This window comes from Phoenix dactylifera, chromosome 17, assembly GCF_009389715.1.
Source record: "Phoenix dactylifera cultivar Barhee BC4 chromosome 17, palm_55x_up_171113_PBpolish2nd_filt_p, whole genome shotgun sequence".
NCBI lineage: Eukaryota > Viridiplantae > Streptophyta > Magnoliopsida > Arecales > Arecaceae > Phoenix > Phoenix dactylifera.
This window is the reverse complement of record NC_052408.1, coordinates 13700751-13761698: the sequence shown is the minus strand read 5'-3', so window position 1 is coordinate 13761698 and position 60948 is coordinate 13700751. Positions and strand designations below refer to the sequence as shown.

General features: G+C 38.3%; 6 protein-coding genes, 1 long non-coding RNA gene, 1 other non-coding gene and 1 pseudogene across 12 annotated transcripts in view; 4 read left to right on the top strand and 5 right to left on the bottom strand.

Moving 5' to 3' along the window:
• Window positions 1-1648: 1648 nt before the first annotated feature.
• TRNAT-UGU lies at window positions 1649-1720 on the top strand. The gene has a single exon. It is a non-coding gene; the product is annotated as a tRNA-Thr (tRNA).
• Window positions 1721-2194: 474 nt separating this feature from the next.
• On the top strand, window positions 2195-2935 carry LOC103716685 (mannose-specific lectin-like). Its single transcript, XM_008804791.4, has one exon. The coding sequence runs from the start codon at window positions 2267-2269 to the stop codon at window positions 2675-2677; it is 411 nt and encodes a 136-aa protein (XP_008803013.1). The 5' UTR covers window positions 2195-2266; the 3' UTR covers window positions 2678-2935.
• Window positions 2936-7935: 5000 nt separating this feature from the next.
• LOC103716697 (transcription factor TCP7-like) lies at window positions 7936-9648 on the bottom strand. The gene has a single exon (XM_008804801.4). The coding sequence runs from the start codon at window positions 9459-9461 to the stop codon at window positions 8658-8660; it is 804 nt and encodes a 267-aa protein (XP_008803023.1). The 5' UTR covers window positions 9462-9648; the 3' UTR covers window positions 7936-8657.
• Window positions 9649-17872: 8224 nt separating this feature from the next.
• On the bottom strand, window positions 17873-27226 carry LOC103716704 (annotated as a pseudogene).
• On the bottom strand, window positions 20080-21682 carry LOC120104254. Its single transcript, XR_005506711.1, has 2 exons — window positions 21437-21682; window positions 20080-20482 (listed from the first exon to the last, which is right to left on the bottom strand). It is a non-coding gene; the product is annotated as an uncharacterized LOC120104254 (long non-coding RNA).
• Window positions 27227-27242: 16 nt separating the features above from the next.
• On the top strand, window positions 27243-38077 carry LOC103716715 (E3 ubiquitin-protein ligase RING1-like). Its single transcript, XM_008804827.4, has 2 exons — window positions 27243-28435; window positions 37661-38077. Exon 1 carries the CDS (start codon window positions 27329-27331, stop codon window positions 28421-28423), a length of 1095 nt encoding a protein of 364 aa, XP_008803049.1. The 5' UTR covers window positions 27243-27328; the 3' UTR covers window positions 28424-28435; window positions 37661-38077.
• A 1464-nt stretch (window positions 38078-39541) lies between these two features.
• LOC103716730 (F-box protein At5g39250-like) lies at window positions 39542-45376 on the top strand. Of its 5 annotated transcripts, none has more exons than XM_026808544.2 (3): window positions 39543-39999; window positions 43270-43324; window positions 44301-45376. In XM_026808544.2, the coding sequence occupies exon 3, from the start codon at window positions 44427-44429 to the stop codon at window positions 45183-45185; it is 759 nt and encodes a 252-aa protein (XP_026664345.1). In that variant the 5' UTR covers window positions 39543-39999; window positions 43270-43324; window positions 44301-44426; the 3' UTR covers window positions 45186-45376. The 5 variants fall into 5 exon arrangements, with proteins under 5 accessions (XP_008803119.1, XP_026664345.1, XP_026664348.1 ...); XM_026808547.2 differs by lacking the exon at window positions 43270-43324 and adding an exon at window positions 42875-42971; XM_008804897.4 differs by lacking the exon at window positions 43270-43324 and having other exon boundaries at window positions 39542-39999; window positions 44421-45376.
• A 2534-nt stretch (window positions 45377-47910) lies between these two features.
• On the bottom strand, window positions 47911-57324 carry LOC103716721 (DNA-binding protein RHL1). Its single transcript, XM_008804840.3, has 12 exons — window positions 56952-57324; window positions 56737-56847; window positions 55635-55721; window positions 55315-55544; window positions 54272-54390; window positions 53931-54127; window positions 51627-51666; window positions 51457-51503; window positions 51287-51335; window positions 50938-50972; window positions 49732-49773; window positions 47911-48490 (listed from the first exon to the last, which is right to left on the bottom strand). Exons 1-12 carry the CDS (start codon window positions 57261-57263, stop codon window positions 48461-48463), a joined length of 1299 nt encoding a protein of 432 aa, XP_008803062.1. The 5' UTR covers window positions 57264-57324; the 3' UTR covers window positions 47911-48460.
• A 2710-nt stretch (window positions 57325-60034) lies between these two features.
• LOC103716762 (proteasome subunit alpha type-2-A) overlaps window positions 60035-60948 on the bottom strand; it is an 8010-nt gene continuing 7096 nt past the window's right edge. The window contains exon 11 of the mRNA XM_008804915.2: window positions 60035-60308. Within this exon, the coding sequence (XP_008803137.1) occupies window positions 60260-60308 (49 nt within the window). The 3' untranslated portion in view covers window positions 60035-60259. The remainder of the gene's footprint in view (window positions 60309-60948) is intronic.

The following is a 60948-nucleotide window of genomic DNA, read 5'->3' as shown; positions in this document are numbered from 1 at the left end:
CTCTATCAAGATCGGTGGAAACGGTATGGGCACCGTATCGGTTCTCCGGCAGGACGAGTCAATACAGGCCTGCACCATACCATGCCGATAGTAGAAAAGATAGGGAAGAGGAAGAACGAGAGCGGAAGAGAGACAGATCGAAGGAGGGAGGTAGGGAAGCCGGTGAAGGCCGGCGCCGGGGCAAAAAGGGGAAGTTGCGGTTGATCCCTGTTTCGAATACGGCTTCCACTTTACGCCCCTCCGTCGGCCTCTCTCTCTCAACCTCTCTCTGATTTGGAACGATTCCGCCAATCCTACTCCCTATTTTGCCAAATGCACGGGACTTCGGCTCTAGCTAAGCCACCATGAGAATGAATCCACCTGGAATCAAAGAGGGTGATGTTCTCGCTGTTTGCCTTTGGCATGAAGTCCAAGACCTTGCATCCTGCTGAAAAAAGACCGTGCGCTGAGGTCTCCAGATTACAGAGTAACATATCAGATGTCAGAAAATTATGTCAGTAAAATCACCATATACCCACTAAATTAATCCACGCTATTTCATGCTTAATTTTTCACCACTTCTACAAAGTGATTGATGGCATTCCCCCCATTGTTCTCCACAAAGAGGATAAAAAATATTTCTGCAGGTCAGCATATGCATGTCCTGTTTGCTCATAAGATAAAGCACTAATATTAAATGTTAACGATATCTAAAGCTATGAAAGATGCTTTAAGGTATTACAATCATCTTGTTTTGGTCGTCCATGGATGAAAAGGAATGAGTTTCAAGTAGCTCAATGTTCTGTCCAAGATGGAAATAACTTCAGAGCCATTGAGCAAACTCGAGCAGCTTTTTGAACAAATCGAGCAGTCGCATGGCTCCAGCCATCAAAAAATTGCTTCTTGTAGGCATGCCCAGGGCAATGAGGAAATGGTATAGTTACATACAAGTACAAATAAAATCCAACTCTAACATCCCCTCCTTTAATTGTGTTCATTGTTAATACACGCCCAATGATCCCGTACTAAACTGTAGGCTGTCAACTGGACAAAAATAACTAACAATAATTGAAAAGGCCATTCGAAAAAAATGGCAGATAACATGGCAACAGCCCTGTTATCAACTGAAACTTTTATCCCTTCCCTTGATATTTGCAATGCTGGTCTCCATGGATTTCCAGTATATTCAAAAGAACTGGAGAACTAAAAGGTCCTTGAGTATTTTTTGATTTCAATGCAGCTTTGAGGATCTCCATTCCACACAAAAAATTGCTGAAAGAAGCAATCACATCTTTGTGTATAAGCTCAATTGCAGCCTTCCATCTGCTTGCAAAATCCTTGACCAGTGGTTCAACATCAATGACGATGGGCCTGGCCTCTCTGAGCTGCTACTTTGCGTCCTCAGCTGATATAAATATGTGAAAGTCATAAGGTTTCTCTGACTTTTGATGGAATATATTCGTTACTGAATTAAAATTTTAATATTCCAACTTACAAACATGTCTTGACAAATTTGACGAGGACATTAAAAATGCTCTGCAAGCAATTCTTCCAGCAATATTAGAATGTTTTGAGCATTCCATATATTGGTATGTGCATTCGAAATTTCAAGAGGAGTTGAGATGGTATATTATATCTTATAATTATCTTTGCAGTAACCCACGATGAAGCCCCTATAGCTCAGTGGTAGAGCGTCAGTCTTGTAAACTGAAGGTCTGTAGTTCGATCCTGCATGGGGGCAAAATTCATTTTTGTTGTTTTTAACTTTTTAATACACTTATGTATGGCTACATACTTTTGGTTTGATGGCTATGTATAATTTTTTTGATTTTCTGTACCCACAAAAAGCACGGTTGTGTATGTCTACAATTTTTCTTGTTTCATTTTTCTCCAGGAAAAAATCCTTTGATCTTTACTATTGAAAAAAAATATATATAATATATTAGGTTAGAATATAGTGTAAAATACATAATCAACTAGTGTAGGATTTAAATGGTTGGATCTCATAGTACTTAGTTTCTCTATGGCCAATAATTTCAAACTTCGATTGATTGGATCACATTGGACGCACAAAATCCAAGAACCGCCCACCTTCAGCAGTCAAACGATTCCCGCACGACAGACAAACGCCCAACGCCATCGAGGAGCCCACTCCTCGCCAACCCTAGAGGACTCGAGGCCCGTCGACTTTCCAAAGTCTCGCGGCCGCAAATACGAGTCCATAAAACCAGACGAAGGTGACTATGAAACTGCAAATAAAGAGAGAGAGAGAGAGAGGAACACCATAATGGCTGGCCAAAGCATGAAGGTCATGGCGCTGGTCCTGGGCCTCCTGGCGACGACGGCAGTCGCCAAGGACACATTGTTCGACGGCCAGAGCCTCGAAGTCGGCCAGTATCTGGAGAAGGGGCCGTATCGATTTATCATGCAGGGGGACTGCAACCTGGTGCTGTACGTGAACGGGAACCGGCCGCTGTGGTCGTCGGGGACCGACGGCAAGGGCAGCTCGTGCCGGGCCACGCTGCAGGAAAATGGCAACCTGGTCATCTTCTCCGGGAGCGATGTGGTGTGGACCAGCGGCAGCGCCCCAGGGCCCAACACCTACCGTCTGGTCCTCCAAGGGGACGGGAACGTCGTCATCTATGGCGCAGCACTGTGGGCAACCAACACCGCTCAGAGCCGGAGACTTCTGCTCTGATGAAGGGGCCGGGCGAGGGTGACGACCTCCTCTCTGGTATATCTGGTTTGCTTATCTGCGTGCCATGAACTATAAGAAAGGATTTGCATGAGATTGGAATTATTTGGAAAGCAGTAATTTTCTGTAATCTATCTGTCTGGCCTGTGTGTTCGAACTTGTAGACATGCAAGGCATCCCCAGCACAAGCAGGGAAATTTAAGGAATCTGGAAAGATTCATGAGATTTGTGTTGTTATAGCTATGAAAAATGTTAAATGAACAAGAGGAATCCAAAGAAGCGAAAGACCCTGCACCATGGTTTGCATGGGCTCCCTCCGTAGGGAAAAAAGATTAAAGTAGGCCAACCTTGTTCATCAACTCCATGGGACAGTGATAGGAATAGATTCCAAGTAATGAATTCTGTTTTGTATCCAAGGATTATAAACCCTTCGGCTCAAGGTGGGCATCTAACTTTAAAAGCTCAAAGCTCATTTGCCAAAAAAGAACAAAAAAAGGAATTTCAAAAAAAAAAACAGAAAGTAGTTGACAATAAGTAGTGGGAAGGGACATTATTGAAAAGAGTAGATGATGGTGCGCCAAAAAAAAAAAAAGACAGTGGATGATGATATTTTAAAAGCCAAAGATGGATATTGCTATTATTTATCAAAAGCAACTCAAAAGGTTTGTAAATGATTGTTTAGAAAGGATTCTGATGAGCAACCCAAAAGGCCGTACTGCAACCAACAAAATGCAATTGCAATGGTGCAGGTTAGGGCTGTGGATCAAACCCGCAAATCGGACACCCAATTTAGACCCGACTAAACCACGGCCAGGACCAGATCTGATCTTGTAATGAGTTGGTTGGGTGCGGAATCAAAGTCAAACCATTAAAACTTTCCGATTATATCTACACAAACCTGCATAATTCTCTAGTTTATTTCATAAACACACACTCCCATATGTATACATATGGACATTTATACATGCATCTACATACATATATACACACAATATTAGTTTTATGCACACATCCTTCAATTGAAAAAATATATAAAAGAAATATCAGAACTTTTGTGGCTATTTATACTTAATTTTAAGTAGGGAATTTTTTCAAGTTTTGCTACATTATTTTTATATGATTAACTATCAAGTTCTTGTCATTCATGATTTAATTTTTGTAATATGTATTGGATGTTTCAAACTTCTCAAGCATAGATTTCTTACCCTAATCTCTTCCTAACAAATCCCTCCCCACTCGCTCTCTTTTCTTCTTCTTCTCCGCCTCCAACAACGATTTTCATTTTTATTGCCATAACCATACCGGTAGGCTACCCGTATGGTTCGAAATTGATCAAAACCGTCCGATTTGAGGCAGTTCCACCGACCCTACTCTCTATTGAGCATTCCATATATTGGTATATGTATTTGAAATTTCAATAGTTGTGGTTTTATAGTTGAGATGGAAGATTATATCTTATAGTTCTCTTTGCATTAATTAAAAAGAAAAGTCCCTATATCTCAGTGGCAGAGCGTTAGTCTTGGAAACTGAAGGTGTGTAGTCCGACCCTGCATGGGGACCAAATATGTATGGCTCCATATTTTTGGTTCGATGGCTATGTATAATTCTTTTGATTTTTTATAGCCACAAAAAGCACGTTTGTGCATGTCTGCATTTTTTTTTTTTTTTTGTTTCATTTTTCTCTAGGAAAAAATCCTTTTATCTTTACTGTTGGAAAAAATATTATAATATATTAGGTTAAAATATAGCGTAAAATACATAATCAAGTAGTGTCGGACTTAAATAGTTGGAATTCATATTCTTCTTTATACTTAGTTTCTCATCTGCCTGCTATCCTCAACTCTGCCTTAGAAGCCCACGCAATCTTCATGGGTATGGTCAGTCAATAATCCACCTACGAATTATTCTCCCTCGAGATGTCCAAGACCAAGGCCTTTTTTTCCCGCTAAACCTTCAATCCCGGCTTATCATAGAATTCTTCAATTCAACCAATGCTGAATTGATACAGAGTTGTTCTAGTGGAATGATGCAAGAATTTACCTGTCTCAAAACCCAAGACCAGCTTTCCAGTGTGGGAAAACAGAACCTCCCCTACTTAGAGGAGCTTTGTCAAAGAACCTCTTTTTCTCCTCAACAACTCATACAAGACTATCACCGCTATTCCGAGAAAGGTGACCCCAGACTTCGAGCCCAGTCTATGGGCGGTGCCTCATTTTTTTCCTGGACGTTTGACTCTTTTGAAGCCGTAATCTTTGGCCGACTCCCATCGTAAGTAGTCACAGCCAACACTATATTGCTTTTTTCCGCCAAACCAAAGAACTAGTGCTGCCAATATGGGCTCGTTTGGTTCGCGGGAAAATAAGGAGAAAAAGTATGGTCAACGAAAAAGTAATGAGATGCCTCTTATTTGGTTGGAGTTTTCAAAGGAGAGAGATGGAAAAGTTGTATTCCCATGAAAATATGATTCCCACATTTTATGGAAAAGTCTTTCCCATGAGGCGGAAATCACTCCATTTTTATTTTTTTCTAAAAAGACCCTTCAGCATTAAAGAAGCATTAAAAAGACATTAAATACCTAATTTTTATTAAGGGCATAATAAAAATTATATATATCTTTCCTAGGAAAGTGGATGGCCAACCAAACATAAGCACTTTGAAAATTTGTCACTTTCCCATGGTCAACCAAACATGCCAAAAGTACTTTTCTAGGCATTTTCTTCCTAAAAATTTATTTCTCATGAATCATATTTATAGGAGGGAAAATATTTTCCGCAAACCAAATGAGCCCTATGGAAGTTTCTCAAAGCCGAAGCTTTTTCCCACCAAACCAAGAACCGGTGCTGTCAATGTGAAAGTTGCTCATCCTGCATATCATATCTCAAAGCTGGAATGAATAGGTTGAGCCGACTTTTTCTATGATTAGTTCGATATAGGGCCCCAGTAATCCTCAAAAGTCCACTAGAAAAGACAATAACTAGGTGGAAACAAAAAATTAAAAGAAACCCACTTGATGGGATCACCAACCACAGTACTTGCTGAAACCAGATAAAATAAATAAAAGGCAATTCATAAATAAAGGAATCTAACCAGTTTTCCAAATATTATGGTGGAAAAATTGGTTCCACCCACTGAAATTGTTATGATAAGAACAAATAATCTGAAACTTAAATCTGCTGAAAGCAAAGCTCTCTAGGATCCATGACATACTCTGTTTTGAAGCAATGTTATTTGTTGCCATACTACTGGGGGATGGTCTTGTTAGAGATAGTCTACCATCAAAGAGAAAACTGCAAGATATTTTGTTACTTAACATGCTGAAAACTAAGGTTAAATCTAGATATGCAAGAATATTGACCATGTTGCAAAACATGGACTTATACTACTGCTTGATTTGATTGAGAAAAATACATCCTCTGCCATCAAATGCCCTGGATGTAATAGCCACATTGATGTGCACATAGTTTTGTATTTTATTGAGTTCAAATGAGACTAACTGCAACTTTTTCTCATGAAAATTTTTCCTCTAAAATCAGAAAGGAGAATGAAGAAAGCTACCTTTTATAAACAAACCAACTTCAAGTAACAAAGCTAAAGTAGTTTGTTTGTGCTTGGATGTACAAGAGTAAATGACCATGGCAAACATGCTTGTTTAATATCGTAAGCACAAATAAATACGAACATGGATCGGTCATAGAGGAAGAATGATTTCCTTTGACAATTCATGTGACTATTTTGCAACATCAGAGCACATCAAAGGAGAGACTGGGGTTGGTGGACCACAGGTAGAGGGAGAATGCTTATAACCCTCCACTTTTTCTTTTTCCTTTTCTTTTTCTAAAAGGATAAAATTAGAGGCTGAGAAAATGGTGGTAGAATAAGAAAGGAAACATCTGCTCCAGCACAATTAAAGCCAGCATGTCAAAATACTCTGAAATTAGACCCCAACCCTTCTCCTGCCCATTACATGATACAACAAAAAAAACATATTTTTCAGTCTATACCAAAAGAGTCTAACTGCAATGACAACCCCAGTAATTTCATTGCCTAGAAGGAAATATCTAAACATCAGAATAAATGCTGTGTGGAACTATACTTGAGATTTGAGACTCGCAGCCACCTATTCACCCCAAAATGTTGCAACTTGCGCAAAGGCAACAAAATGAGACTTCTGAAACTAAGACTCTTCCAGCACTTGTAAGACTATAATAGTGTAATGTACATGTGCCCATTTATGCCCTTTTAGTACTTGCTAGTCAAGAACTCCTAAGATCCCTTCGTCCTGAATCACAAAGTCAATCATTGATTGTGCAAGAGGTGATGCTTGTGCCTAGGGAATTATAACAATAACCAGCCAACCTTACCCCAACTCTTTGGGCTCAGCTCTATGGATCCTCATTCACTGCTCATGCCTGTGCGAATACTAGAATCTCTACACAATGGTCTAATCAACTAGTACCGGTGTTCATAATTGCATATTGTTTGCTAAGTCATAATCATAAAATAGATGAATGGTTAAACAATCCAAAAGGTTCTGATAGTGAACAAGTAACTTGTAATATAAACTCCAAATTCAAGTGCAGATGAATGGGAACTTTCAAAGCTGATCCAAATAGTTTGACTGGGCTTAATAATTAAGGTCCAAATGCTCGATGAAATTATCCTTTGCTCCCACATTTGCATCTTAAATAGTAGTTTTAGAGAAGCGAAATACTATAACAGAGAATATTGCAGGTCCTCAAGTTTATTCTAATAATCTCTTTTGCTCTGATTTTACTTTCTCGCAATCATATATAAAACATATGGTTCAGATATTTTAATGATTCTTAACTTATCAAGATGCTTTAAATTTTTCATTCATAGAAGAATTCAACAATTTGAGGGGAAATTAGTGCAATCACTGATTTCGCTCTCCCTTCTCTGAAGTTAAAATCAACCAAAAATGAGCACCCAAGATGAGCAAAAATTGTATCTTTTCAAGTATCACATAGATCCAATTTTTTTTAAAAAAAATCACAAGTAGAAATATTTAGTGTAAATCCTTCAAGTAATGAAACTTTATTACATTTAAAGCAAGAATTCAACACTAATTGTCAGTTTATATAGAACAAAAAGCATTATCTAAGATGATGCCCCTCCCAACCCCGCTGCCCCCACCCCCAAAAAAACCACACACAAAAAAAGAGAGAGAAGAAATGTGAGATAATATTTATTTCTTTGTGAATTAATTAGATAATACGGCACACAAATGCAAGTCCAGGCAGTAGCAAGAACAGGCACATTTTTATTTGCATCATACACTCCAAACAATCCATAAGTACATACATACACTCATTATTTCCTTACTAATAAATCCAGGAAAAATGACTAAGATACAGATGGAAGTTAAATTAACAGAACTTACAGGCTTACAACAGAAGTTTTTCTGCAGCCATTTTCACACTTGACGTAGAGATATATGGAGAGAATGGAGGAAGATACCCCAAGTTTCAGTCACAAATCACGGGGTTCCCAAGCTCTCTTCATTACAAGCACCTCAGATCACTTATTAATCCAAATTCTTCTCTGCAGACGCCAAGATGATAAATTAACCAACTTTTAACATTCCCGTTGCCAATTATTCAATCAAACCGAACTCCGATGCTACTCCTTAAGCTTGTAGACCCATCTATTTCCAGGAAACCTAAATTTCCATTGAAGCCTTTCTTGGGCACACTGGGCGGCTTGTAGGAAGAAGAGAGGAGTGATGAAACCTTCAGTATCCTACATTCTCCTCAGCAGAACAGGAAATAGTGAAGCTCCTATCTTTCACAGACCCGAATTCTCCACTCCTCCTTGAACAAGCCTCACAAACAAAGAAGAAAAAGACACAGGGCGAACTAATTCATTCAATTCCACAAACTCCGACGTTTTCTTGACCCAACTATAAACCTAACAACTATAAGAATCCTAAAACCCTAACCCTAACCCTAAGAACCGGAAACGATCAGCGAGACTCGTCCTCTCTCCTCCCCGCCGCGGCCGCAGTCGTGGGCGCCCCCGACAAGGAGGCGAGCAGGTTGAGGTGCCCCTGGGCGATAGGCAAGTAGTTCCCCACCCTAGCGGCCGAGGCCTCCCCGACCGGCTGGGCGGCGGCGAACCGCCCGGTGACGCCCCCCGCCGCCGGCGGCATGAGGATCTCCGGCCCCGCGAAGCTCCACAGCTGCCCGAAGTCCGGCCTGGCCGGCACCGCCCAGAAGCCCCCAGCCGGCCCGATGACAGGGCCGCTAGCGCCGCCTGCGGCGGCTGCGGAGTCGTCCTTGTCGGCGGAGGAGTCGTCATCGGATCGGAGGCGCTTGCCGAGGATGAAAGGGTGGGGAACGGCCGAGGGGAGGAGGTGGTGGGGGGTCTTGTGGTCGGCGGGGGCGGAGGAGGAGGAGGAGGGGGAGGAGAGGGAGTGGGTGGCCGCGGAGCGGGAAGCGGCGGCGGAGGAGAACGAGGCGGGGGTGGTGCCGGTGCCAGTAGCGGCGATGATGGAGGGCTCGGCCTGGCGGAGGAGCCATTCGATGGTCTGTCCGTCGGACTTGTGTCCGAGCTCGCGGGTCAGCTGGAAAACGCGGGCAGCGCAGACGATGGGCATCCGGATCCGCCGCCCACGCCCGTCCACCTTGCTGTGCCGGTCCTTCGACGGCGGCTTCTTGACTGCCAGCGCCGTGCCGTTTGCGCCCGCCGCGCCCACCGCCATCACTTGCTGCTGTGCCGTCCCGCCCGGGGCCTGCCCGCCGTTAGTGCCCCCGTCGGGCGTCGTCATTGCAGTGGAATAAGCTTAGGATAAGCCTGGAATAACGAGAAAGGGAGAGAGGATAGCGTAACGGAGTTAAGAGAGATAGGAAGGGGGGCAGAGATTTGGAAGGGCCGGTGGGGGTTTGTGCGACGGGGCCAATGATTGAGCGGCAGGAGCCGGTGGAGAGAGAGGGGAAGGGCACATGGGAGGGTGGGGCCCGGTGCTGCTACACCGGGACCACGATATTCGTAAGAGAGAGGGAAAGTCGTTGGCGCGTGTTGATTGATTGGCGCCGGATTTGGGATTGAATTGCCGGGAAACCACCGAGGAGTGAGGCCAGGCTTACCAGGGTTGCCATCAGCTCATGGCCGTTACGGATCCGGACATTGTTAGTGGGTTTAAGTGTTAGACTTAAATCAAATTCTCCTCCTCCTCCTCCTCCTCCTCCTCCTCCTCCTTTGGTACAATAGCTTCTTACCCTACTCTAATATGAATGTAGCCAACAAAATCAAACAATGTGACAAAATAGTAAAGGAGAGTCCCGTGTCCAGAAGTTGCGCTCCTATTTGTCTTCCGATACATATACAATACCTAAAAAGTATTGTAGTCTTCCATCATCCGACGAATGTCACAAAGTAAAAGAAGTCGTTTTTTTATAAATCAAACTATTCTTTATAAACAAAGTAATCCAAAGCTATTCGATTATTCTTTTTTGAATTATACATAAATTTTATAATTTTTTGATGAGTTATTGATAGATAATTCAAGAAATATTCACGTGCTGCAATTCAATAATATCAAATACTATTGCTGCTAGTGATTTTTTTTAAAAGTATCTGTTTTGCTTGCTTGACTGTTCTATATATTTTTTGGAAGTAAATAAATATATAAATATTTTAGAAAGTCTATATTTTTGGTTTTTATTATCTTATTTTATATTTTTAGCTATTTTAATTATTTTCAAATTTTTGACAAAATTTCTTCTATTTTTTTTTCTGAACTCCAAATCTTTATTTTTAATTGATGTGACTATGTTTTCAGATGAGATCTAGAATCGGATAGAAGATATGATGTTTGCAGGTTGCAAGTCAATATAGATAGTGGGGGACCTTGGTCCTATAATAGTACTCCGAAAGTGGGGAGCTATTTTTTATTTGCAAAGTTCGTAGCTCCTACTCATGGTGCATGGGGCTTAACCATTGGATTACACCAGTTCACTTAGAGATTTTGGCTATAGGTAATTATAATGTGAGTGGGTTTTCTTCTTTTTTTTCTCAATATTTCTAAAAAAATCTCTAGCTCCATGCATCAATAATTCGTGGCTGACAAGTATTTTTAATATTTATAAAGAATATCGATTAACTTGGATCCACTGCACGCAAACTTCTGATTTAGCATCCAAACAAATAATAATATTTAGTAAATTCAGCACTTCTCACGCAGTCAAATCTCTCGTGTACTCAAACTGATATATTTATTGATGAAGGTTAGTTCTTCAGTGATTCAAGGTTCGACTAGAGACCCAAACCAAGAATATTTAGTTCTAAACCGCCTGCCATTCATGTATACTGGATCAAGACCTCGCAATATGTAGTCAAAAAGCCCTGCTTAATCATCTATTTTCTTGCAACACGTGAACAACAGATCATTTAGAAGTGAAACTCTCAAATATAATTGCAAACTACAAATTAAAGATCCTGACTTCTAATTACGAGAGTTAAAATTTAACTAAGAAACTATTTAAAAGTCATGAATATAGAACGAAAACATCTATCCTCCATGAAATTCTTAGTCCAGATTGCAGCATAAAAGATAACCATCATTTGCCAGGTTCAGTCTCAGATTGGTATATGGATAAAATAGTATATAGTTCTTAGTCATTATAATAGAAAAGGAATAATAGTGGAGAAATAACAATACTGTTCAATCATGATAACGTTTTGGGTGACAAAAGAAAATACTATAGGGTCTTCGGGTATGCCCTTCAGATGGAGGGCATGTCCTATGAGGTGGGCTTCTACCTCACTGCCAAGGTGACCTGGCACCATCAACAGCACCAGTCCTGCTCTCCAGTTCTCACAGCCATTTGTGGTTCATATGCTTCAAAAATTTGGACTTCTCTTTTTTTTTAATTATTTTTTACTAAATCGTATGATTTATACAATTCTAGCATGGATATATTCAAAAAGATCAAAAAACAAAAAATTACGGAACGTTTTAGGCAACTCCCTCTTTCTAACCCACAGGACATCCCTAGAGTGATTAGCCACGTACGAGATCATCCAATCCACGGCTCCGTCAGTCTTTTGAAACTCGTGCTTGGCCTGAAAAGCCTCGCTGCTGCTAATTATGGCCCGAATATCCTACAGTAAGGGGTGACACCCTCCCACGCCACTGGTGCCACTCCTCGAAGGTTTAATTTCTCCCCCACAATTCCATTCCCCACTTCTAAGGTGTTACAAAAATTCCATGTGTCACCTATGTGACTCGGTGCGTCGCAACAATCCTTGACTGCCGCTAAGACTGGTGCTCTCAAGGGAGAGTAGAGTGATGCTGGAATCATGATTCTATCTCCAAAGGGCTGGGTCCCCTTTTTTAGTTTTTAATTTTTTGAGAAAAAAAAAAATCGTGGATGCAAGACACAGAACAAAGAGTGGCATCTTCTATAATAAGGCATGAGACCGTGTCAATAATATTGCCAATGCTCCAAGAATTAGTCTTCCCTTTATCTTCTAAATTGATCCAAAAATTAGGGTTTGTTAACTGTGTCCCAAGTCCACCATATCCTCCTTCAAAATTCTAATGTATTCGATGTTGTTTTCCCATTGGTGATGCAGTTGATCAAGTGAAAGCTAGGAGAGAGCCAGATAAAAATATGCCGGTTGCATGGACCCACAAATATAGTAGGGTTTGTGCATGGAGCAATGACACCTCATGATCCTTCTGAGTATAGCAAAATAAAATTCTACACGTACGTATGTACATGCAGGTAAATATGGTTGTGTACGTATGGACATGATTATAATCCACTCGCATGCAGCATGAAGAATACATTCCATCTTCATACATAAGGCTTGCACATCATGAAGTCTACAACAGTAAATATATAGTTGGAAAAGGAGAACAACAAGATTAGGTCAAAAGCAGATGCTATTTTGGAGTTTTATCAACAATTTATTTGTATAGGTGGAAATTTGTTATTTTTTTAGTCTTTATATAAGGAACTGCAAAAGAAACTTTTCCAACAAAGATGTGAGGATTGGTCGATGACATATAAACTGAAGACTGAATCATGATATACCTCAGAATAATATATTTTCATTACCATGAGACGTATTGGCTGCTGTGAATCATTCTAGCTCTCCAACAACGAGCTAGATATTTTGAGGAACATTTCTAAACTTGCAATCTTCACAAAAGCTTAGAAAAATAATGTTCATAAGGATTGTTCTATCTGAAAACTCAAGCTAGAATCGGTGGCTGTTTATAAGCAAACTACTTGCTCCTCTCCAATCTCAAGCCAGGTCCAGTGTAAGCCAGTGCACTATCCATGTATTGCAAGATGGATGATGAATATTTAATCACCTACCTTTTTTAAAATCATGGACACTTGATGAGTTATGTGTAGATACTACTTACAATATATATATATATATATATATATATATATATATATATATATATATATATATATATATATATATATATATATATATTATTTTTTTTGGTTAAAAAGAGGAGAGGGGGAGAGGAAATCTCATCCGCATAGCAGTCCCCACTGGGTCTCCCTTCTACCAGAGAATATTCGATACGGGCAGAAATTTTTTCTCATACCTCCTCCGACCCGTGGGTCACCTCACGTGTGAGTATGTCACCCCAGCGCCACCTAAACTAGATAGCATTTCCACCGAGCGTATCCAGGCGGGAGGCATCCGATCCTTAACATTTAATCGATACCCGCGTGTTTCGAATCTAGACCGCGCTAGTGGCACAATTTATATTTTTTGAAACCTAGTATAGACCTAGTCCTATCCTAATGATTTTGGATGGCTACTCCATTGGATTCAAAAGAACTCAAATGATTAGTCCACATTTAGGTAGAGTCGTTAACTAATGAGAAAGGAAACCCCACCAAGGTGGCCATGTTGGGGGCCAGCTTGTCAGAGATTTAAAGCTTTGTTAAAAACAATGGCTGGTGGATAATTTTTTTAATTAACAACAAAACATCGGTCAAGTGGACGGCCCCCACGAAATCACCTTGACATGAACCGGATACCAGATTTTTGTTAGCTAGTACTTTGATTTGCGTGAGTCCTCCTCCCACGCGGCCAATTGCTGCACGTTACCCCATGATTTTTTTAAAAAATGGTACACTATCCGGTAGCGAATTATGGTACATGATCGCTTATCTGTACCGATATTTTTATGAAACTATACAGTATCACTGGTACCATCTGTTTTCACTTTTTTTTTTCCCCAAAAAAATTAAAAATTTTTAAGTAGTAATTTCTTTAAGACCAAGAGACAAGTTGAGAAATGAATAAAATTAAGAAGTTGAATTTTAATGGGATTTCATTAGGATAAAAGTGGATTAGATAATATCTGTGTAGATCCATTTGTATTCGAATCTATCTAGATATGAATAGAAATTTGAGTATCTAACTAATATCCATATTTGTCAAAGAAAAATAGATATGAATATGGATAGACAATTATCCGATTCGTATCCGATTCTATTTATAACCCTAATCAATTTTATGCAGCACTAATATTTTTTTTAAAAAAATAAATGACCACATTAACATGCTATTAATTTTATTTATTATCCACTCAGTAATATATTTGATTTTGTGGTTATAAAGTTTAATTATCTAATTTATATTTATATATTTATATTCAAGCTTTTGGTATTCAATTTGTATCCGTATTCGTTTAAAATAAATATGAATATAAATTTTTGTATCCGACTAACATTCTTATTCATGTTTGTTAAATAAAACAGATATGGATATAAATATACTAGTACCTGACTCGTACTCGATCCGATTTCAACCTCAGATTTTATAGACCTATAGTTGTTGATTATATTTGTAATCTTGATGCTAGCCATTTAAAGATTTGAAATTATTTTTCTTTAGCCGGGACTATGTTTTGTTTGTCCACTTTTGTCAAATGATCTTAGGAACAACCATGCCAATTTTGAGGTGTCCTGAATATTCTATTATACGCATTTGGCTTATTTTAATGGGGTTGTTTTGTCTCCCACATAAATTATTCTATTTCCAGGCAACCATGCATTATGAAAGTTAGATTACTTTATAAACCATGCATTATGACACGTCCCAGTAGCGTCATCCCTGCGCAATCGATTTGAATGATTTTTTTTGGCACTTCTGTTATTTTATTGCATTTGGATTGTGGAAGATTGTTTAATTCAAATCATAAAAGATAAGATAGAGACAACGGGTCGGTATCCATTTTGATTGAGGGAGCTTCTCCACTAAAGCCACCAGAATTTAGTAATGGATATAGCAATCAAAGATGCTATGAGTCTATCTAATTAATTTTTCTTTATCTACTTTACTTGTATAGTTTTATCTTGTAGGTACCATTACAAACATAAAATGAAGATTGCAATCATCATCCATAGATGGAAGAATTAATTTACCGACAAGTAAATTACAAATTGCATCTTACTCCTACCAGAAAAAAATTATTTTGCATGCGAGATAGTAGAAGGAAATCGAACACCATGAGCAATATTATAAGCATGCCTTCCAATTACTACAAAAGACCAAGACAATGATAATGTTCTAGGATTCATCAGACTGAGCCAATTTTCACACTGCTAAGCATATAATGTTCACATTTTAAATACATTCAATTTTTTTGACTGTGTCCCTTGAAGTTTTACTATACATTTTATCTCTAACATTCTCATTTTCACTAGATTTACCTTGCCTTTTTGAACCCTTGTTCCCTGCTTATATTCTTCAACCTTCTTTATCACTTAATATTCTGAAACAAACAACATTACAAACATTTTTCTGTTACATAATTTTTGCACACACCATTTGATGATATGATTTCTCATGAATTTCAAATTCTTCTGTGGAAGGCTGTGACTAGCCTTGACAAACTAAAAAGTTGAAGTTCAAAAGAATCAGATATCAAGCGCTCCATATGATTGTTTCACCCAAATTGAGAAGAAAAAAAGGAGTAAAACAAAAGGAAAGAAAATCGCTCAAGATGGAATACCATCCCAATGGCAATCATACATCGCCCGAATTGATTATTGCTATTTCTTCCACCAAAAATGATCGCCTTAACAAGTCCAAGGAGATCAGTTGACAACATCAACGACCAGTTTGCGCAACTTGAGAACAGACCACCTCAAGCGCCGGCAGTAACCAGCTTGGAGTAGAGCAAGGGGCAGTAGAAAAATTCATTTGAATGCTATCTATGAAAAGAGAAAAAAAATGTATTAAACTTTCTGATTACTGCTAAAAATTAAAATATTAGAGCACAAAAAGTTTACTTTCTCACAATCATAAGCTCATAAATATTATGTCCAAGACACACAATATTTGACTAATTAATAATATACTTTTATTTCGCCATATTTTGAGTTATTCGACCCAAAAAATGTCTAAAGGCATAGGCTTATTGATTTCAATTTTACTTTGAGGTAAAGAGATTTTAGAAGGAATCAAATTACCAACCTGGTATAAGAGATGACACTTGGTCTTCGCTCCGAAACAGCTAAATCCTTTTACTCTTAATAGATGACAATTTAAAGGAGATTGATGATTTGATATTTTGGGGGTTTACTAATGATAGATTGGTCATCTTACATGTCGAAAAATTTGTGGACTTAAAAGATGGATAACCTAAGAAGACCTGGATCTGGATCTTACGATCCAAAGGATCATATGATCCACAATCTGGATCCTACAATCCTGATCTAGAGATCTGATCTGGATCATCGACGGACATTTTAACATGGACCATTTGATATGGATTGTGGATCATAAGATCCTAACAATAATCGCGCACTCTTACTAATTCCATGTCCATCAATCATGAGCTCCCCTCTAGTTTCTGAGGACATCATGATGGCGAGGAATATTCATAATGAGGTCTAAAAGATATTCAAGCAGCTAAGCATGGCACAAGACAGACTGACACAAACAAATTCCATATTTTTAAGGAAAAGCAGCAACCTGGAGTTAAAACTTTAAATGCATGAAATGAGGTTTTGCATATTTATGCATATGGTGAGCATTCTCCTAGGTAAAGTGGATTTATCTGATTAGTATAAATGTGTGACTGGTTGATGATGAAAGTGGTGCATCGAACATAAGCAAAATCCAAAATGGAGGAACTGAGGAATTCATTTGCCTAAGAAAGTATTCACCAAGCATGGTTCCTCAAACAAGGAACTGAACAATTGGAAGGATGCCAAGTATCTGATAACAAAACTTATGCCCATTTGTAAAATGTAAATGGAAAAAATCTTTAGAAAATGGAACTAGCGTGCAGAAGTGCTTCTTAAAAAGTCAATTATTTCACAGGCATTTATGCCACTAGGTATTTGGTGATAAAAAGAAAATCTAAGTACAAAGCAAAGAAGCAACAAATCTTCCAAAAGAAAATCATTAGATAAAAGGAATTAAACAAAAAGGCTCAAGCTGCTTCAGCATCGTCCAAGACATCCCTTATGAACATATGCTTAAAGTTTGAAGTGGTTAAAAAGCATTGATGAAACCTTGACCTTGCTTAATGCTTTATTGGTTAGGACAAAGATAAATTTTTGCTGTCTAATTAAACTATTAGCAGACAACTAATAAAAAATTCAGATTTTAGGAATATGTAAACAGGAGCTGAAATAGACTAATCAGCAGCGGTTTAGGAAATATTCAGAAGAATGCCAGAGAATAGGAAACAAAAAAAATAGTAAAAGAGGATATAAAATTAAGGGCGTCATCTTGATGAATAAATAAAATTTAGAAAATCTTCATAATAATTTGAAAAGTACTTGAGTAAAATGTGCAAAAATCACCAGAAAATCATGACTCATCAATACCATTCTTACCTAATTTCTTGACGGGTTACGTCAACTTCCTATTTTAGCAAGCAACTAGCCAAGCTTGGATAGATGCAACAAATATTGCATTTTCTTGCTACTAAAAATACCACAATTGATGTGCTCTCACCAACACAAGTACACACATGCACAAACATGCACACACACAAGCATGCACACAGTGCACACTACTGAAATATTAAACTTATATTGAAAGGAAGAAGATAGGCAGATAAATGTGCACAGTATCAGTAATCTCAATAAAGTAGTATGTGAAATAACTTGTCTGAGTATCAGAGCCAGGAATTCTAGATACTGCAAGTTCAGAAGGGTAACAACTCAGAAGATTGAATGAGAATGCAAAGCATGACTGTTTAATATATGAAAGCCTCTTATGTGAGACAAGATAAGTACATCAAGAACCAAATCAAAGGTGGATCATATTTTACATGTCACACATATATATCTATTTATCTATCATATGTTTTACATGTAATACAGGCTAGTATAATGTAAAAAAAGCATAACATAAGTTTAGAGACAGAAAAAAAAAACACCAGAACACCAGCAGGAGGATTGTGGTAGCCAGTGAGAAGGGCAAACACAGTTCTGGCCACTGTTTCATGCCTGGAGAGAGAGGAACAGGGGGACAAAGAGATACATGTTAGTTGCTTACAAGCCAAAGGATACAGGTAATCAGAATTCACTCTTAGTTGTATGACCTTGGTAATCAGGCTCAGATCTGGTGGATGTGCCCCACCATTTGCAAACCTAGCTGCTTGCTCATTTGGATACGGCTGAGGAAGGCGATTGCTTAGTCTACCTGGACGAGTAAACATCTCACCTTCATCATTAGGACCATCAACCACCTCAATTTCAGCAGCCATTGCCTTTGTCTCTTCTTCAGTGTAAGCAACACCAACAAGATCCCGATATGAAATCAGAGACATTCAATGACAAGAAGCACAAACTTGTTGGTATACTTGGTGACCACGCCGGATTCCGTTCACAATTCACATCATTATATAGTTACAGCTATCAACAAATGTCTAAATAACAGAATTATCTAAGGAGTGTTTGCCCTTGTAGGCTACTAACTAGTACAATATCTAATAGTTATTTTGCTAGGAGCTTCTTTAAGAACTTGGAGGAACGTTAGACCAATGTATCTCCTCAACTATTAAAAGATAACCAGTCTCCTCAAGTACATAACCCATCTAGCTTATAATCTGAAAGAAAAGCAATTCATATAGAACAATGACAGTTCAAGGAAACATGTAGATAAAAGTGGCGATAGTCTTACGATGCATGATCATAGGAACTAAGAATGCCTTTGTTAGGCCAAGGATAGCTTGGGGGTGGTAGGCCATGCTCTGCTTCGTCAGCAGATGCTATGGTGACAAAGTTTAAAATACCAGATACACCGATGCCGGCTACTACTAATGCCCTGAGTGACTTCAGGCCAGCAGATCCAACAGCCTCTTCCTGCTGCAGCCGAAATGATGCAAGCAAAGGTGGAGACTGCTTCCAAAAGTTGACAAATGTCAGCTATAAACAATGAAGTTTTTCACATAAAAAGTGAGAAGAGATAGGCAACCACCATTGTATAACAAAACATATATTAAACTCAAGAAGGTCCAAACACAACAAATTCTACCATCAAACAAATTATATATCATCTTCCACTCCACAGGATCTTTCAGTTCTCATTTAAGAGTCAAATTGTACAAAATTTTAAGCAGCAATATTCCGACATGTAGATCCTTTCAATTGGTGCTCTCACAAGCTATGAAGCATGGACACTTTCCCAGGACACTTTCCCAAGAGGCTACAGTTTATTAGATGTTGATACAACTTCGATATGGTCCAATGCATGTTTGATACTTTCATAAGCAACCACTTGTTCTCTCAAAAAGAAATAGTACTAGATATAGTGGCGACATAATCTAGTTACTTCTCTCATACATCATGGATAGTTTTATGGTCTGCCAACTTACAGGTCAAATTGGGTCGAGTAAGTCGGACACCAAATCTGAAAAATCTTAAGGCAAATAGAATGCCCTTTGCCTTTCATTCCTGTGTACCATAACTGAGATAAAAAGGGAGAGTCTACTAGAAGAGAGTGGAGCAGATCTAGGACTTAGAATGTTTTCTAAATACACAAATTCATGCACCATTTAAAATATAGTTAATAAATGTTTTTTTTTTGAGAAATATGGAGACTCACCAAAATTTATTCAGAAAAAATAGTGAAGTTACAACATAGCAGAGAGAATATACAAGATTTTCAAAAGAGCTGCAAAAGAGATATTCCAGGCTTCCAGCACACAAGAAGCATTCCTCTTTAGATAGAGAGACAGCGATGAGAAGACTCAGAAGAATTAAATTCTGAAAGCAGTCAAAGTGCAGCAAGGAACCAGATCCCATAAGCGATCAGAAGCTGCAAGTTTCTCCATCATAGTTTCCATTACATACAGTTAATATATGTGAGAAAAATTGTTTATTTATCGATGCATCCTAACTATACCCAAATCTTCTTTTTTTCCCAGATTCTCTGTATTGGCATGGCCATGTTTGTCATGTTATTATTTCGTATCTATTTCCATTCTCCATAGCTGGCAATACAATAGGTTGGTCACTTGTACATTAGTCTCTTTTTATGGGAAAAGCTGATAAACATCATCTTCCACTCATCCTTCGCAAACGCAAATGATAGCCACCATGACACTCAATCTTCTTCGCCCTCCGTTGCCAAATCAGCCTACCTGATCCTCCCGGCTTGCATCTGGGGTCTCAGTGAAGTAGTTCCCAACAAGTGTTCATTGTAACTGATTGTTATTCTTTTCTATCCTTTTGCTTTGTCTTTTCCTTCTCTCTCCAGAGCTCTTTGTTAGCTCTGTCTCGATGTAAATTCTTCATTCTCAAATAAATGCTGGGGGAAGCACTTCGCTTCCTCCATTTCCTATAAAAAATTCCACAATTATCTTAAGAGAGAAGTTTGCAATTATTTATTGGACATATTTCTTTTTAGCATTAGTTTATGCTTTAGATTTCAGATGTATCAGACTATGTCCAAATCACAATACCCTGCAAGATTTCACAATAGCATTGGTTAAGTAATCTTCTACAGATGTTTCCATTAGAAGGCTGTTCACATTATATTCCAAGCATACTTCTGAAAATTTCATCTTTCACTTTTTGTGGGTTCTAACTTCTAACATCCAGTTCCAATGAGAAAGAACAGTGAGACAACATTAATATAAGTTTTCCTTATTCACATTTGGCAAGCATTATCACATGATCTCAACAAAATATACCACCTTAATTTGACTAAAAGCTGTATGAGTTTTCTTTTACAATGTGGATGGTCCCTGTATAAACTGCAAACAAAGTTTGAACAATTATAGCTCAACTACATTTAATCACAACTATGAGCACAAACAGCCTCTTCATGTGGTCGAGCTGAGCCAAACTGTCCAAGCTCAACTCAGCTCTTTCATAACACCAGTTGCTCTGTAACACCAATGACCTCCACCAGGGTCCACGGTACAAGAAATCGGACTATTAAAGGTGTCAGATTTGATAACAGAGTAATGAGAAAAAAAATAGAAATTTGATAACTCAAAAGCTTTAAAGAAAATATTTTTTAATGTATATATAGGAAAGGTTTGCCGAACCGGTACCAGAGGATGTACCAGCCGGCGACCAGTTAGGGATCCATACCGTGCCATTCCGGGGCACACCGAGAACAGTGAGAGGGAGGCGGAGTGGGAGAAAAGGAAAGAGGAAGAGAAAAAGGGGGGAGAGGGAGGGGTGGACGCAGAAAGGGAGGAAGGAAAAAGGAGGGTTAAACCCTAACCCTAGCACAGATAGAGAGGGGGGGAGTGGGAGGGGAAACTAGAGAGAGGGACCTTACCAGTGACGCCGCGCGTTATGTGGAGGTGCTCCGAGTGCAAGAAGGGGATGGGAAGCTGCTCCAAGCACCCTGGCTGTCCTGTTTCATTCTTGTAAGACAAAGAACCAGGATGGGTTTGGAACTCTGGAACTCTTCCACGCAGGGAAAGAAACAAGAAATAGAAAAAAAGAACAAAATAGAAAGAGAGAAAAAAAAGAAGGAAGGAAAGAAGAAGAAAAGGGGAAAAAAAAGAAAGAAAAGGAAGGAATGAGGAAAAGAAGAAGAAGAAGAAAAAAAAGAAAAAACAAACGGAAAAGAAAGAAAGAAAGGATGAAAGGCAAGAAAGAAAAAAATAAAATAAAATAAAAACAAACCAAAGAAAGAAAATAATAAAGATATATATGAAAAAATTATTGGACATATAGACAAAAAGTAAGATACATCATATCAGACCGAACCGAGTGGTATGGAGTGTACAGTATCGTACCGATTTAGTACTAATATCTAGTACAGGTAGCATACCGATACTCAATATGTCAAAAAACTCCATATCATACTGATATTGTGCTAGTATGGTACCGATATGGAGTCTGATACTAAGACGGCGAATAAAAAATATCTTTAGGGCACAATTTTCTTTGTAGTCATTCATCCTTCAAAAATAGAAGGCAAACATTTGTACCTGGTATAAATCTAATTAATAGTGTGTGACTCATCCAATTGTATTGGCTAGATTGGTCCATTTATGTTTTCACGATAGAGGGAAAATAACATTATTATGCAGACAAGATGAGGAAAACATAGTCAACGTCAACTGCCAAAATTCAATGGAGCCTCATGTAGAAACATGAGACGAAAAAATTCATACAAATTCCCAATCAAAATGCACCCAATCACCAAACCTATTCTAACATGACATAGTAGGAACTTAAACATATTTTTATTTAAGAAAAGCACACTTACCGATAATTGGAATTGAAATCTCTTCCTTAGGAGCTGGTTAACACCTCTTCCGGCAGCCCCTAATCTACTCTTTGCCAAAAAGATTTTAAATTTCAGACCAAAAATGAAAAGAAATGGAGATTGAAGGCTAAAAACAATCTATTTTCATGAAATAGATAGTTTAATTCATATTAAGTCATTCATGCTGGAAGTTCAAACTCCGTACAGTTCCAAATACAATCCAAGGCATATAAGATCAATTGGGAGTTTGGGTAAGTGTTGGAAACATCAACTGCCAAAATGCAGTAGGGCCTCATGCAGAAGCATGAGACGAAAAAAAAAAAAATCACACAAATTCCCCATCAAAATGCACCCAATCGCCAAACCTATTCTATATGGCATAGTAGGGAACTTGAACGTTTCTTTAAGAAAAGCCGATGATTGGAATTGAAATCTCTTCCTTACGAGCTGGTTAATACCTCTTCCAGAAGCCATCTAATCTACTCTTTGCCAAAAAAATTTCAAATTTCAGACCAAAAATGAAAAGAAACGAAGATTGAAGACTAAAAAAAATCTATTTTCATATTAAGTTATTCATAGTAGAAGTTCAAACTCCGTACAGGTTCAAATGCAATCCAAGGCATATGAGATCAAGTGGGAGTTTGGGTGAGTGTTGGTGAGACAGAGAAGGGAAGGGGGAAGAGGTGGAGGGGATCTCGCCGCTTAGAGTGAGTGTTTCGGACTAAGAGATGGGTGCTGCAAAGATTAGGGTCATGGAGGAGAAGAGACGGCGGGGATCTAAAGATACAGGAGGGAGGGGGGACGAGGGGTTGGTGCGTACCTGAGGTGATCGGAGAGCCGGATGCGCAGATCGGAATTCCGGGAGCTGAGGTCGGATTGCCGGAGTAGGAGAAGGCGCGATGCTCTGCGGCTCTGCGGAGGAGAGATGGGGATGGAAGAGGAGTGATTCGGGTGCAGGGTCTACGCGGCGGAAAGGGGTTGAAGCGGGAGGCGGTAACGGGTTCAGGTTCATCTTTCGCGCGAAAGAATGATCGATCTTCTTTCGCGACTTGGACTGTTGGATGGCGCTACGCACAGCTCTCAAAGCATTTTGAACTCTCTACCATCAGCTTGTACGGATCTCGAAGCAATTATTCCGCAACCCAATGGTGGATGCGCGCGAAAAAAAAAAAGTTGCACACGCCGAAGGAGCCCATCTAACACGAATCTCAAAGCATCAATGGAAAAAAAGTTACCCACTGCAAGGTTCTTGATTTGTTACAAAAGTCGCGCAACGCGGCTGGCTGGGTGGCTTCATTCGCAGTTCACCATGCTGGAAGCTTCATTTGGGCTGATCATGTAGTGGTGCCCTATGCTTTGGATTATTTTTTTTTCTTCTGACTTCGCTGGCTGCTCCTATGCTTGACAAGGGTGACCTGCCATCGTACCAAAAAAAAAAAAAAAGTGGTGCAATGAATTGGAGCAACTGATTTGAAGCTATCAACCGATCTGAATGTCTGATTAAAAATAAATATAGTTTAGACTCTACTTATAATCAGCTTTATAACAGAGACAATTGAAGTGCTTTTAATCATTTTTTGTATTCCATATTAACACCGCATCATATGGTGAAAGGGGCAAAAAAATATACTGGTAAGTGTATGGCCCATGAAATTATAGATCTTATAAAGTTGGAGGGCATCAAACCAGATGAATTTTTCTATCAACAACATCTAATGCATGTTCTAGCTTAGCTTCTTTGGAAATAAAAGGGAAGAAGACGCGTGGTTTTAGGATTAAGCTAGGAGTCAATGTAGATGAATGAGTTGATGATGCACTTATCGACATGCATGCAAAATGTATAGTTATGGAGATTGTGCATGGAGGTTTTTACGATCAGCGAAAGAACGTTCTTTTATTGCATCGAACACTATGATTATGAGATTTAGACAAAATGGACTTGCTTGGGAAGCTATGGAAGTCTTCTTTTTTTTTTTTTTCTGGTACAAAGCTATGGAAGTCTTTGATAAGATGATCTTAGAGCATGGAAAGCCAAATTATATTACATCCAGTTGTGTTATATATGCATGCAATCAAGGAGTGTTTATTGATAAAGGTTAGAAGTACTCCAACTAGGAGTATATGGTAAATCTCCCTGGCAGGTTAAAATGCAGAAGCTGAAGCTTTAATAATGAGCATGCCTTTCCAACCTGATCGAATGACTTTTCTCCGACTTTATATATATTTTTTTCTTTTCTGCAGTTTAAAAACTAAAATTTTGACTGAATTTGGATAGACACTTAAAAAATGTAAGCTAGATAGGCTCATAAAAAATGGTTATATGTTTCTATTTTAGATCTTCATTTTAATACTTTATAATTTAAAGTTTTAGAAATACAAAAGAAGGCTAAAATAGTTTTATCACTGATATGTATTTGTCAATATTCTGAGATATAATTATGTTTATGACTTTTGACAGTGAGATTGTATTTTATATATCATATATGTTAATACCCTATATTTATAAAGATTGATGTTACTAAAATCTCGCTCTGTTAACCAATATGAAAATCACGGAGGAGGGCATATGGCCCAACTCCTCCCTGTTATCAATTCATTTTCTTGATTTAATGATATAAAACAAAAGTCACTAGAATTAAGACGGGTATTATAAAGCCAATTCTTAATGTGCAACGGTTGCTATAAAAAGCAGCACTTAAAAGTGCATTGCAATGTCCTAATTGGCTTGAGGCCATGGATGAAGAGCTAAAAGCATTATATACTAATTTTAGATGGACTCTAGTTCCTTATTGGCCATCTATGAATGTAGTTGGCTACAAATGTTGATCGAACCAAGTTAAACTTTGATGGTTCACCGTAGCATCTCAATGCTTGTGTTATTGCAAAATGATACAATTAAGTAAAATAAATTGATTTCGAAGAGATGTTCGATCCTATTGTACAGTCATCGGCCATTTGAATAGTTTTCACAATTGTTCTTTTTTTTCAACAGGAGATAAGATAACTAGATGTAAAAAATACTTTCTTGCATGGTCACTTGAAGGACCCAATATGCATGGAGTAGACCCCAAGCTTTCTTGCAGAGCTTGTTTACCTTATATTCAAAGTTAGTTATCTTCTTTATCTAGATTTTATTTGCAGCACACATGATACTTCTCTCTCTCTCTCTCTCTCTCTCTCTCTCTCTCTCTCTCTCTCTTATGTAGTAGTAGACATTCTTTTTTCTCATTTACTTTATATTCATGATAATTCATATTTATTTGTAGTAATCTTGCTCTTCTTGATCATTTTATTACTAGATATTGCCTCTAGGTTTGTTATAAAGGATTTAGGCCCCTTGCATGCTTTTGAGGTATTGAAGTCATACCTAACTCTTGAGGTGTTATTCTTTCACAATTAAATTAGGCATAAAAAAACAACTAGATCATGAACACGTGTCTAGATGTAAATACATTTCTACCCCATTAGCTGCTAAGGTCTCTTAGACCATCCTTTTGCTTATGTGATATTATATCATTTTATTGTCCGTGCCCTTTAATATCTAACACATACTTGTCCTAAATTATTTTATTCTTCGAATCTTGCTTGCCAACATATGCATGCTCCCACCATGTCTCATTTTCAGCTTGTTAAAAGAATTCTTCCTTACGTTTGAGGGACTCTAACTCATGATCTTTACTTGTTTTACAACACTTCTCTTAATTTATATTCATTCTATAGTATTGACTGGTCAAGTTGTCCAATCCCTAGATTATCAACCAAAGGCTACTGCGTGTTTCTGGGATCAAATTTAATCTTTTGGAGCTCAAAGAAAACACATACAATTTTCTATTCAAGTGCTCATCAGTCCACAGCACATGCAACAGTTGAATTGAACAAAAATATTTTACATCATGTTGTTTAGACCGCAAAGTTGTTCTGTGATAACATCAATGTCTTGTACATGACAGTCAATTCCACTTTTTATGCCAGAATTTTCACATTGTATGGCACAAGGATCACTTATTCACGTCGGTCCTCAAATCAATTAACTGATGTTCTTTTTAAGCCAAAGTTCCCAAGGATGCATTCAGGTTGCTATTGGAACAAGCTTGGAGTTCTCGACATTTTCACTCCATAGCTTAAGGAGAAGTAATAAGGAAAGACATCACAATGATTCCTCAAAATATGATTTAAACAATCAATTTAATATACAACATTTCAACCACAAGAATTGTTAACAAGATATTATTGATATGAATTAGCTTGATGTATCATTTAGCTTATGGCAAAGAATTGCCAATGAAATACTCTTATATACATATAAATGGTTCCTCTGTCAGAAAAAGCTAAATAAGGCTCCTGCATATCTGTAAGAAAATATAAAATATATATATAAATAAATCTACTTCATCCTATTAGCTTAAGTTTTTAGAATAAATGGTGATTTCAACCGCAGAGGTAGTTCGAACTATGTCTCCGCATTCTTTAACTTCATTATTAAAAATTTTATATGTTAGGTTTATCCATTAAAAGATTATGCATATATTAAAAAAAAATTTGTCTATCAAAAAGAAAAAAAAAGAGAGCTATATATAGAGACGGTCTCAGAAAAAGAAAAGAAGCAAATCCAGACGAGAATAATTTGATGGCGCGAGAGGCTGCCTCTCTCACCCAAGACAAATGGAAAGTCCGTCCCCAGGCCATTTTGACCATTTTACTGACGGTCATCCCAAACCGCTGACGTGACGTGATGCGCCCCACCTTCCCAATTCCAGAAGCTTCCGAGCCGCGCGGGTCCGGGCCTGCGGCGGCTCTGGGTCCCACCCCGCGATACGGCGGGCGTTTCAGAAAACGCGATGCACCCATCGCTCCCCTCATCGCCTGATATCCAATTCCCCTCTATTTTCCATCCGCCCAGGCCGCCCAAAATCCTCTCCCTCTCCGCCCCCTCTCTCTCTCTCTTTCCCCATGTCCTCCGCCGGAGCCCCAGGCGGCGCCACCGCCCCGCAGCGTTACTTCTGCCACCAGTGCGACCGCACCGTCACCCTTACGCCCTCCCCCGGCGCAGAAATCGCCTGCCCCATCTGCCATGACGGCTTCATCGAGGAATTCGACCTCCCCGACCCTAACCCTAGCCCTCATTCCTTCTTCTCCTTCCGATCCTCCGATCCCTTATTCCTCTCTCCCTCCCCCTTCTCCTTCCTCTTCTCCCCCTCCTCCTCCCCGCCCGCCAGCTTCGACCTCCGCAACCCTAGCGACCTCGCTGGCCTTTTCGACCCCGACGCCTTCCACTCCCACGGCCCCGCCCCCGGCCCCACCCCCGCCCTTGGCGGTGGAGGTGGCGCGGAGCCCTTCAATCCTCTGGCTTTCCTCCAGAATCACATCCAGCAACTCCTTTCCGGCGGCGCCAACATCCAGATCGTCCTCGAGGGCGGCCCCGGCGGCAACCTCGGCGACTACTTCATCGGCCCCGGCCTCGAGCAGCTGATCCAGCAGCTCGCCGAGAACGACCCCAACCGCTACGGCACCCCACCGGCGGCCAAATCCGCCGTTGGCTCCCTGCCGGACATCAAGATCACCGAGGAACTCCTTGCCACCGACGAGGCTCAGTGCGCGGTGTGCAAGGATACTTTCGAGATCGGGGAGGAGGCGAAGCAGATGCCGTGCAAACACATCTACCATAAGGACTGCATCCTGCCGTGGCTTGAGCTGCATAACTCTTGCCCTGTGTGCAGGTACGAGCTGCCCACAGACGATCCGGACTATGAGAACCGGAGGGGGCCGGCGGTTCAGGGGGCACACCCTGTGGGGACCGAAGATCCTGGTGGCGCCGGTGGGTTGGCGGCTGGGGCATCGGGGGATGGGAACACTCAGAGCCCAAGGACGGTAGAGAGGAGGTTTAGGATCTCGCTGCCTTGGCCACTGAGGGGTTTTGGGTCGCAAGCTGAGGCTAGCAATGCTGGAGGTGGTGGGAATGATGGCGGGGGCAGCTCTGGTGGAACTGGTGCAAATTCTGGTAGCCGTGGGAACACTGGGTCGACCCGGCAAGAGGATTTGGATTGAGAATAGTTGGAGGTACAGCTTCTGGATATCGGTGTTTTATCTTGTTGCCTTTTATTTCTATTTTCTTTCTGTGTATTCTTTTTTTTTTTGTGAGATCAGTACCAAGTACCACGATGATAGGAAAATCACGTAAAAGATTTATTTGAACTATAATTGCAACTTCTTGATGCTATTTGTGACTATATCTGCTTGTTAAAGGAAATGTTATCCAGCTGTTTTAATATACATGATTAAGATTTTCGACTAGATCTCTTGCCCAATTTAAAGGTCAAAGGGCGAGGTAAGAAGCCGGTTCCAACTTGTATTGCTTCTTCAGGTTAGCAAATTTTAATGTAAGATGTCCAACTCTTCTCAGATTTAAATGGGTTTTTGAGTACTACATTGCTGTATTGCTGGTTACAATATTTTGAACCTGGCTGAATGCTGGTTAGAAAAGTATTTCATGATTCATCAGTCAGCCCTTGTCTTTTGTACACTATCCTATTAGCAACTGTGTTTGCTAGCAGTGTTTGTTCTGTTTTGTCAGGGTTCATCGTCGCTGTTATCATCTTTTCTTCCTTATCAGTTTAATTTTAGATTAATTAAGCAAAAATTTCAATAAAAATTTCGTTTTTGTTTCTTCTGTCCAGATATTTTTGACATGCTTGTGGCATTTTCTCAGATTAGATTGCATGCCTTTTAGATTTAATTGTTCATGCTGGTTCAGAATGCATCTGCGATGCAGTTGTATGACTTAAACTAGCCCCATTAATATACTCCTTGGTGACCTAGATCCTTTTGCGATATTGTGCCTTTTCTATTCCTGCTACTTGCGATCCAGTTTGGAAATAAAGAAGATCAGTATAAGGAGAGACAGAAAGAAGAAATATATTTTTCTTTTGAGGAAAGGTGAGGTGGTCTCTGAGGATGTCTTTATAAAAATGATGGGGGGTTGTTTTTGGCCACCTCAAGTCCACTTTATACTATGTTTCTTTCTATGAGCACATTGTGAAACAATGCCATTAGATAGTCCGTGGTCTGCATTTTGTTGCTAGAATGTTGTTGATCCCATGATTCTCACCATCCACCCTCATGAACACTTATACTTGCATGCAAACTTTGAAGGTTAGATAATGCCAAGAGTGTGGAATTTGAATATGGATCACCTACACAGCATATAATAGATTGATTAATTAGGGGGGAGGAGCATAGCCGAAATGTAATCGTAGAAATTCAAACATGATTGAGGTGCAGCACCTGCTGGTTGAGCTGAGATAGTGCTTAAAGAAGGATGTCCCATACGTGAATGGTGCATAGAGAAGCTGGTTGGATGCAATAGCACAATAAAGTGAAATCAGAATATGCATCTTTAAATTGAGATGAGATGCATATGTTGTGGTTTGAGGGATGTTATTTCATTTATTTTCTTATGATGTTAGATTTGCTTTGTTTTTTAGACTTCGGAATGATTGGATGTTTTGAGGTTAAGTGACTTGTTATGAGATTTTTTGGGTTTTCAGAATAAGGTTTAAGTTGTTCAAAAGGAAAGGAAATGGGGTTGGACCAGTTGGAATTGTATTTCTGATGGATGTAAGATTTTAAATGTTTTTAGCTGCATTTTACATGCTTTTTTCCAATCTACTCCTTTTCTTTTTCTTCTCCTCCTTCTACTTGTCTATCATCATATATTTTTTTAAAGAAATTCTGCATCCATGTCTGAATTTATATTATAGTTGGAATTGTATCTTGATGGTTTTAAGAAGTAAAATGTTTTTGGCTGCACTTGACATGTTTTTTCCATCAAACTCCTTTTCTTTTTCTCTTCCTCGCCCTGCTCCTCCTACTTGTCAATCATCATGCCTTTTTTTTCCTTGAAGAAATTCTACATTCCATGGCTGAACTTATATTATATTTGCGAGCATAACTATCCTCCTTTTCTTTTTAATTTTCAAATAGTTTCTTTAATTTATCTATTATTTATACATGTCGACAACTGATTATGCATAAAATTTGACTAAAAGGCTTATGTTGGTTTGTTTATTCTTGGTGTTCACCTTCTTTCCCTCTTACTCTATTCTTTTCTCCTTTTTCCTCTTCTTTCCTTGCAGCTAATTTTCTTTTATTTGTCACCTATTTAATTGTCTCCCAGTTGGTATGATTACATCAGATAGTAAGATCGGTTATAGGTATACAATTTAAGGATCTATAAAGGTTTGGAATAATCTCCAATTGCCTGTTTCAGTTTATATTTAGAGCATAGCTGAATATTAAGGCTAAGGTTTGGTGCTAGGAAACAAACTGAGGGTTTGTAAGGATAAGGTAAGTTTTGATTTAATATGAAGATTAAAGGAGCTCATTTGATTCTTGGTTTCAATCATAAGTTTCAGATTTGATCTGTATTTGTTTCTGTGCAAAATGAAATGATAATCATAAGATTTAGTTCTTAGATCTGATGCAGGACTTCTTTGACCAAGGAAGAAGAAATTAGATGATATAGAGGAACTAGTACTTGAGAAGTTGGAGGAAAAGGCAGAAACGGATGGGAGGGTCGTGTTCAGTGCAACCAATCACTTTTGGTTTATAAAATTTCATAAGAAAAAGGACTGAAATTTTGTTCACCTGCTTTCATTTTAGAGCATCTTGAACCCCATTATAAATACCTCGGATCCCTCCTAATAAGATGTATCTAGGGCCAATGGTGTAAATTACGATTTCATCAACTATGACAAATAATTAATCTTTGACCTTTTAGTTACTGCTTAAAACTAACCTAATAGGAATTTTTTATCTCGAGAACACGTGTAAAAGAAAAGTCTTTGAACTACTGTTCAAATTACATTGTGGTTGCATGGTACAATATTTGATATTTGCGGCGCTTGATGTGACTATATAACATAATCTTGTATTATTTCATGCATGTTTTAAAAACCAAATGACTTAACCCTCATTATTAAAACTGAAGGTGTCTTTAATGTTTGACTTAGCTAGGAATAACAAATGAAAATAGTAGCTTAAACAGCTTAACTGAAATAACATCTTTTGAACATTATAATGACTACTCAGAGTCAGTGTAATAGTAAACTGCAAAAAGAATTGAGTAAAAGTTATTTTGTGCTGTCAGATTTTATTTTATTTATTTTTGCCACTTTTTGTGTGCCTATGTTAGGCATGGGGTGTGATAGACAACCATAAAAGTGGCCATGGTTGAAGCTTACAACTAATGTGGTGTAGCCTTCAAAGAAAATATTTGGTAGGGCAACCAGATGATTGAGTGAATTTTCAAATGAGATCAGCAACATAGAATGTCGTGTTAACAAGGCATAAAAGTAAGCTTATAGTCAAGTAAGTTGGGTCCAAATTGAAGATTTGGGATTTTAGGATGGCCTTTTGGCTTTGCACCAAATCTAAGCATATTTAAGGAGCCGAAATTTTTTATATTCTGTTTTGATGGAAGAGGGGCTTGCATGCTTCTCTCAGGAGCAGAGGAGATTGATGCATGAAAGCCTTTTGACTTGCTTTAAGTTAAGCCCATCGGTGAATGGCAAGAAGTTGTGTTTGATAACATAGAGTACTCTTCAAGTCATCATTATCACCATATATCTTACTGAACTTTAGTCATGCTATAGATTTTTCAGATAGAACTCAAATGATTTTGTTGAAGCCTTGAATTTAGACAACACCAAACTGACTCTACGGAAGCTGGATGGATGTTGCCAGCAAAGTTCATGCTCATTTTTGTGTCTTGTTATAGTTTCAGACGTCAAAATAAAATTGGTTAAGAATGGAACATTTTCTTTTGATGTTTATCTTGAAGCTGTGATTATTTTCCTTTATATGGAGTCTAACATGAAGGGGGACCTTATGCCCTTGGCAACATAACAATTGGTACCCAGTTGTTCCATATTGGATATAGGGCTTCTTTGGATGAATATTTGGGTCAGGATCTTAACTATTAAAATCTTTAATAGAGGGGGAATCAGCATCATCAATAGAAAATGCTTCCTTGTTTGATATAGAATCGAATGGGTTGCTTTTTTGTTATGATTATTACTTTGTTATTCTAGATTCAACTTCTATACATGAGAGCATGGTATGCAGTACCGGTCGGTACCGGACGTACTGCATACTGTACCGTACAGACACTTGGTACGTCTATGCTAGTGCGGCACCGGTACGGGGTTCGGTACCGATACGGCGAACCTTGCATGAGAGGCTTTCTGAATGGCTTGTCTTGAAGATATAAATCTTTGGTCAATATGTATCGTGGTGCAAATTATTAAAGGAGAGAAGGTTCCCAAGATCCATGATTTAAAGAAGTAGCGTATCCCATTAGTCTGGGATGGATGATAGGGATCTGCTTACAACGGTATAGTTTTGAGAGCATGAAGGGAATTAAGCTATCAAGGTATTGGTGTCCGCTTGCAATCTGAACTTTGACCCAATCTTTACGAAATTTAATGTAGACTTAGGCATGGCTCCACTATGTACCCAATGCGACTGAACCTGGACTCAATCCTTAGTTGAAGTGATCCCTATCTTATTGAGACAGCTAGACTCGAACTCATTATTTGACCGATTCTTGGATGGGTAGGGTTTGAGTTAGTAGAGACCCTGCCCCACTCCCAAGGTGGGTTCAAGTTGGTTTATAGGTATCCAAACCTGACCCAGTAGCTTCCCTGAAGGGATGGTTTTGATCTCCTGGTTGTTCGCAAATCATTTCCTATTTTGTATGTAAACATGTCTACCCTTTCACTCCTAGCGATTCTTTATTTCTCTGCTTGAAGGGTTGTATGTATTAATATGATAGTGCGTACAAATAGAGGGAGACATGTGAAGAAGGGAGAGAAGGGGGCAGGGGGTAGGTTGTGAGTGGATCCTATGAGGCAATAGGACGGTCAAATTGAGGTAGGCCAAAAGACCCTCAACCCATACCTATTACATTTGTAATCGCATGGAAAAGAATTAACCCATCTCTAGCATAGTCACAAGTTTGGAATTCAGTAATAACTCGACAGGGTTAAGAAATTCTGTATTTGGAAAAAATCTGGTAAATTTGAAAAAAAATGGAAGAAGTTTGGAAGAGAGAGGGTAACTAAGAGGTAGAAGAAAAATGGGGGAGAATAATTATATATTAGAGAATGAGAGAATAGTTGGAGGGGAATGAAGGATAAGAAGAAGCAAACAACTAGAAGAAGGTTGAAGTACAAGAAGACTCAAAGATAAGAGACAATGCGGGAGGTTTGACTTTCTATTTACTTTTTAAGGAAAACAAATTCTAAATCCTCAAGTCCCAAGTCCCGACACCACAACGCTTACCATTTTGGTCCTTTACGCTCGTGGCTTGCCTTAGCGTTTCAAAGTTTGAAGCATGGCTATGGACTATTTCCACTCCAGAATGCACGAACTATTCAATAATACATGAATGAAACATGAATTTGATTAATTTAAGTATATGTAAAATGTTCATGAATAGATGAATTGTTCACATAATAATAGAGATGCTGAACATGAATAATTCATGAATTTACACAAAACTGGTGGATCATGTTACTAGGATATTCATTTTATGTATTTTATATAGACCTATATTAAAGCTGCAAACCCAGTTAAGGCTTTGCTTGCTACTCATATGCTTTAAAAATTTAAAAAATAAAATAGGGCTAAAAGAGGGAAATTAGGGTCAGCTCTCCAAACAAAGTGGGAGAGAAGAAGTTAAAGTGAAAAAGGAAGTCCAATAAATCATGGATATCCACTCTATTTTTCCTTTTTAGATCTGTATTCTTTCTTATCCACTAGCTGCACGGCCTTCCTATCACCCAAACCAAGCATTTATTGTTTCTTTTTTTTTGGCAGAACTTGTTGATCCTTGACCCATCGAATTACCATGTTTTTAAGGGCTCGGGGCTAGGTTTTTAGGGCTCGTCCACAATCCATATGACCCATCATATGCGAGATCAACCTGATCGATACCTATGTAAATTGGATTTGTTTTAGCTTATTCTAACTACCTGATTGTAAAAAGCCCACAATTGTTATTTTGAGGAGGTTCAAGCAGGTTGGCATGTCTAAATTAGAAATTGTCATTTGCAGTGAATATCTTGAGCATATATGAGCAAAATCTTAAGATGTTTCATCTCTCTCACTTTGTCTCCTGTTTAAATTCAAACAAGAGACAACATCCATCCAGTTTCTTTCCTATCAAATAAACTAAAATTAAGGGAAGAGATTACCCCCATGAGAGAAGATTGAGCCCATGATATTTTTCCTTTTTTACTAAAATAAGCAAGTCTCGAGCCCTAACTGATGCAGAAGTCTTCTATTCCAGCCTTGAGTAGCTAGAATTGGAGGATTTCACATTTTATGGAGTAAGATTTTAATTTCTATTAAATGTGGCCTAAAATCCTCACCTCATCTAATCCCATTCTATAATTGCCTTACGACAAATAGTGATGAAATAAATAGTAAATAATATTTTCACTCTTGAACTGCTTTATTTTTGCAAAAGGGGTTGATAACTTGATACCATTCATATATTGACAATATGGTAGGGGAAGTGGGCATATTTCTCTCAGTATACAACAAACTATGTTCGAAAAAAAATTAAGGATTACTGTGCTAGTACCGGGGCTCGTACTGGTTGCCTAGCAGCATGGTTCGGTACGCCCTCGTGCCGTTTTGTGCTGGGCCCATACCAACACAACAAAGAGGGCGGGGGAGAGGAAGAATGGTAGAGAGGAAAAGAGAGAGAGGAGGGAGGGAGGGGGAGGGAGTGTGGCGGATGACCGAGCAGAAGGACGGAGGAAGGTCTTTGCCCTCTGGTTCCATTATTTTAAATGAAACATGGTCCCAAAGGGGCCCTTTTTTTTATTTTGAAGAATTTAAGTGAACTTGGCAACCCTCTTGCCGATTTTAGTTAATTTCATCAAAATTAAAAAACCCTCTTTTCTTCTCTTTCCTTATCTTTCACCCCCTTCCTCGCCGGTTTCTCAATGTAAAGGTTGGAACTGTTCCGATTTGACGCTGATATGGCTTAGGACACCCTGAACCGGGCAGTTTGGGACGAGTCCGCCAACATTCCAAAAATGTTGTTGTTGCTTTTTGTGGGTCGTTGTTTTTGCTGGAATTGGAATTTTACTAGTTTATTTTTTTGTTTTTCTTTTTTAGGTTAGATTTTTTTTGGGGAGGAAATGGATCTCCAACAAAGATCACTGTTGCTTCCCTGGCTGCAATCGTTGATGGGTTTGGTGCATGGGCATTTGGATTTTAGCAAAACAAAGACTTGGAGGATAGCTCAGAAATAGTATTTTTACATGTGCTAAAATGAGCATTGCAAGGGGTGCATAAAAATCTATTGCTGTATGAAGTAAATATCCAAGTAAGACACCGTCAAAAAGCTAGTGATAAAGGCATTGATATGGACTTTTCGAGTATTAGGTGTTTGTTTGTTTATCACATTGTAGCCAGTGAATTTAGAAAACATAGTATATCAGGACATGTAAATGAATATTTAGAAACGAAAGATTTTAGAATTATCGAGACTATGAGCCATTTTAGTAAGTAGAGATTGGAAAAGGTAAGATTAGTTAAAAATAAGAAAGATATAATTAAGCTATTGACATGGTTATTCTCAAAGTTTTGAACCCCATTCCACTTCTGGTTTGGTCCCCTAGGTGGGGTCTTGGTTTCAGTCAAAAGAATCAAAATAAAATCAATAAATAGCACAAAAGAGAAAACAAGTTATTTACATCATTTTTTTTATTTGATATAATTACTTTATTATCAAAATCCAATTTTTTTCCTTTCAGGTTTTTATAAATTGTCACCTGTCCTTCGATTTATAAGTCACTTGATATATTGAGTAAACTTTAGGATATTGTAGTCATCACTTTGCATCGTTTTGTTCTAGTATCTTCAATATCTAGAGAACCTCTCTTACTATTCTCTTGGACTTGGACAAGTATTATTTCTCGCACTTGACTTAATTGTTTTGCAATGGTAGCTTGCACATGTGAAAACTTAACTAGGCTCATGCGCAGGAGATTATTGCTTAAAGTTTAATATAGTACGTTAATTAGATCGTGTCAATATGTTCTCTTTTAATGGCTTTATACCTATTGTGTATGCAAATTTACTAAATCATATTTGTTCATTGTGCATTACCAACAAATTAAACATGTGGCTAGATCATTACCCATTGTTTCTCTAACGCCAACATGTTGGATCCTAAAAGTTCTCTTTCTCCAACTTAGAAACAGACACACATAATTTAGATAATAAGCCAGTCTATTTAATGATTTTAAGCTTTCAAAAACCTTTATTGCTGTTTCTTTTAAATAGACATTTAACATCTTTTTCCAAGAAAAAGCAGTTTTGGTCAATTTTGGTCGAAATCAGCAAATCTGGGTGAAACTAGCGAAACTAACCAAAACCAGCTGAAACCAGGCAAAACCAAAAATTTCAGTCAATTTCAGGTTAGTTTCAGCTGAAACTGAACCGTTTAGACGGAAACTTAAAACCTTGGCCCTTCTAGTGTTTATGCTAACATGCTATGGGAATATTTCTCTTCGAACAAGTTGTTGCTTAAAAAAATTAGGGTGGAAAGGACTCAACTCCCTCCTTTGATATACTATATAGATTTATGCTTTGAGTGGTCTGATAATCTTATTGTTTTTGAGCAAACATGGTAGTCTGAGGTGTTTTGTCTAAGAATATATAACAAGCTGTGTTACATTTTGATGCTTGTCCACAGTCATCTCTTTAGTCTTCCCTTCACGGTGCATTGGTTTCCTTGCAAGTGTAGCTTTTTTGTTTTCAACTTCTGTATTAAAGTTTCTATTTTTGATTCTGCTCATCTTTATATTGTGGCTGCAGCTTTTGTTTTTCTTTGAATGGGCTCGTTGCCTATATCTTCACAGCCAATCTTACGTGTACAAATATAGTAGGAAGTGGCATGCCGCATGCCCAAGCTACCCTCTTCAAGTTTCTAAATCTCATAAAATTCATTATGTGGGGTTTACAATATGTTACTTTGGCTTCTCTTGTGAACTGCTTTATTTGTGATTTGCAGAATGATGTACTGATAGGAGTTTTTTTGTACTGTGCACTAGAGGATGAGTAGGCACTTTTTGGTCTAATTCTCAGTGTCAAACGAATGAACTAACATGGAGGGTCAAGTGCACTGGCAACCTGCACTCGATATCAATAATGTAAAATGTTTTCATGCTTTTGTTTCTAATTGTTTTCATTCATTTCTTGTAGGTTGAACTCTTGGAAGTCTATTCTCCTTGGTACAGAGATCAACATTTGCTGCATCGGAGTTATACATGTTCGAAAATTAAGTCAAGACATGCTCAGAATACTTTCTTTGTTCATGCGGTTATTATTATTATTATTTTTGGTGGTGCTGGTGATGGTGAGAGAGAATGAGGATTTAATTTATACCTGTAGCCATGAACCAGAAGTTGGGAGTCACCAAATCCGAATTCAATAGAAACATGCCTGGGACAGTAAGTATATCCGATTGAGGCTAGCTTTGATATTCAATCAGTTCATCATGAAAGCATGCCTGTGTTGTTTCCATTTTTTTGTACCTTAACCAATAGTGCTTTTTGTTCTCAATGGATCATTGTATAAATATTACTATTTTCTTCTGAAGCTGTTCTAGGCGTTCAATCATCCTTGATGCGTATCTTTTATAGAGTTTAGCCTGTCATATTAACATGGTGCACTGCCATGAGGGCTTTGTTGCACCATAGGTGAGTAATGTTTATTCAAATTCAGTTTCTGTTCTATAATTGGTTTCGCATGGTGGAAGATTATTAACGTTGGGAAGCTTGCTGGGACATTGTTTGGTAACTGCAACCTAAGTAACAGGTAAAATTTGCTTGCGTGTTCTTAGATTTTTCTGTGGATGTATATGCAAGTGAAACCTAAGTACTACCGACCTGCAGGCTGGGAAGCATAATAGATATGGGAAAAAAAATGTTTTTGGAGAACATCAAACAAAATGTTGGAGAAACAAAGGAAGGTGTTGGTGTAGTTATTGCAGGCTGTATGGCAAACAAATACCTATACTTACAGTGAATATTGACTCCTCCTGAGTAATTCTTGAGGGGGTTTTTCCTGCCGGACTGGGAATTCTATTCTAAGCGGAGGCCATGCCTATCACAATGCTTTGTTGAATTTAGGGCTGCTGTACTCCCGGATATCGTCACACGTATATACGATGCGTAGGTTGGTGAATTAATGGTTGAGGTCTAGCAACATTGCGGTGATTATGTTAGGGCCCTTCTGGCCATGGTTTGATGTCACGGTCAAAGACATGCTACTTTCTAACCTACCAAAGCCAACACCAAGTAATCCCAGATTGCGGATTGTTTGAGGCAGGAATTGTAGGGCCTTTAATGGCGGATACATTCATGCTATGGAGTAAATATCCAACTAAAGTACATGACTAAACCGAAAACAAATGACTTTGCTGTTCAGGGTACCTGGCACCATAATGCTCAAGTGCAGGTATGTGGGAAGATTTTCACCAGGTATGGAACATCTATTTTTCAAGTGTAAGCATGCAAGGCTTGCGTGGGAACAATTGAATGGAACTTGGCTGGAACAGTAGCCTTTTTCTTCCTCTCGGCTGCAACTCTAGAGTGAGTGGCTTAAAATTATATCTTCAAATCCTCTCTCAGGTGTGGCTCTTTTTGCTTCTATCTTATGGCAGCTGTGGAAAAATCGCAATGCCAAAGTGTTTCAGCATCCTGTGCGTAACACTCGGCGAGTATTACACGAGAGGCCATTTTGTGTCACGAATATGTAGATACTACTGCACATCCCACACACAGGAATCCTTCTTCGCAGGTTACTTGGCAGTCTCCACACCATGATATATAAAGCCTAGTACTGACGGCTCCACACGTTTGTACTGAAGGCTTCCTAGGAACGGATAAGATATCCAGCTACATCGTGCTTATCATATTGGAAAGTTGGGACCACTTGGACTTCTATAAGCAAGCTTCAGTTTAAAACCAAACCAATAGGGTAAACCACGGATTTGCCAAATTACCTCATGTCATGTTGGGTTCGGAGCCAATTTTTTTTTTTTTTTTTGGATATATCGATTGCTCATACTAATCTCACATGAGCATAGCCAATTGAATCATTAAAAAGTAAACTGTATAGCGGTGGAGGAAGGCACAACACTCTTGTGGCATGTTGGGATTCGTAGCCAGTTTTTAACCGCGTAACAGTTCTCCTTTCACGTGCCAAAACCGCCGAATTACCTCGTGCGGCGTTCGATTGGGAGCCCGTTTTCAACAGCGTAACAGACTAACGATACTCATTTCACGGTCGTGTCATCCTCGAGAGCTTCAACCCCAACTCCTCTCGTTCTCGTCCGCCCTCTTCCTCCTCCATCCCTCTCCCATTCCTGTCCTTCCTCAAGAACGTCTGTACTGCGCTCCAGCTGTCAGGTCGCAGGCGAAGGAGCTCCGATCATCCCTCCAGCGGACCGATCTCGCACTCGCCCATTCGATCTCGGTCGGCCAGCCGGCGTCTCCGATCTCACCTCCGCGCTCCGATCTCACCTCCGCGCTCCGATCGTATGCGTCTACCCCCCGTCCCCCCTTCTTTTTCTGGCTTCGTCTCTCCGACGAGAGCCTTTCCATCTCCTCTCCTCGGTTTTTTCCTAAACCCTTCATGTCTAACCCGAACCCTAACCGACAACAATCATAGTATGATCTCTGGCTGCTGAAAATCCAGCACATCGGTAGTAGTTGTGTTAATTTAGAAATTTATTATGGCTATTGTTTGCTGAATTGTTACTTAATTGTTGTGATTGATTGATATTCCTTAGTGCTCTCAATTTCGTGGATTTTTAGGCAATGTGCTCTTTTTCGTAAATACCTAGATGTATCTATGCATGTGAGTTTTTTGTGTTTCTGCTTGGTTCGCTATAAAATGCTTTTTGATAGCTAAAGTAAGATTGTGGCCTTTATCTAGGTGAGGTTTTGAGGTGGAGGTTATGACTAGACATTGGTTATCGAATATGGCTTTCTTGACATCTTTGAGGATAATGTGTCTCTCTTGTTCGTGTTGCTTAGCTGCTTATCGTCCTTTGTGAGCTTATGAAGGTTAAGGATTTCGGGACTTTGATTTTGTGCTTTTGGATTTTATGGCAATGTTTTCCAATATTAAACTATGGCATTGAGCAGATTTGTTCTGAATTCTGATGCAAACTTGGATGAACCATTTTTTAGCCTTTGTCGGTAGTTAAAAGTTGTGGTCTGTATTTATTCGTATCTGTATCTCCTTAGCACCAAGGGAGTCAAAGGAACGACAGGTTTCAGTATATGATCAGGTGTTAATGCTAAGATTTAATGTCTTTGATGTATTTGAATTGTTTGGCGCCTCTCAATTTTTAATGTGCCCAGTAGTATTCTGCGGTAGTCTGTGTTGGGGAAGGAAAGATAACTTTTCCCAGAAACTTGTATATTTATTGTTACTTAATTTCCTTATTTACTTCATTTCTCATCATTATTGGTTATTGGTTTAGAACACTAGAAAATGGAAATCCATTGTCATATTTGTATATAACTTTTAGCTAAAAAAAAATCTGTGGGCGGACATATATAGTCTCTTAGATCTCAGACAGTTCAAGTTTTTAACATTTGTATCTCTTGGCTATAAATATATGCTCTGACATACCATTCTTCCATTTCAGCCCTTGGTTCATCCACTCAATGAGTTTTTGGCACTCCAATCATTTCTAGCAGTTCTTCAACTCTCTCTAACAACCTCCAGCTTTCGAATTTACATATTTCCTTTTCAGTCTGTTCACTGCAAATTATTCATGCTTGGGGCCATGTATTTCGGGTTCTAACTTCATGTCTTAGTTTTTTGGTCAATCTGGTTCTCTTGCTGGAGAATATTTTATTTTTGCTCGCTTAAATTATGCTTAGATATTCTGATTTACATGTCTTTTTCAATCTGTTGATTGTAGAGTATTCATGCTTGCTTCCATGTATTTCGGGCCTTAACTTCATGTTTTAGTTTTTTGGTCAATATAGTTCTTTTGCTGGAGATATCCTTTTTTTGTTGCTTGCCTAAGTTATGCTTAGCTCTAACCTTTTGTTCATTAATTATGATGCGATGTAGTTTTGGACAGAAGGCAAACAAAAAAAAACTGTCTCATTCTTCAAAAAGAATTCTTGAAGTCATTATTAATAAGTGATTTTTTTATTTTTTTTTGGTTCTACGTTGCATGCCTGATTATTTGGTCATTTAGGTTCCATAAAGCTAATTCAAGATATATAAGAGTATATGTTGTTATCAACTGATTTCACAAGGATACCCTCCTGAAATTTAGACTTAATATGTTGTCATATAAATTCCTTGAAACCAAGAGTCAATTATAAAAAGGAAAAAAGTTCTATAATATATGTATAAAATACATATATACATGTGTTTATGTCTATGTATCAATATATAGTGGTGAATACTGATTGATTCTTGCATTTATTCGGTTAGAATCTTAATTGAGCTAAGTTTATGCTACAGTGCTACATTGTTGCATTTCAGTATTGCCATGAATGATGCTTATACGTGTTACCAATGTTGTTTTCTGGTACTAGTATATACTAGATCGGTGTGCTAAATATTGTCTTGGGCTAGCATGTATTAATATGTTAACATCCCATTGTAATTATTGTACTAATAATATCATAATGTTATTCATTATGTAAGAATGGGGGGCTATGATTATGACTTTTTGGACTTGGAAGTAGAAACTGTAGCAATATTTGTTATGGTTGCTGCCTATGCTGCACTTGTGTGCTATATGAGTTGCTTTTGGATTACCCATGAACTAGTGGTCAGTAGGGAGATGGAGGCAAAGCTACAAGACTAGGCTACACTGTAGTATGGGTGCTAGATGCATCAAAATGATGTGGATGAGAAAGGCTCTCTTCTTTAAGCTACATTCCATATAACATCTGAGGTGTCTTCTAGGGATGCTAAATGTTGGGGTCAAAGAGCAAGTGGTGATGTTCCCCTGCACAGTAGGACACAATGTCATGAATGGAGTTATTGGATACAATTCCATTCAGTCCAGATAGACTATTAGCTGGAAGTAGTTGATTCATGTTGATTCAGTATTGTCAATGTACTGCTGAAGCATCAGCCATTAGATGACTCTATCAGCGTTCTTGATGTAATATAGACATGCTGGTGTTGAGACATGCATAGGCATACACTCTTGCCATTTCTGTAGACACCAATTCCTTCAATATGAAGGATTTTACAGTTGTAAAATTCTGATATGGACATTGTGAGTCAACTTTGTCAAATGCATGAAGAAACTTTTGGTTGTCTCTGGGACCTTTTCTTACCCACATCAAGTTCCATCTTTTAATCGATTAAACATTTTCTTGTCTAGGACACCAAAGCAAACTAAGTATAAATGTATAATGATGGCAGGAAATAATTGGAAGAATGGGATGAGAGGCAAATGTAAAACTAATTTACTGATGTCGGTGGCTGACAACAAAACTAATGCTAGCTGGACTACTAATTGGTAAAGTTTCTGGGCCATCTGGTCGCTGACCCCATAATGGACCGCCCTTTTTCAGAAAATCATGATCCCTAAAGTATTTCAGTTTTGGGGATCTAATGCTGAAAAGCTGCCTTAACTTATAGCTCATTTCCAGTACTCCCATCTGTTGTTTTTTGCTGTTTTAATGAGATATAAATTTAGTGCTGTTTGAGATATCTTTTCACTTCCAAGTCTGAATACTTCATTTTCTAGTATGTACTTATTATCAAGTCATTGCTCTAGCTAAGTTGCTGACCAAGTCTCATATTTTATTTTCCAGTGTAGTTTCAACGATACGGCCAAATGACCTTGGAAGTTAATATAAATTGATTCTGGTGTGTGTAATGGCCTGGTTTTGTTTTCTCTATGTTGAAATTCTTCTCATATCCTTCGTTTTGTTCTGTAAAAACAAAAATCAACATTTTGCACCAACATCTGCAACATTATTTCGGGTAATGCATCATACCTCCATGCCAGACTCTATGCCCAATTTCTACTAGTACTACATTTGATTCTATCCTGGTGATCTAATTCATGAATAATGGTTGATAGGTCGGTCTTAAAATCCTTTTTTTGGCTGCATTTTATGACTGAAATTATTAGACAGCAGAACTGTATTGTTGCACCGAATAAATTGAGGTAGATTTAGACATAAATGTAGTTGCTGAACTAGAAGACTTTGTTTTAAATATTCGCTAGTTTGTTGATTTTTTTGGACAGATGCATTATGTTCAGAATATCAAGGTAAATCTATGGGTCTCATGTGCCTTGCCTGCTTTATTTTTTTCAGTTAGTACTCCCATATGGGTATCTTGTCCAGACCATGACTATGATTAAAAACCACATCCTTCCATTTGCTATGTGCTATTTCATTCCAATATGGTCACAATAACACTGATCTCTACTGATTCCATGTAACATATCTTTCACTTGGTTTCCTTGATTCTAACAATCTGATTAAGATACAATTGATTCCACTGGAGCCTGCTCTCCTAATTAGACTGTCTTTGAACTTCACTGCACATGATTAATCCGTCCAAACCATTCCAAGCATAAAGCTTCTGCAATTACAATATCAGTTTCAATTAATTGCCTTGCATTAATACATACTCGCACACATACGTGCATAATATCTTCCTCTTTTCTTTTTCCTCCTGCTTGAATGAACAAGTTCCTTTTTCTTCCTCCTGGTTGAATGAATATGTTGATTTGAATTTATAAGCCACTTGAAATCGAATTTGTACTGTTGCTACTTAAGGGAAAAGTTGCCTGCAATGTGGTATTTCTAAATAGAGCATGTTTACTTTGCAGGGGAATTGCTAATCCTGCATTGCCTATTCAGTTCAACATCACAAACTTTCGAAACCTTTGACGTCCCTCTGGATTTATTGTAACTTTTGGCTTCTTTCCTGCTTGGTTGTCTTTAAGCAGTCCAGAATGACCAAAGATTGGTCGCATGGTGAAGTTTTAAAGGCACTCTTTCCTCTACTAGATGGTAAAGACCTGGCCTCGTGCATGCTGGTATGCCGTCAGTGGAGAGACATTGCTAAGGAGGACTACGTTTGGAAGTGCATTTGTGCCAAGAGATGGCCTTCTATCTGCAGAAGACCTCTTCCTGCCCTTAGCTACTTCAAGCTTTTCAAAACCTTCTCCGGAAACCAGCGCCCTCAGCCTCTTCTTCCACCAAGGTTATCCTTCAATGATTTAGAATTCTACATCGATCTTTGGTCTGAAAAAAAGCTGATCTTCTCGGAAGCCATCTCAGGCTCTATGCTCCGGACAGGGATAAAAAACCCACCTCCCGGCATATCTGATATCCTCAAGGTACACCTTGATGGCCCTGATTACAAGATGATAGTGCAAGCAGAGCCAAGGTTCACCATTACTTTGGGAAGTACCATCAGTGTGTCCGTTCTTGTGGGTCGAAAGGATACCAATCAGATTGCATGCATCGTAAGAGACTCTTTCTTTGATTATGTTGATGGCAGTGCCTTCAGAGCACTTGCCTATGCCTATCTCAATTTTTCACCCGGACATCCATTCATATCTGAAATTAGAGCTTGGGTGTCCTTGCTATTTGTGGCCAATGGCAATGACAATGCCATTGATGTGTTTGGGATTGAGATAGACTTTTGTGATGCTGCAAGCAAAGAGCACGAAGTATTGTGGCTTCTAGACATGCTTGATTGGAAATGACCGCTGCATTTTGCTGCTGCCCGTATATAGAGACAACCTTTTAATTAAATGGTGTGTTAAGAACGGGATTATATTTATTATTTTGTAACTTATGTTCAAAGATCATTGCTACTTTTGTATCGACAGTTACTTTGTGGAGATAAACTTTTACTTCGGCTGCAGAAAATATGTAGCAAGGCCGGCCTGCTAAACCTGTCCTTGGCACCCAAGCTCGAGAACCCTGGTATGCCCCACTTGCACAGTCTTGCACTTCTATTTCTTGATGTCGTCTCTATTTTTGTGGTTTCCTGGCTATTATGTCTTTAGTTCCTGCAATCTAGCGACCATATAAAAGCTGTTTGCAATTGGCCCACAAAGGTGTTCATTTTATTGCAAGTCGATCTTGTGTTGACAAAGAACTTACAAGGTTTACTGAGGTTCAACTCATTTAGTTAGCTCTCTACACTTGGATACCATCGTCAAAACATTTAACTGTTTGAAATGATGACTATAAAATCTTACTCTGTGTAAAACATGTTTTACAAAAAAAAATGAAGGCGTTTTTGGTAGAAAATAAATGTAAGGCTTTCATGGACTCGTGTATTTGCTTGTAGTTTTTCCAGTAGGTTTTATTAAAACAACCGAACAAGTATTTTAACCGAACCTACTCATTGTGGGTTCTGTCAGAAGCCACTTTAGTAAAACCTGACTACCAAACGATTAGATTTGCTTTGCTGTAAGGTTATGTCGCTCACTGGGGAAAGAAACCAACTTATGTCCCATTCATGAAAACATGATTAGTGTAAAGGTTATTTGGATATAATTTCATCATTTAAAGTTGATTAAGGAGAAGCATCCCCATGACCATCAGGCATTAAGTGTATCGTGATATCATAGAATTAAAAAATTTTGTTGCATGACCAACCACCTGATATTACAAATTATCACTAGCTATTTCAAAATGCATGTAGAATATCTGCAAGAACTCATGACGAGAAATCGTGTCCAAACTTGCTCAGAATATATCAAGAAAAAAAGAAAAGAAAAGTTGGATTACCCATATAGTTTCAGAGAACGCCTTGCCGTCTTCCTCCCATGTCTTTGATGCTTGTTCAGCTTGCGTGGCAATGCTGCATCTTCAGTTCCTCTCCTACTTATGTAAGTTGTCGAACGGCTCGGCACCATGTCCACGGATCATATACATTGACCTCTTCAGGGATGCTGCATGCTTTTCATGGGTGAATCAAGGTTTGCCTCGGTTGGCAGTAGTCCTCTAAGCCCCTAGAACATTTTCAAGAGCTCGTGCGATCTCTTCTTATGGTGCTGTAGAAGATGAAGCATGTGCACATCTGTGACCTTGTCTTCTGTTTTGGCTTTGAACAGAGCTTCTTATCGGGCTGAGCCACTTTCTTGCTAAAGTCAAATTTGGTTTGCAAACGGAATTTCTAGATACTGTTTGAGTTCAAAGCATTTTCTGATTGAGCCCAGCTTAAACTGGCTATTTATCAAGCTGATCACAAGCCGTTCATGAGACAAATGTGTCATTTGGAGACCCCTCTGACCAGGCAGGTCACATATGTAATTTATTTATTTTTACTCACTAGTCACAAAATCATCCGAATCCAAGAAGGAAAAGAAGAGTGTAATTTCCAAGGCTGGAGGTCTGCAGAAAGAAGGATTTGTGAGTGGTCCGTGTCATTGGATATCTTATGCATATACAGCATCTTTTAGGGACGGACTCCCATTAGTTTCTCAATAACTACTCATCCTGATGGCATCGACAACGGTGAAGGAATCCATAGAGGCGACGGCAGTGGAGAAGATGGAGAAAGAGGCGATCGTGCTTGCGGTGACGGCTCCTCGTATGGTGACTAGTGCGACTGCAGATCCCCTCCACAGGGAGAGAGGACGGCGTTGCAATTATCGCTGTTAAAGCCCAGAAAGGTCGAACATTCCCATGGTCGTGTGTTCGTTGTTTGGTTTCTTTTTATCTTGTCAGGGATGTGGTAAGCTATAGGGTGGCCTCATCTCACAGTGGCACACAAATATCATCCGGTTTTGGGACAGGAGATGGATTAAATGATGCACTAATCGATATTTGGAGATGGTACAATCCTCTATAGACATTTACTCATGAGAATTAGAGGCTAACGAGAAGGGCAAATAGGCTGCTTTTTTGTTTTTTCTTGTATTAGAAAGTCGAAACACAAGCCACATGACCACATCCCAGCAGATTAATTTCCTGTTCATGAATTCACTATCATGAACCTACTTAAAGCAAGAGCAAAATCAATGGAACCGACAAAAACGTGCGTCCATTCCATTATCTGAGCTGAAGAACCAATACTGATGGTTAATATTTCCTCCAAAGCGACCTAAATCTGGACTTGAAGCCAAGTTGAGTACACACCTGTAGTCAATCAATTTTCCAATTAATACTGCCTGCCTCAGAAGATGCCAGGGATTCGTGATGCTGAATAAAATTTCACAACGTAAGCAGCCTACCACATATCTAGAGGAGCTTATCAGCATGCTTGCCCAAAAAAACTACCCCCTTCAAGCATTCAGTAATCAAAGTGCTGATCATAGAAGAGAGGGACCGGACTGCACATTGCAAGCACCCAAATTCAGCAGACAATTTTGGAGTCCCCAATATGTTATTATTTCCACAATATCTTGGATTTGTTGCCTCATCTTTTCATTCCTCACCGGGACGACGACTTAATATATGCAGCTTCCCTTGGAGTATATGAAATGTAACAATGCTTCATTAGGAACCAAGTAGTTAAGAAAACTTGATATTTTGGTCACGTACGTTTCTGAGACAACGCTCATAGGTTTTTAAGCAACTTTACAGGCCCCACACCCCAAGAGTACCTTTTTATCAGATAGATGGTCAGCTCTACGCCAGTTGAGCAGGCACCATCACTTGATTCACCAGTTTCCTGGACCTCTTTGCCAAGATATGTCATAATGCATGGGATCCTGCTCAACTTTTTTGTTGATGTTAAATGCTCTCTAACATAGATCTTCTTCAGGTTTCTGGGCTTCAAGGCTAACCCGCACATTCAGCGAAAAGATTTCACATGAAAGATTGCCAAAATGGAGAATTGAACAGAAGGGGGGAAAAAACTTAACCGAGTCATGAAGTCATGCGAGAACAGATTGAGCAGTAAATGATGATACTCTCTCTCCTGATCGACTACTTCAGCTATGCCCCATATTAGTACACGATCAATGATAGTGTGGCACCTTGAGTAGAGGTATCAGTATTCTTCCATCTCCAGCTGATTGCATCACAAGGCCCAGTCTTCATCACTGTCATCCTGAAACAACAAATTGCCAGAGTTGGAGAGGGCAACTCATAATAATGCACAAGTACATGGCACAGCACAAAACATAAGAACAACCTAGACAAAACCAAGGAACAGAAGATGGCCTTGACCATAAAGAGTGGGCATGTGCATAGACTATTTGTTTGAAATATCCTTGAAGAAGCAAGCCTGATAATGTCGGGTGAAGTGCAAGGTATCCATGAACAAATGGTTGGGCATGCTGTTGGTATTTAGATTCCAAGCATGCAGAACAAATCCATAACTTCCAGAAGTGACTGGGATTTGCCAACATTGTCTAGTGAGGAAGATAGTTTAATATCAATAGTTAAAATGTTCAATATCATATCCTAGGTAGTTACTCTTTTAGTAACATCGCAGATTTACTCTCTCTTTTTTAAGCTATAAATGAGGTCACTAACAGGTACATGAATGAGGTAAGTGGCAGCCTCTGGATTTTTAGATTAAGTCCCCATAGCCAGGTCGGGGAAATAGACATTGGAGCATTTAGTAACAGTTTTATGAAGAGGTTAAAAAAAACCTTAAGGAACTCTTACACTAATAGTCAATAACCAGATAATCTTCTTTCACAAACTAGAATGTAGGAGACTCAGGCAGAAGAGTGCTCATTTCAGAATTTAAACGTGATCTGACTTGTTCTGTTTTAACTTTTATCCGATGATGATGTAACTGTAATAATAGGTTCTGTTTGCTTTGCAGAATATCAGTGTCATGGAATCCAAAGAAGAAAGGAGTATGTTGCAGATAAAGAGCAAAATAAACTATTCAGCTGGATGGTCAGTTAAAGAAATTTACTATAATGGCATGCACTGAACTCCAAAGGGTGAAGGGAGGAATTGAAAACTGTTATTTGTAGATAAACTTTCGACTGCTTGAGAAGTAGAGAGGAATTGAAACAATGGCATTGGTCTTACAGATTAATGTCATCTACTAATTCAACAGAATTGTTTCGGACCAAAGGAGTTGAAATCAATTTTAGAAGACACAATGAACTTTAGTTCTTAACATCAGTTGATGGAAAATTTACCATTTATATGAAAAATAGACCCTGTTGATAAATGAAATGAGCACTAACATAATATGCATGGTGAAATAAGGTTATAATTCTATATATGATTGCAGCATGCAGATACGAAGGATAAGCACAGCACATGTACATGCTGAAATTAACAAAAAGAATAAAAAAAAGGGAAAGAAGTTTAGTAATGTCAAACCTGGGATTCACTGGAGATTTCTTCTATCTCATCATCTTGTACCTATTATAGAATCAACAGTGTTAGGAATAGATAAGATTTAAAATAAGTTTATTCAAATTCAACAAATGAAAAAATAGATAAAAAAAGAATGAGACAGCAGCGACAAGCAAATTATCTTGCTTGTTGTGTGGTAACTGAGTTTCTGACTGAAACAGATCCATCCAAAGTGTTTGACATAAACTTCTACCTTCATGTTAGAGTTGGGTTTTCATGCAGATACCAATGAATATGCAGAGTCATTTGTTATAAACCCTTAACATCATCTTATAGAATAAATTGAAATTTCTGATCTGTTGTTTCACCATGTATACTTGGTGTATTCAGGGAGCCTTACGACTGAGGCACGCGCATTTTGTAACTTTAAGAGAAAGGAATCGGGAATATTGCATCTTTAGAATCAGCATACTAACTGGCATTTTCAAATACTGCAGATGTGCAATAGACAAGGAAGAAAAAGAACTGAAATCTGCCCCATATTTGTAAACATGTCACTTGTTCAAAAGTCACTGATGATCCACCGCACAGAATAAGAATGGTTTGGAAGGAATTAGAAGAAAGGTCCCACCTGTACTGAAAATGTGGTCTGAGCTGCTTAAGGTCTAATATTACTAATAATAGGATGGGTACTTCAACATGAATCCCTGGGTAATATTTCTTTCGAACAAAATATTCACGGGAAATTACTTGGTGCATGCAATTTGCTTTCCATACATATAATTCAATTCAATTTACCAAACAAAAAAATTTGCATAGTATAAAGTTTGACAGCAAGGTTTCTGTCAATGATATGATCACACTATTCTAAACAATCAACATATTAAAATACTTATGTCTCCACACGTAAAAAGAACCTTGAGTATGTGCCTTCCAATATGAAGTCACTTCATTTTCATAATTATTCTTGCATTGCACTGCTCATGAAAAAAACATTATTTGGAAATTTGAACAGAAACAACTGAAAGAACAGAAATTTTTATTGATTTTTATTTTCAATCCCACATGAAAATACAAAACTGTGATAACTTAACAGCATACTTTTTATGAAAAAAAGGGAAAATAGCAACAGTAATCATGAAGCAATTTCACATATGAGAGAAGATGAACATCGTTCGAGATGGATCAACAAACATTGGTTCATTAAAATTCGTTTGTCTTCAATAGTACCTCAGACTTCTTCTGCTTTCTCAAAGTCCCAGTCCCTGCATTTTTCATAATCAGACAGTTACATAAGTTCAACTTGCTGGAGTGCCTAGAATGAAGAGCACCAGACAATTATCTCTAATCTAATGTGATTTTGCAACTTAACCCTTTCAAAAATTTACGGCATTTACTTTCCCCAAAATGAAAAAGAGAAGTCGAAAAAAGCATATATTATGTCATTACCATCCTAGAAACTGAAATGTATAACTTATGCTAAACAACTAGTCGAGCAAATGAATTACGATTCAGCTTGCAACTTATAAAAACTTTGATTAATGAGCATGACCGTTATATTATCAGAACAAATACTGACCACTTTTTTTTCCGCCAGACCGTGCCGGTTTCTTACCAGATTGCTTCACCTACAATACAAACAAAATTCCATATAAATGTGTTGTACCTAGCCGTCAAGATGGATTGTGGGCCACAGTATCAACCTTGGCCATTAACGGAACATAGTCATGCCGATTTTAAGATCCTTACCTGCACTTCTTCAGTTATTTGCTTCCGTTGCCTCTTACCAGTAGGACCTGGATAGCAGAATTAGTCATGAAATTAACTTGAGAACAAGTGCACTTGCATTTCGTTGAGCAAAATGAAGATTCAAGCCTATGGTGTAGGAAAAAAGTAGAAACCCAATCAGGAAAATAAACCTTCAGGTCCAGCAGAGTCCTCTGCTTTGCGCTTAGATTTCTGGAAAATGCAAATGCCGCATAAAAAGATCAGGCATAAAATTAGAGCACGAAAAACAAAACAGCAGGCTTTATATCATATCATATAACTGAAATAAAAAAGAAAGAAAGAAAATTTTTGACCCAAAAATGCAAGATAAGATACATGATACCAAAATGACAAGGCAGAACATTCACTCGAATGGCCTAAATAATTGTTTATTGAAAACAGTAAAACTAAATAGGAATGAATTTTAAAATATACAACTGAGTTTGTATGCACATATATATATGTACAGTGATTAACAGAACTGAGTATGCTACATCATACATGTTCCAGTATCATTTCAGAAGAAATCTTCAAAAAGAAAGATTAACTAGACAACTCAAGAAATGATAATGCAAAGCGATGAAACATATGGATGCTGAAATATCTGGTCAAAATATGACAAGGTCATATAAAACATGGGTACAGCATATGGACATGCACAATGACCATATGCAGTCAGTACTATCACCTATAATTAAAATGTGTCGTGTACATCAAAATCATAATTAATTACAGATGGCAAATTTGCTTGGTAGATGCTGAAACTCAGTAGAGTCATCCTTGTGAAAAAGCCTAAGAGCTGCTTCATATGCCAGAGATAGAACATTAATGAAGCATTTTAATATAAACAGCGAATGCAGTGGCAAAGCAATCACAATATACTTGCCCATGCATAAGAAACCAGATTGTTGGCCCTCAAGATGGCAGACCAGTTGCAATATAGTCATAAGAGAGTAAATGTAACATTCACTGTGGATAGAAGACTAGGAAGCCAAACAAGTTTACAAAGATTCTGTGCATGATTACCAATTTGTCCGAGTGTCCCTAAGTTTTTGAAGTCCAAATCTTTCTTTTCTCTATTACCATTTATCCTGTCCAAATGCATGTGACTATGTACATGCCCACATTTGAACATAAATTCAGATCAACATTGCTTAATATCATACTAGTTGACTAGTTAGTGGTAGTTGTTTAAATTTCCATTCCATATCATGTTATATCAAAAGGAGAATGAAAAGAAAGGAAAAGGAAAAAAGTCTTGACACTTCAAACATATGACCAAATGCTTTTGCATATTCTTTTATTGTTGAAATGGTTAAAAAAGTTTAAGCTTGATCACTTGCATCAGATTGTGGTCTGATGGGAGAAAAGAAAGTTAAGCATTGAAATAGGCTCACTCAAGCAAGACACAATTTCTGGGAGCCCAGGAGTGTAATGTTGTGTTATGCCAAAGTTCCCAAAAGTGTTGGCACTCGATAGTTTCTAGAACAAAGAATTGAGGCAACATGGAGAACCAATCTCATTCTCTAGTACTACCTAAGAAAGCAAGCTTTGGATGAATGTACCATATCAAGGGGAATATAATTATATAATATTTTGAAATAGCTATATAATATAAATATAATATGAATACAGGATATGTTCCTGATAAATAGTTCTCTGAGTCTATGCATAAACAAATAATACAGTCTGCATATAGTCATCATTAGACCATACATGTAATTTAACCCACACAGTATTGCAAAATAAAAAGTCTTAGGTTGAGAGGACTAGGAGTTTGATATCTTGATTTTCAGACATGTCCAATATAAATCATTTTCAAAGTTATGACTAAAAATCTTGAACAAGACATCTCCATGCCGCAATATAGGGATACACAAAAAAGATAAAAGGTGCATGAATTTGGGACCATATGGTACAAATATCAAATCAATGAACTCTATAAGCTAGCACATGCACTGCACAAGCAAAACTTTCAGGCTCCCATGCTCATGAACTTTTGTTTGCATGGAAGCTACACTATAACTGTACAATTTTTACCTAACTTCCTGATGACAAGTCAACATGGTTGGATTAGTCGATACAAAATAAAATATGCAGAAGTGAATCTTTTGGAACAAGGGACAGCTGCCTTTGCATTAGTCAATACACAGCGCCTCAACCATGAGCTCAAAATTGCCAATTGAATGCTAATTTAACACATATAACAAGCAAAGGAAGCTAGAGGATGGTTGATAATTCTAACGTTCAGAAATGCCAGCCGCATATTGTGCATACAGATATCATTGCAACCATTTTAGTACAAATAGCAGTCCAGATATTCCTGGAATGCTAAAGGCATGACAAATAATATGTACCTGCAGATGCAATAGAAACAAACAAAAATCTATTAGAAAAACTTGAGAGAATGAAGAAAAATACAAATCAGTAATTCTCCTGGAGCTGGCACTACTTACCTTATCATCTACTTTCTCAAATAAAGTAGACAAAGTAGCTTGAACCAGGGGACCCTTTTTATTCGAGAGAGTTTTCTTCGGCCTTTTCATTGATGAAGAAGACTCCTCTGTTTTTTGCATTGAATCAATCTTTGTTTCAAAAAAGCCATCCTCTGGAGTAAGAACCGTAGAAGTTGCTGGAACATACCCTTCACTCTGTGCTATAACTTAAGGCTATCAACTAGACTATAGAAAAGCAGACATTTTAAATGCACTTACACATGGAAACAAAGAATTTAAGAAAACCATGCAATACTGAAAAGACAAGGTAAAGAATAATATCGACAATACAAAATGGATATTTCCAACTGTGAAGCTTCTAGTTGCATTGTTGATACCAGTATTGACCATCTCACTCATCATTTCTCGTACTGCAGCATCACTAGCAATGGGATCATCTCCAGAAGATGATTCTGCATAACTGAACCAGAAAAGAGGGAAAAGATTCATTGCCTAAGAAAGGTACCAAACACCTGAAAAAATTATCTAGTATACACATATAGAAGTGAATAATATGCTGTTGACTTCATCTTCTTATTTATTAAGAAGAAGAAGAAGAAGGAACGAGTATAGTTCATGTACAGCAGCCAAAATCTTGTATAGAAACTAAAATAAGAAACACCGTCTTCTTGATGTTAATCAGCAAAAACTACAGGCAGAAAAAAGGTGTTTATTAAGTTCACAATATCTTGACATAATAATGATAACAAAAAAAGAGTTCTAACAGATGGAATCATCTTGGAGTGCCTAGCTTCTTCATTTTAATTTAAACAATACTTTGGTATCAGCAACATTTAAGGTGCTTAAACAGGCTCCCCGAAATTAGGATCTTACTGTTTTTACCAAAAGAGAGGGTGTGTGTGTAAATTCCCAATTTGAGCTTCCTAGCTAAACATATTGGTAAAGCTACTGAAAATTATTCACATCAGTCAGAAGTTTATATTTTTCACAATGTCAAAAAACAAGTACATTAGCCAGTTATGTCCTCAATAATCCAAGGCCATCTCATGAATGATACAAGAAGCAAAATTTGCTCATGGAAAAGAGAATACCAGAGTATAAAGGTTGGACCATATATGCAGCCTTCCATAGTAGGAAAAATTCTGACTACTTTATCAATGATACAAGCAGCAACAATAATATCATGTAAATGCAGATGACAGCAATTTACTTCTGTGGAATGCCGATAATAATGGTTAAAAAAAGAATCTTATTGACCGTCCATAACTTTTTGTGTGGATGTCAAGAACTTAAGGTGCAAAGCTGCTGACAAAGTAAATTAAGTTCTCCTCATCAAGTAAACACCAGCACAGTAATATATAAAATGCAAATCAGAATTCATTACTTTAATTGTTTTCCTGCAGTTCTTGCTGATTGTCGAACTGGAGTTGCTTCTGCCAGATTCTTTGTGCTTTCTTCAGTTTTGAAATGGGAATCCTCGGGCGTGTCACCCTCCATATCAGTGTCAGGGGAAAGTGGTTCTACGTAATCCTTTCCAGGTTTGTTAGCTCCCGATAACTCTTCAACTGTTGCACCAGCTCCCCCTTTAAAGTCACAGTCTGCAGCATGTTTGCCCTGATATCTCAAAACTTGAAAAGTAAATGCAAAGCTTCATACCATCAATATAAATTAAAAAAAGTCATAAAATAATTAGATGAAACGAACCTCACTGAGGTTTTTAGGGAATTCAAGCTTGAGTTCTTCTGGGTTTTCCTCCTTTCGCCCAATCCACCAAGCATCAGAAAACACAATCTGCCAAAATATAGAAGGTGGTGACAATATAGGATGGATGAAAGAAATGAAAAAGGGATATCTTCATGGTAATGTAATTTCGTGCTTAGTGTGGTGGACTGAGTATAATGATCCTCCAACATGGTTGCTTTCATAATTACACTCAGTAAGGAACTCCAAGAAGTCAAAAGTTGATAAAGATGCATTCTTATCCCCATATATATGGAAAATCCAGATAATAATATCTCTCCTTTATTTTCAATCCATAATCAGGTTCCTATTTTTCATGGCTCGGTGCTTAATTTGTTCGGTAATTTATTCATTAGCTTAAGAAACAATTGTTAAACTCAAGCAGTAAGGGAGTCAAGCAATGATGATCAACATATCAAAATTGTCCCTAAAGAGTTCATGAGAAAAATGTCACAACTGTTTCAATAACTCTGTAAGACGGTAACCCTAGAACTTTCCTTTTCAGTAAAAACCCAACAACTTCACAGCACAAAATCCACAAGCTACTAATCTGCCAACTACACTAGTTTATCTCTTTTCTTTCTTTTCATTTTTTTATTATTAATCACTTCCAGATCTATATTCAGCATCTAATTTCCATTTATGATGCTCCATGAATTAAATGAAAGCATCTTTTTCAAGTAAAAGAACTGAAGGCAAACCAAGAAAGACTAGGAAAATGGGATAAATTCAGCATCTTTGTTAAGTATACGATGCATTGTGACAGGAGAATCCAGCAATAAAGATCAAAATGGCACTGGATATGTCCCTAAATAATTTGAACAAATTTTCAAGGCTCCTGTTAGTTCTAGTTTCATAAGATAACCCTAGAAATACCCTTCTTGAGTTAACTGGCAATTCTACTACATTATTTCGTCCTTCTTCTATTTATAATCAACTTCTGATCTAAATTCTGCATTTAATTTCCGCCCACAATGCTTCAAGAATAAAATACATACATCTTTTTTCAAGTACGGAGAAAGAGGAAAACCCAAGAAAAGGAAAAGGAATTGCATCAAACACTAACCAAACTGTCGAATGCATCCTCGCAGACCACACCCTTGGATGATTTCGTGAGCTGGAGAGTCAAATACTTGTTCTTTGGGTACACATGCGTGCCGAACAACTTCATCCGACCCTACAAAACCCACCCAGATCCAAGAAAAACAAGAAAATTAGAACATCAAACAAACCCTAGGAATCAAGAACAGGATAGAGGAGAAATTGCACCGATCGACGGACCTGGGGGAACTCTAGGTAGAGGACGGGGTTCTTGGTGCCGAGGTCGGCGAGCTCACCGACACGGCCGCCCGAGAGGGGGGCCAGGAGGCCGGGGAAGGAGAATAGGTAGCGGCTCTTCCGCTGACCCCGCTTAACGACGTCGCGTCCCTGGAGCTTGAGGACGGACTTGGAGGGCTCCAGAGGGGCGGAGGGCTTCGAGGGAGCGCGGCGGAGGAGCTTCTTCGAGAACGCGAGGGATCTCAGCCTCTTCTTCTCCTCCGTCTCAGGATCCGCCGGCCGAGAGTTCTCCTCCTTCTCGCTCTTTTTCCCCATCTTGGCCTTCCGTCAGGCCCCTCTCAATCGACTGTAGTCGGCGGGAGAAAATAGAGAGGAAAAGAAGGATTTTATTTATAGTGTTGGTAAAATTACCACTTGATCCTCAATCAGAATTTTTTTTGTTTTTGTTTTTGTTTGTTTTTGTACCACCGTGGCTCACGTAAGGTGGCGTGAGTACTATCTTCAGCGTAAAAAAAAAAAAGAAAAAAAAAAGTAGATAGAGATAGGAGAATAAAAATAGTTCATGTTCGTAAAATTCCTTTCAAATGGTGAGCAGCAAAAAAGACGACCTACTCTGCTGTCATGTTCGTCTTCTGAAACACATGAGCAATCTGCAACGAGCTACAACTAATTACTAGACTCTAAATGTTCTTGAGTAGAGATGGCTATCATCCTGTTGCCCAACATCACGAATCCACTCGATAATATATTAACCCGGTGCAAGTAGCCAGGCATGACAACCCCACCCCAACCCCTTCCATTTTCGAGACTACTCTTATTTCTCTCCAATAACTCCTAGGTTACTTGCATGTTCATACGCGTCAACTACAGTGGTATTTCTTCAGCTATGTTCTCCACGGCAATCTCCAAACCTCTCCCCATTTATTCTCCCTGCCAACCACCTCCGAGAAGTCTTTCCATCATTCTTCTATCGAATTCTATCATCTGTGAAATACCATCTTCCGCCACTGCCCTCAGACCATGCGGATAAAAAAATAAAAAAAAAACATAAAAAGATCACCATGAAGAAATGATCCCTACCATCTCTTTTCAACAATTATTCTAAAAAAAATTCGGAATGCTATAAGGGCTCGTTTGGTTCGCGGAAAGTATTTTCCCTCCTAGGAATATGATTCCTGGGAATCAGATTTCTAGGAAGAGGATACCTAGGAAAGTACTTTTGACATGTTTGGTTAACCATGGGAAAGTGACTAATTTCCAAAGTGCTTATGTTTGGTTGACCATCCACTTTCCTAGAAAAGTTATGTATAATTCCTATTATGCCCTTAATAAAAATTAGATCTTTAATGCCTCTTTAATGCTTCTTTAATACTGAAGGGTCTTTTTGGGAAAAAATAAAAAAAGAGTGATTCCCACCTCATGGGAAAGTAACTTTCCCATGTTTCTCATGGGAAAGACTTTCCCATGAAATGTGGGAATCATATTCCCATGGGAATACAACTTTCCCATCTCTCTCCTTTGAAAACTCCAACCAAACAAGAGGCATTTCATTACTTTCCCGTTGACCACACTTTCCCCCCTCGTTTTCCTGCGAACCAAACGAGCCCTAAGAGGGTTGATATTATCAGTAAAGGAGGGAAGGCTATTGGCATCAACCTTAGCAATTGACATGACCTATATCCAATTATGTCTCAACAACCACGTTGGGATCATCAGCAATGACCATGTCATCGCACCACCCTATGGTACATTATCTTCACCAAGAAGAAGTGGCTCATTGGTGATGTAGTCGAGAGTTAGGTACCCACAAATTCTGTTAATAATATAAATTAAATTTAAAAAGTTTTAAAGATATTAATGCGAAAGAGTGATAGTGTTCTTTTATACTTAAAATGGCAATCTTTTATTTCATTAGTCAAAAAATCTAACAACCGGGTATCATCACAAAAAAGGATAATTTAAGAGATATATAAGTAGATATTTTAGATGGCAAAATATGATATAATTATGCTCATAAGGGTATATATCTTAAAGAGATACAACCAATATTTGTGTCCATAAGAATATGCTAATATTAGGTGAAATTTTGTATTCACAAATCATTTATCATAATTACAACTTCAAATTAATTCTTACCAATATTTTGAACTAGCAAATCCAATTGAACCATTCTAAGATTCGAATTATGGATGATTGGTTCAACCATGGTTGAACTATAGTTCAACAATATATCCAAATCCTATCTTCTAAGATCTTAATCATATGCGCCCCCTTCTTCTTAAGGGTTTGAGACCTCCATCCATCCCTTCCGTATTCCAAATCCTCTCCCATTCTCAAACATGGCCTCAACTCTGATCAATACCGCTACATGCTTGAACACCATCTTATCCCCCTTTTGGCCTTCTGAGGACTCATGCATATACGTGTTTAAATCTATATTAATTATGCATCAAGCAAATCTTGAATGCTTTTACAGGAATACAGAATCCGAAAAACATCTTTAATGCAATGCCTCGTAATAGTAAAACTTTATTGAATCCTTCAAGTACTCTTAATTCATCTAGAAGAAGACACCCTACCACCAAACTTGGTCGAAGGGTGACAGGATTCTTCTTTCTTTCTGCACCAAAGAGCATCTACCTCCCATTAACCCTCCCTGTTTTCTGCTTCTCCCGTCTCTCCCACTTCTACCCTTTATTTAATAAATTTTGAGGTGAGAGGCGAGCTCAGCCTCCTTCCTGTTTCTAAACGAAAGAAAAGATAAAAAAGGGCCAAAAAGAACCTCATCCCACGTGTCAGCATTCTGTTACAGTCGTCGTCAAGACATTGAATAAATCCTCAAGATAACAAGGGATTATAGAAGACTAAAACATCACGTACTTCAAAAATAAATTTTGATGATATAATAGATTTGAAACACACAAATACTCTCTCTCTTTTTTTCTAAGAGTAAAAGCTGATCGCTAGATGTTGCAAGGTCGCCCCTTTTTCAGAGTATGACATGCTCTACACGTGCTTCACATATGCTCCACTTGTTATATGGGTACAACAGAAAAAATATAGCTTGTGAGACGGATAACCCTTGATTTGAACACACGCCCAGCATGGGTAAGCATTTCAATAGATATTTTAGGCAAGTCATTTTGCAGGTTATAACTTCAGTTGTGCAGTATCAAGTAAAGAAACCATTACAGCTTGAGAAATTTGGAGCAAAATAGATGAAACCTGGAGTAGCAAACTTGAATGTTTAAAAAAATTGTACGCATTAAAACAAATTCAATATCCTCAGCTGGATACAGGATTTGATAAAATTACTCCACTTCAGCCAGGTAATCATCAATCTCAGCTGGAGTAAGTACTCTGCAACATAAAATGAAATTTAATGAGTATGACACCGATTATAAGCTACCACCCTGAACTCATGACCATTCCTTTTGCATGCAGCAAGGTATGACTACCCATAATCCAGATGATTACTGCCTCCCCATACATCAATCACAACTTTTATCAATTTGCAGCTATTCATAATATTACCGTTAAGATTCGTTTCTCTTACTAAATTTATTTATGTTATGTTTGTTGCTAACTGATGAACTGAGAATGCAACTGAGTGAGAATCAGCCAATCATGGCACACTCCACGTAATTTATAACTTTTCCTTGCTCTTTCAGCATCCAAACATAGCTTTGGCAAAGGCTTGATGAATTTCAAATGCACAAGCGCTACAGCATTCAGTGACTTCTTGTTTATAACAGGAATTTTACAGGTAAGTTCAGACAGTAGAATAGGATATGGAGGCATATGTAATAGCATTACAATTGCCAAAACTTTTCTTTTTTTTTTCTTCCTCCTTTTCCTTCTTCTTCTTCTTCTTTTTTGAGACCTGGAGGGGCTAAATCCCCACTTTCTATGCAGACCCCATCCCATAGGGGCCGTAGCAAGCACAATTAGTATCAAACCCCCATCTCGTAGGGGCAAGAGGTAATATCACACAAGCAAG

What these genes read in the sequence shown, in the direction of transcription:
- LOC103716697 (XM_008804801.4), bottom strand. Translation starts at nt 9,461, where the DNA reads ATGACGACGCCCGACGGGGGCACTAACGGCGGGCAGGCCCCGGGCGGG.
- LOC103716721 (XM_008804840.3), bottom strand. Translation starts at nt 57,263, where the DNA reads ATGGGGAAAAAGAGCGAGAAGGAGGAGAACTCTCGGCCGGCGGATCCT. An exon ending in TCTACCTAGAGTTCCCCCAG is followed by an intron (nt 56,848 to 56,951) that starts GTCCGTCGATCG and finishes TGGGTTTTGTAG; the next exon opens with GGTCGGATGAAGTTGTTCGG. An exon ending in GAAAGCAGAAGAAGTCTGAG is followed by an intron (nt 49,774 to 50,937) that starts GTACTATTGAAG and finishes ATTCTATAATAG; the next exon opens with GTACAAGATGATGAGATAGA.
- LOC103716685 (XM_008804791.4), top strand. Translation starts at nt 2,267, where the DNA reads ATGGCTGGCCAAAGCATGAAGGTCATGGCGCTGGTCCTGGGCCTCCTG.
- LOC103716715 (XM_008804827.4), top strand. Translation starts at nt 27,329, where the DNA reads ATGTCCTCCGCCGGAGCCCCAGGCGGCGCCACCGCCCCGCAGCGTTAC.
- LOC103716730 (XM_008804897.4), top strand. Translation starts at nt 44,427, where the DNA reads ATGACCAAAGATTGGTCGCATGGTGAAGTTTTAAAGGCACTCTTTCCT.